Below are 72,089 nucleotides of genomic sequence, written 5' to 3' on the forward strand. Positions count from 1 at the left end.
GACTCCAGCATGCTGGAAGTTGTAGTTTTGCAACAGCTGGAAGCACCCTCTTTAGGAAACATTGATCTATCTACAGCCATGGCACACCCTTTGGAAAAAATAACTGTAATCAGTCGCTTCCTATAACCATCAATAAGCTTCTTACACCTCTCACCCGGAATGTTGGACCACTCTTCCTTTGCAAACTGCTCCAGGTCTCTCTTATTGGAAGAATATAAAAGACAAAAAAACAAGAGGTGCGCTCCTAGTGTGGACAGCATCTCGCCTAAGAGGAGAAGCGCCGTTTGTTATCTCTTATTGGAAGGGCACATTTCCCAACAGCAATTTTAAGATCTCTCTACAGGTGTTCAATGGGATTTAGATCTGGACTCATTGCTGGCCACTTCAGAATTCTCCAGCACTTTGTTGCCATCCATTTCTGGGTGCTTTTTGACATATGTTTGGGGTCATTGTCCTGCTGGAAGACCCAAGATCTCGGACGCAAACCCAGCTTTCTGACACTGGGCTGCACAGTGCGACCCAAAATCCGTTGGTAATCCTCAGATTTCATGATGCCCTGCACACATTCATGGCATCAAGTGCCAGAGGCAGCAAAACAACCCCAAAACATCATTGAACCTCCACCATATTTCACTGTAGGTACTGTGTTCTTTTCTTTGTAGGCCTCATTCCGTTTTCGGTAAACAGTAGAATGATGTGCTTTATCAAAAAGCTCTATCTTGGTCTCATATGTCCACAAGATGTTTTCCCAGAAGGATTTTAGCTTGCTCAAGTTCATTTTGGCAAAATGCAGTCTTGCTTTTTTATGTCTCTGTGTCAGCAGTGGGGTCCTCCTGGGTTTCCTGCCTTAGCGTTTCATTTCATTTAAATGTCGACGGATATTTTGCGCTGACACTGATGCTCCCTGAGCCTGCAGGACAGCTTGAATATTTTTGGAACTTGTTTGGGGCTGCTTATCCACCATCCAGACTATCCTGCATTGACACCTTTCATAAATTTTTCTCTTCTGTCCATGCCCAAGGAGATTAACTACAGTGCCATGGGTTGCAAACTTCTTGATAATTTTGCGCACTGTGGACAAAGGCAAATCTAGATCTCTGCAGATGGACATGTAACCTTGAGATTGTTGATATTTTTCCAAAATTTTGGTTCCCAAGTCCTCAGACAGTTCTCTTCTCCTCTTTCTGCCCCCCATGCTTAGTGTGGCACACACAGACACACAATTGAAAGACTACATGAACTTCTCTCCTTTTTATCTGCTTTCAAGTGTGATTATTATATTGCCCACACCTGTTACTTACCTCCAGGTGAGTTTAAAGGAGCATCACATGCTTTAAACAATCTTATTTTTCCACAATTTTGAAAGGGTGCCAATAATTTTGTCCAGCCCTTTTTTGGAGTTTGGTGTGACATTATGTCCAATTTGCTTTTTCTCTATCGGCTCCATTGGGGGACTGTCACGATGCCGGCTGGCAGGAGGTGGATCCTCTGTGCCAGAGAGGGATGGCGAGGACCGTGCTAGTGGACCGGTTCTAAGACACTACTGGTTTTCACCAGAGCCCGCCGCAAAGCGGGATGGTCTTGCTGCGGCGGTAGTGACCAGGTCGTATCCACTAGCAACGGCACCTCTCTGGCTGCTGAAGATAGGCGAGGTACAAGGGAGTAGGCAGAAGCAAAGTCGGACGTAGCAGAAGGTCGGGGGCAGGCGGCAAGGTTCGTAGTCAGGGGAGATAGCAGTAGTTCTGGTACACAGGGTATAAACACACAAAGAACGCTTTCACTGGCACTAAGGCAACAAGATCCGGCAAGGGAGTGCAAGGGAGGAGACTAGATATAAGCAGGGAACAGGTGGGAACCAATTAAGCTAATTGGGCCAGGCACCAATCATTGGTGCACTGGCCCTTTAAGTCTCAGGGAGCTGGCGCGCGCGCGCCCTAGAGAGCGGAGCCGCGCGCGCCAGCACATGACCGCAGGAGACGGGAACGGGTAAGTGACCTGGGATGCGATTCGCGAGCGGGCGCGTCCCGCTGTGCGAATCGCATCCCCAACGGCCATGAGAGAGCAGCGCTCCCGGTCAGCGGGACTGACCGGGGAGCTGCAGGGAAAGAGACGCCGTGAGCGCTCCGGGGAGGAGCGGGGACCCGGAGCGCTAGGCGTAACAGTACCTCCCCCCTTAGGTCTCCCCTTCTCTTTATCGGGTAACTGCCTCCCCTGGGATGAGGACACCGGGAAAGGATGGAGGGATTCCTCAACGGCAGGCAGAACCGCAGGAGTAGGAATGGGGAGAGAGGGCAGAGGGCGGGACCTGGCACGGGGCAGTGTGACACCAGGACGAGGGCCATGAGGGGACACAGAAGCTTGCCTGATGGAACTGGGAGGGGGGGAGGGGCATTTCCTGTGGCAGGCAGAGTCCTTAATGACCTTAGGGGGACCAGATACAGGAGGAACCACAGAGTTACGGCAAGGGTTACTGGGAACCGGTTTTAGACAGTTCTTGGAACAAGAGGACCCCCAACTCTTGATCTCCCCAGTGGACCAATCCAGGGTTGGGGAATGAAGTTGAAGCCAGGGAAGTCCAAGGAGAATTTCCGAGGTGCAATTGGGGAGGACCAAAAGTTCAATCCTCTCGTGGTGAGATCCGATGCTCATAAGAAGGGGCTCCGTGCGGAAACGTATGGTACAGTCCAACCTGGCTCCGTTGACCGCGGAAATGTGGAGTGGCTTGACAAGACGGGTCACCGGAATCCGGAATTTATTCACAAAGGAGTCCCGAATAAAATTCCCAGAAGCTCCAGAGTCCAGGCAGGCCACGGCTGAGAGGGGAGAGCTGGCTGAAGTGGAAATCCGAACAGGTACCGTGAGACGTGGAGAAGCCGACTTGGCATCAAGAGACGCCACACCCACGAGAGCTGAGTGCGAGCGTGCGTTTCCCAGACGTGGAGGACGGATTGGGCAATCCACCAGAAAATGTTCAGTACTGGCACAGTACAAACAAAGATTCTCTTCCTTACGGCGATTCCTCTCTTCCAGGGTCAGGCGAGACCGATCCACTTGCATGGCCTCCTCGGCGGGAGGCCTAGGCGCAGATTGCAGTGGAGACTGTGGGAGAGGTGTCCAGAGATCTAAGTCTTTTTCCTGGCGGAGCTCTTGATGCCTCTCAGAAAAACGCATGTCAATGCGAGTGGCTAGATGAATGAGTTCATGCAGGTTAGCAGGAGTCTCTCGTGCGGCCAGAACATCTTTAATGTTGCTGGATAGGCCTTTTTTAAAGGTCGCGCAGAGAGCCTCATTATTCCAGGATAGTTCAGAAGCAAGAGTACGGAATTGTATGGCGTACTCGCCAACGGAGGAATTACCCTGGACCAGGTTCAGCAGGGCAGTCTCAGCAGAAGAGGCTCGGGCAGGTTCCTCAAAGACGCTTCGAATTTCCGAGAAGAAGGAGTGTACAGAGGCAGTGACGGGGTCATCGCGGTCCCAGAGCGGTGTGGCCCATGACAGGGCCTTTCCAGACAGAAGGCTGACCACGAAAGCCACCCTAGACCTTTCAGTAGGAAACTGATCCGACATCATCTCCAAGTGCAAGGAACATTGCGAAAGAAAGCCACGGCAAAACTTAGAGTCCCCATTAAATTTGTCCGGCAAGGACAGGCGGAGGCTAGGAGCGGCCACTCGCTGCGGAAGGGGTGCAGGAGGTGGCGGAGGAGATGATTGCTGCTGCAGTTGCGACTGAAGTTGGTGCACAATGGTGGACATTTCCGACAGCCGGTGGGATAGATGGGCGATCTGTCGGGATTGCTGGGCGACCACCGTGGTGAGATCAGAGATGGACTGCTGGGGAACCTCAGCGGGATCCATGGCCGGATCTACTGTCACGATGCCGGCTGGCAGGAGGTGGATCCTCTGTGCCAGAGAGGGATGGCGAGGACCGTGCTAGTGGACCGGTTCTAAGACACTACTGGTTTTCACCAGAGCCCGCCGCAAAGCGGGATGGTCTTGCTGCGGCGGTAGTGACCAGGTCGTATCCACTAGCAACGGCACCTCTCTGGCTGCTGAAGATAGGCGAGGTACAAGGGAGTAGGCAGAAGCAAAGTCGGACGTAGCAGAAGGTCGGGGGCAGGCGGCAAGGTTCGTAGTCAGGGGAGATAGCAGTAGTTCTGGTACACAGGGTATAAACACACAAAGAACGCTTTCACTGGCACTAAGGCAACAAGATCCGGCAAGGGAGTGCAAGGGAGGAGACTAGATATAAGCAGGGAACAGGTGGGAACCAATTAAGCTAATTGGGCCAGGCACCAATCATTGGTGCACTGGCCCTTTAAGTCTCAGGGAGCTGGCGCGCGCGCGCCCTAGAGAGCGGAGCCGCGCGCGCCAGCACATGACCGCAGGAGACGGGAACGGGTAAGTGACCTGGGATGCGATTCGCGAGCGGGCGCGTCCCGCTGTGCGAATCGCATCCCCAACGGCCATGAGAGAGCAGCGCTCCCGGTCAGCGGGACTGACCGGGGAGCTGCAGGGAAAGAGACGCCGTGAGCGCTCCGGGGAGGAGCGGGGACCCGGAGCGCTAGGCGTAACAGGGACACAGACCTTGGATATATGCTGCTGTCACTAGGAGGCTTGACACAATGGTGACAAGAAAAGTCGGCCCCTCCCAGCAGGATATCCCCGCCTACAGGTACCTGAGCTAGTCAGTTTTAGTTTAGTGTCTGAAGGAGGCAGATGCCGGTCTGGAGCTCTCTAGATCTGGTCACTTAATTTTATTATTTTTCATCTTAGCGATTGTCATGCATTTTATGGACACCCCAAAAATGAATCACTATGTTTAATATGTTTCATAGCATAATAACATGATGTCAGTGATTTTGCGTATAATCAAAATAGACCAATTTCTGAAGAATGTACAATGCTTTTTGTATCTGTAGTATATTTATGGTGTTTGAGATAAGAGACTGATAAGGGGTCTGGTTACACTCTCTCTAGACATCACTACTAAAATTCACCCAAGTAAAGGAGGGGGGGGCGATAAGGACTAATGGAGTATTCCTAAGACTTTGTGAATGTTATCCTGTTTAACAGTTAATTACTCATTTGACTGGACATAAACATTCACACATCTGTGTTAGAGACCTCCCTGATTCTTATCTTTCCAATAAATTTAGGATGTATAATAGGTTCCAATATGTCTATGAGAATCCAGGGTCTGATTGCTTAAGGTGTCAAAAAGTAATCCCTGTCTGTTAATTATTGGTCCATTCATCAAAGTGTGAAATGTTGTTTAAGACCAATTATTGACAGTTAACCCTTAATGGTAATGATGCTAATTGCTTATGCAATAGCAACCCCTAGTGGATGGGTAGGTGACATTACACCACAGGAAAGGCATTATGGGTGATATGCTCAATGCATTCTGGGTAGTATAGTGATGTCATAATCATTACCATATGTACATGCCCAACCTACATTCATTGGGGAAATCCAATTTAGGAGGGTGTGTCTAACTAATTAAAAAGTCTGGTAAACCAGATGTTGGATATACTAGAGACTGAAAGCTGTATACTGAGAGCTGATACTGAAACTGAACTGCTCTAACTGAGAACACAAAGACAAAGGGAAAAGGTCCACAAGATGGATGCCATGGAAGCCATGTGAGATTCCAGATGCCGGACTGATCACACGGTACCGGCCCAATGGCTGTCCCTGACGATGAGTTGGACCGTTCAGTGTTCCTCAGAGCAGAAGTAAGGTTCTTACAGAGTTTTGATAAGAGACACAAAAATGGTATTCCATTTAATTAAGACTAATTGGGATAATGTGGATGGAATTATACCATTTAGATTGGCGAATAAATTAATTAAATAAAATAATTAATTATCTCGATATTGAGATTATATTGTTAGGATATTGGGAGATTTCATTCTACCTGTAGAAGAATCAAGACTCATAATCTAACAAAGCATTAAATAATTGCTTAGATATTGATAGAATTCCTACTCGCCAATTTAAGTGTTATAAGTATGTTTCCCACACAGGAAACTTGTTTCAAGTTCTTCCTCCTAAAATATAGAGCAAGATCATATATCTCTGCTAATTGTCTTAATGTCTTACCAAGATCATGTATAGAAAATAGTCTGGAATGGGGGGAAGTATATCATCATTCTTCCATGTATATATTCTTAGATGGATTTCCCCATTCATGGAATCATGGGATTTGTAGTTGGTTAGAAGAGGGCGGAGTGTAGCTAACATTCCATATTGATGTCTATGATTAGATATTGCCTATCTTAATATCATGAGGTTCCTCTGAATAGAGTGATATGTAACCTTTTCTTATATGATATTTCTAACCTAGTAGATTTGTTTATTGTAACAAGATACTAACTACTCACATGTATTGTTCTACTTTTATGTAGTCAATTAACTATCTTGTACTGTTTACTAATATCTAATTGATATTCATTTGCATATATCATTGTGTTTGTTACTCATTTATGCTTACAATCTTATAACCAATAAATCTGCATACTTTATAATTAGAGATGAGCGAATCGAAGTTGACGAACCCGAATTCGTTCCGAATTTCATGAAAAATTCGATTCGCTACGAATATCCCCGCGATTCTATCGCATGAATCGATTCATTAAACTCCATTTTACAGCGTTCCAGGCTATTGGAGAGCTAAGATGGCAGATCCACATGTGAGTACATGGGGCAGGGGATTATGGGAGGGCGGGAAACAGCGGCGGGAATGAAGGTAGGCGGGCTGACCCTGAACCACATGTGAGATGCAGCCTATCAGTGTTCACTGACCCCTGTGATGTCACAGCCCCTATATAATCGGCGGCCATCTTGCCTCTCTTCATTTCATCTATGCACTCAGATGGAGAGGACGGGACTGCGTGTGTGTGAATAGCTCATACCACAGCGTTACACTGCAACTGCTACTCACATCAGCATTAGGGAAAGACAGCAGTGCAGAGTGCTGTGCTGTTACACTGAGAAGGATCATTGATAGCTAAACCTCCTATTCACGTTATTGAGAATTGCAGCAGAGAAGGGCAGATAGCTGTCAGCTGCCTCATACAGATCTCCAAGCTGCCTGAACTTTCTGAAGCATCTCATCTCCCCATTTTTCAGCCCAATTGAGTTTTTTTTTTTTGCTCCACAAATCTTCTGCTGCTCAGAATTGTGTGACAGAGTGCAATTTAGGGTTTAATCCCTGGATTTTTTTTTTTTTTTTTGTGGTGCTGCACTGTTGGGTCCTGCTGCTGTTCAGAAATAAGTCATATTAGTGTGGACTTTAGTGCCTTTTTACCATTTTTCACCTGTTACTCTGTCTCTGTGCTAAATTCAGTGTTATACCACACTTTATACACCTGCCGGTGTATTAAAGAAAAAAAAGTTTTTCCTGAGTACAAATATGCTTTTTCAGTGGCCTTATCATTGCAAAGGGCCTACATACAAGCAAATAGCGTACCATATACCACCTTTTTTCTCTCTGTGCTAAATTCAGTGTTATACCACACGTTATACACCTGCCGGTGTATTAAAGAAAAAAAAGGTTTTCCTGCATAAAAATACGCTTAACAGTGGCCTTATCATTGCAAAGGGCCTAAATTCAAGCAAATAGCGTACCATATACTACCTTTTTTTCTGTCTCTGTGCTAAATAAAGTGTTATACCACACGTTATACACCTGCCGGTGTATTAAAAAAAAAAAGTTTTTCCTGAGTACAAATACGCTTTTTCAGTGGCCTTATCATTGCAAAGGGCCTAAATACAAGCAAATAGCGTACCATATACCACCTTTTTTCTGTCTCTGTGCTAAATTCAGTGTTATACCACACATTATACACCTGCCGGTGTATTAACTTTGAAAGGACAGCCGTAAATAATCGCCTGCTTCTGTTCTATACCCTCATAAACGCACTAAGTATGTCAGGCAGGGAAGTGCCAGGACGTGCACACAGAGAGGGCAGAGGCCTACATACGTCAGGCAGAGTTGGCAGCAGACTTGGGGCTAGTGGCAGCAGGAGTCGCAGCAATAGGCCTGAGCTCCAGTTAACACCCAGCGGTCGGGTCGTCGACCCATCTCTCCTCGTCAATTGGTTTGCACACTCATCCCCATCATCACAAGCGACATCTCACAACCCCAGTCAAGAGTCGATGGGTTCCTCAGACACAACCCTCAGTTGGCATGGCCCGGGAGCAGTCCCCGTAATCCCATTGCCTTTGTCCTATGCTGTTCCCTCTACCAAAGAAGTATCTCATGCTTTGGGTTCAGCTCCACTATTTACTGAGGACGCTCCAATAGAGGACAGTTAGCAGCTAATGGGCAGCCAAGAATGTGAGGAGACATGCGTCGCTTGCTCCGCAAGGAGGGCAAGTAGTGATGCGGAGAGTGACGTGGGAGGCGGTGTTTCAATTGTTCAGGGTCCTGAGGCAGACACTGTTGTGGAACACGAGGAGGACATCAGTGACGTGCACGCATCTTTTGATGATGATGAAGCCATCGCAATTGGGAGCCGGGTGCAGAAACCGGGGCTTCATCATCATCAGGAGAAGAGATTTGCTCTTTGTCTATGAGGCAGCAAGGCGGTAGCACGGTTGCCAATCAGTGTAGTGGTGGCAGTAGTGGAAATTCAGGAGCCAAACGTGCCAGGGGGAGACCACCTGCTTTGCGGCAAGCTACCATTCAGGGAGGTAGTGGAACAGGGGTTCCTGGAGACGGCGCCAATAGCAGTGAAATAGTGCGGACTGCGGGTGGGAAAATCAGCTACTCTGCGGTGTGATTGTTCTTCATAAAGAATCCGGAGGACCTTAGCGTAGTCACATGCAAAATCTGTCGGCAGAAAGTGAAGCGTGGCCAGGGTCCCAATCTTGGCACCACGGCCCTGCGTCAACACATGATTCGCCATCATAAAGCGGCCTGGGATAACCGTGGCTCCGAGGTAGTGGTCCAGCCTGCCGCATCACCCAGTGGCCATCCGCTCCCTCCGTCATCCAGCCAAGGCTCCACCACCTCAGCCGAAGGGAGTATTGTGTCAAACCCTCCTTCTTGCGCTCCTGCTTCTTCCGCTCGTAGTCAGCCGTTCCGCCAACAATCGATCGGCGAAGCCATGTCCAAGAGACAACAGTATGCGCCCACTCATCCAACGGCGCAGAAGTTGAATGTGCTGCTGTCCAAGTTGCTGGTGTTGCAGTCCCTCCCTTTCCAACTGGTGGACTCTGCAGCTTTCAGGGAATTGATGGCTTGTGCCGAGCCGAGGTGGAGAGTCCCAAGCCGTCATTTCTTTGCGAAGAAGGCAGTACCAGCCCTGCATAAGTTTGTACAAGAGAAGGTGGGCCAGTCCTTGAGCCTGTCGTTGTGTTCGAAAGTGCACGGCAGCGCCGACGTATGGAACTGTAACCACGGGCAGGGACAATAGATGTCTTTTATGGCCCACTGGGTAAATGTTGTTCCTGCACAGTCACAACAGCAACTTGGACAGGTCACACCGCTTCCTCCTCCACGCTCTGGCTCCCAGGCAGTTGGTCCTTTTACAGTGTGTGCCTCCTCCTCCTCCTCCCCTGTGTCCTCGGCCTCCACTGCACATCCAAATCTCGGTGGCCCTTCATCGTACCACGTGTGTAGTGCACAGCGGTGTCAAGCCATCCTTCACATGGTTTGCCTTGGCGAACGGAGTTACACAGGGGAGGAACTGCTAAAGTTCATTAGGGAAGAAAAATCCGAGTATGGCTTACTCCACGAAATCTGGAAATGGGAACCATGGTGACCGACAATGGGAAGAACATTGTGGCCGCGCTGCGACAAGGAAGTGTGAACCATTCGCCCTGCATGGCACACGTGTTGAATCTGGTTGTCAAGAAGTTCACCAAGTCATCACCCCATTTGCAAGACGTCCTGACAATGGCAAGGAAACTGTGCATGCACTTCAGCCACTCGTACACCGCCAAGCACACTTTGCTTGAGCTGCAGCGTCAGAATGGTATCCCACAACATAGTCTCATTTGTGACGTTGCCACACGTTGGAATTCCACCCTCCATATGTTGGACAGACTATACGAACAAATAAAAGCCATCACAGATTTTTTGATGATACAAGCAGATAGGAGTACTCCTCTGTGTAACTTCAATGTGTACGAGTGGCAGCTCATATGTGACACCTGCCATTTGCTGAGGCCCTTTGAGGAAGCCACATTTTTTGTTAGTCGCTCGAATTACGCCATGAACGATGTAATTCCACTCCTACATTTACTCCAAAAAATGATTGAAAACATGGCTGGTCACGGCAATGGAGATGTTGCACCTACATCAGAAGGCTACATGAGTCTTGTGGGGAATGAACTGGAGGAGGATGATGAGGGGCAGAGTGGAGCACAGTTTACGGTGGATGAGATGGCCGGTGTTTCTGGTCATTGGACAGGAGAGGAGGAGCAGGAGCAGCCAGAGGAGCTGGAGGGTTATTACGAGGGAGGCGAGACAGAGGACCCAGACACACCGTAGCAGTATGCAGTGGAGATGGAGGCAGGTAGTCCCAGCGAGTCACTGTCACAAATGGCATGATGCACGTTGAGTTGCTTGCGTAGTGACCCACGAATTGTCAAAATTCGTCAGCACGATGACTTCTGGATCTCCGCCTTATTAGACCCTCGCTACCGGCACAGAATGGGGGCCTTTTTTATACCCACTGAGAGGGAGGACAAACTGACCTACTTCAGGGAGCTTCTACGTAGTCGGTTGGCCGATGTCTATCGGCCACATGGTCCATCCACTCGCAGGTCTGACTCGGGGGGCCCTCTGCGCTCACCTTCCACTGCCACAGCTGCTGGGGAAGGGAGGGGTGGCAGGAGCAGTACTGGCTCAATCAGCAGCAGCCTGAGTCTACAGTCGCTGATGAGTAGCTTCCTTCAGCCGCATAGTGAAGCTACTCATCAGCAGCAGGTGGACATGGAGCAGGACCTGAACCAGCAGGTGGTGGCTTACCTCGACATGACCCTCCAAACAACTGTTGAAGATCCGCTGGACTTCTGGGCAGCCAAACTTGATTTATGGCCGCAACTAGCGGAGTTTGCCCTGGAAAAGCTGTCCTGCCCGGCCAGTAGTGTGCCATCAGAGCGGGTGTTTAGTGCGGCCGGGGCCATAGTCACCCCAAGGTGAACTCGTCTGTCCACTAAAAATGTGGAGAGACTGACGTTTGTCAACATGAATGAGGGATGGATCAGCCAGGATTTCCAGGCACCAATGACAGATGGTCTGAGTAGATTGACCATGCTCCTACAACAAAATTTTCTCTATTGTGGTTGGTTATGAAACCCTCTGGGGCAGACCTGGGCATTGTACGGCCCGCTTGCCACATACGGCCCTTTGATTGGCTCTGACCGGCCCACGCTTATTGGGGGACAACTATGCTCCTAATCTGGGGGACATCTATGCTGCCTAATCTGGGGGACATCTATGCTGCCTAATCTGGGGGACATCTATGCTGCCTAATCTGGGGGACATCTATGCTGCCTAATCTGGGGGACATCTATGCTGCCTAATCTGGGTTACACCTATGCTGCCTAATCTGGGGGACAACTATGCTCCTTATCTGGGGGACAACTATACTCCTAATCTGGGGGGAAACTATGCTCCTAATCTGGCGGACAACTATGCTCCTAATCTGGTGGACATCTATGATGCCTAATCTGGGGGACAAGTATGCTCCTAATCTGGGGGACATCTATGCTGCCTACTCTGGGGGACAAGTATGCTCCAAATCTGGGGGACATCTATGCTGCCTAATCTGGGTGACATCTATGCTGCCTAATCTGGGGGACAACTATGCTCCTAATCTGGGGGACATCTATGCTGCCTAATCTGGGGGACAAGTATGCTCCTAATCTGGGGGACATCTATGCTGCCTAATCTGGGGGACATCTATGCTGCCTAATCTGGGGGACATCTATGCTACCTAATCTGGGGGACAACTATGCTGCCTAATCTGTGGGACATCTATGCTGCCTAATCTGGGGACATCTATGCTGCCTAATCTGGGTGACATCTATGCTGCCTAATCTGGGGGACAACTATGCTCCTAATTTGGGGGACAACTATGCTCCTAATCTGGTGGACATCTATGCTGCCTAATCTGGGGGACAAGGATGCTCCTAATCTGGGGAACATCTATGCTGCCTACACTGGGGGACAAGTATGCTCCTAATCTGGGGGACTTCTATGCTGCCTAATCTGGGGGACAAGGATGCTCCTAATCTGGGGGACATTTATGCTGCCTAATCTGGGGGACAAGTATGCTCCTAATCTGGGTGACATCTATGCTGCCTACACTGGGGGACAAGTATGCTCCTAATCTGGGGGACATCTATGCTGCCTAATCTGGGGGACAACTATGCTCCTAATCTGGGGGACATCTATGCTGCCTAATCTGGGTGACATCTATGCTGCCTAATCTGGGGGACAACTATGCTGCCTAATCTGGGGGACGAGTATGCTCCTAATCTGGGGGACATCTATGCTGCCTACTTTGGGGGACAAGTATGCTCCTAATCTGGGGGACATCTATGCTGCCTAATCTGGGTGACATTTATGCTGCCTAATCTGGGGGACAACTATGCTCCTAATCTGGGGGACAACTAAACTGCCTAATCTGGGGGACATCTATGCTACCTACTCTGGGGGACAAGTATGCTCCTAATCTGGGGGACATCTATGCTGCCTAATCTGGGGGACATGTATGCTCCTAATCTGGGGGACATCTATGTTGCCTAATCTGGGGGACAAGTATGCTCCTAATCTGGGGGACATCTATGCTGCCTAATCTGGGTGACATCTATGCTGCCTAATCTGGGGGACAACTATGCTCCTAATCTGGTGGACATCTATGCTGCCTAATCTGGGGGACACCTATGCTGCCTAATCTGGGGGACATCTATGCTGCCTAATCTGGGGGACATCTATGCTGCCTAATTTGGGGGACAACTATGCTCCTAATATGGGGAAACTGATGCTTCTGGCCTTGGGCCTATAATTTTTTGAAGTTTAGCAGTAGCTAAATACATGCTTAAAGGCAAATGTCAACATTGATCTTTAAATGTAAGGGGTTATGAAAACCTCTTGGGTACTGCAAATGCATGCTCCAGACTCATTCTCTGTCTTTCAGGAACTACTTGCCTCCCTAGTGCCTCTGGCCTTGGGCCTTAAATTTTTGGATGTTTAGCAGTAGCTAAATACATGCTTAATGCAAATTTCAACAATGATCATTAAATTCTCGGCGCTCTGCCAGGGCTTTCTCCTACCCCTCCTGGGCCGATCCGAGGACCTCACTAACCAACTCATTAACTAATCCAATCGCTTATAGCGACGGGCGGTGTGTACAAAGGGCAGGGACTTAATCAACGCCAGCTTATATCCCTCACTTACTGGTAATTCCTCGTTTTAAGTTTAAATAATTGCAATCACAGATCCCTATCACGAACTGGTTTCAGCGTGCAACACGCACCTGTCCTTGAAAGATAGAGACACGCTAATCCGTTCAGTGGAGCGCTAGTGCGGCCCAGGACATCTGAGGCCATAACACACCTGTTATTGCTCGATCTCGCAATTGATCGGGCAAGGTAAGGGGTTATTAAAGCCTCTTGGGTACTGCTGAGGCTTACTCCTTACTGCTCCTGGTGCAATGTATAGGGTAATTAAACACTCTTGGGTAGTGTTATTGTTAAATTTACTGGTACTTTTATCAGTAATAAAATTGAATTTTGCAGAATGCTAACCGTTACACAATGGAACGCTTGTTGCGTGTGATTTTTTTAATGAAAAAAATAAATAAATAGATGGAGAGGGATTAACTCTGCTTAATCATTTTTGGCGAATTGGAATCCTTTTGTCATCTGATTTTTTGGAGACAGACATGTAATAATTTTTTTAACCAAATTTCAAACATTGTGTGGTTTATTATTTTTGAGAAGAATGTCTTTGGGTGGTCCACCGTCCTGCATTATAGAGTCTTGTGAACTGTTGGATATGCGCTTGTTCTTACACAAAGGTATTTCTTTAAAAAATTTCTAAAATGTTGTTGTTTTTTGGAGGGGATTGTGAAGCCAGGGTGTTGGCAGTCAGCGTAGTGTGGCAGTAGTGGAAATTCTGGAGCCAAACGTGCCCGGGGGAGACCACCTGCTTCGCGGCAGCTTGCCTTTCCGGGAGTTAGCGGGTTACCAGCACCGGTCGATGAAAGATAGAGACACGCTAATCCATTCAGTGTAGCGCGCCTGCGGTCCCAGAAATCAGAGGGCATAACGAAATTGATCGTGCAAAGGTAGGGGGTTATTAAAGCCTCTTGGGTACTGCTGAGGCCTACTCCTGACTGCTCCTGGTGCAATGTATGGGGTAATTAAACACTCTTGGGTAGTGTTTTTTTTAATTTACTGATAATTTTATCAGTAATAAAATTGAATTTTCCAGAATGCTAATCGTTACACAACGGAACGCTTGTTGCGTGTGATTTTTTAATGAAAAAAAAAAAATAAAAAATACGGACAGGGATTAACTCTGCTTCATCATTTTGGGCGAAAAAAGTCCTTTGGAGATCTGATCTTTTGGAGACAGATGTGCTTACACACATATTATATTAGTTTTTGTAAAAAAAATTCAAACATTGTGTGGTTTATTATTTTTGAGAAGAATGTCTTTGGGTGGTCCACCGTCCTGCATTATAGAGTCTTGTGAACTGTTGGATATGCGCTTGTTCTTACACAAAGGTATTTCTTTAAAAAATGTCTAAAATGTTGTTGTTTTTTGGAGGGGATTGTGAAGCCCGGGTGTGTATTGGTGCATCAGCCAACTCCAGGCTGTGTCCTTCAGGCAATATATGGGTTCCTGATGCCGCAGAGGTGGGGCCTGGGTCTGGAAATTTCTAATTTTTGGATAGCGGGTGCTACCTATGAGAAATCTTTGTCAAAAATGTCATATATTGTGTTGTTTTTTGGGGGGGGATTGTGAAGCCCTGGTGTGTACTCTTGCATCAGCCAACTCCAGGCTGTGTCATGCAGGCAATATATGGGTTACTGATGCCGCAGGGGTGTGGCCTGGCTCTGGAAATTTCACATTTTTGGATAGCGGGTGCTACCAATGAGAAATCTTTGACAAAAATTTCTCATTGTGCTGATTTTGGAGGGGGAATTGTGAAGCCCTGGTGTATACTGGTGCATCAGCCAACTCCAGGATGTGTCCTTCAGGCAATATATGGGTTACTGATGCCACAGAGGTGGGGCCTGGGTCTGTTAATTTCAAATTTTTGGATAGTGGGTGCTACCAATGAGAAATCTTTGTCAAAAATGTCATATATTGTGTTGTTTTTTTGGGGGGGATTGTGAAGCCCTGGTGTGTAGTGTACTAGTGCATCAGCCAACTCCACGCTGTGCCATTCAGCCACTAAATTGTCTCCTCTTGCTGCCAACATGTCCACGCTATGTCATTCAGTCACTGTATGGTCTCCTGACACTGATGCCACCACCAGGCTCTGTCATTGTGCTGCTGTGCGGCAGTGATTCTAAGAGCGATGCCGGTAATCTGCATGCTATTCTGAATAACAGTATTATTTCACTACCCCAGCACACTCCATATGCGTTTTAGGACACAGCAAAGTGTTCTATACCCCTATAGAGGCTGTATGTAGGCTAGAAATAGCCTTTTTTAATATCGATTCGCCGCAAACAAATTCGGATGGAAACAAACTTTTCGGGTAAATTCGGCGAATCGGCCGAATCAAATTTTTTAAAAGTTTGCTCATCTCTATTTATAATACCTGTGTATTATTGTATATTGCAAAAATACATCCTTAAGCGTTAATGTCATCCCGTCATAAAAAGAACTTGTTAATATCTGAGGAAATAGTCGGACTCAGATGTGAATTCAATTCACCAGGTCATAATTTTGAGATTTTTAATAATTTTCATAATTAAAATTTTTTCATAATTAATAATTTTTATGACCATAATTCATAATTGAGTTATTAACGCATGACAGGATGTTTAGTTAGACTTTTCTCCCTTTATTTTTCTCTTTTCAGGTGGGGTCTCAGGAACATAGCGTTCACTCTTTCCCCATTTGCGAAGAAGGGGCACAGACATCGAGTCATGTACTGTTAACCCCTTCTCGCCACCGGTCAGCACCTGGGGTTGCACCTTTGGGTCTGGGTCCCTCTACCTTCCCTGCTCGTCTCGCTGTCTCAGCCCGGCATGATGCAGGTGACTAAATGTTGACTGAAAACATCATGAGGTACGTTTTCTATGGAAAGGTGAGTATTTCCTCCCCTTTTTCCTACAGATTTCTGGATTCTCAACCTCTGTAGCCCCCTGCTTTAGTTCCCACTTCTTTTTATTCCCTCTAGGGATTGCCCTGCTCGACCATTCTTATATTAGGGAAGTTATGTGGTGCAGGAATAATGTTCACTTCACTTTTATTCACACGTACTTCACCGGCGCTTACTTTCTGCACATGCGCCGGTATATATTTTAGTGCCGGAGATACCTTACCCTGTCGGCAGCATTGTTCACGCTAGCCTGGTGGATCCCGGTCTTCTGCCGGCATTAGGGGGTGAATTCATTATGGCTGCGGCACACTCTGCTCACAGACCTTAGCCTCGCCCACTCTCTCCCAGTGGGGATTAAGGCCCTATCATGTGTTAGCGTGCGCATTGTGATCCTGATGATTACCCTATCAGCGCAAGGCTCAAGCTTCTGGGGGCATTTCTAACCAATGGGGGCCCGTCTGATATTAATCCGACCCCTCCTTTTCATTGGTCTAGCCCTCCTGCCTGCTATTCTCCCCTCTCCCTCCGGAGCTATCTCTCTGTCTGAGGACCGGACATTTTTCCTCACACAGTCGTCCTTCTTACCTAAGGTTGTTTCCGCCTTTCATCTTAACGAGGACATCGTCCTCCCGTCCGGCTCCATCTCATCCTAAGGAACGTTTGCTCCATAAACTTGACGTGGTCCGAGCTGTTCGAACCTACCTCTCAATCACTTCTTCCTTTTGTCAGTGACTCCTTCTTTGCACTTATGGAAGGTCGTCGTAAAGGACTACCCGCTTCAAAGGACCATTTCTCAGTGGATCCGGTCAACTATTTTGGAAGCTTACCGCTGCAAGGGGAAGACTCTGCCCTTCAGGGTCTCAGCTCATTCCACTTGTTCTGTCGGGGCCTCCTGAGCTCTCCGCAACAGGGCTTCGGCCTCCCTGGTTTGAAACCAGGGTCGTCTTTACACACTTTTACAAAATTCGACCAGGTTCATTCCTTTGCATCTGCTGATGCTAGTCTGGGTCGCAAGGTGTTGCAGGCGGCTGTGGTCCAGCCTTCCACCTAACTTGCTCCCCTTTTACCCACCCTCGGAACTGCTATGGTATGTCCCAAGGTCTGTGTCCCCCAATGGAGCATATAGAGAAAAGGAGATTTTTATGCTTACGGTAAAATCTCTTTCTCGGAGGATCCATTGGGGGACACAGCACCCACCCATTTTTCTGGTGTTCCTGGTTTGGTTACCTGTCTAAGGGTGTTTCAGTTAATTTTTATTCTGCGGTTCCTCGGACAGTTCCTGGTTTTTTTCTTACCTGTTGGTCCTCTCTTACTGTTCTGGGACTAAAACTGATTAGCTCAGGTGCCTGTAGGCGGGTATATCCTGCTGGGAGGGGCCGACTTTTCTTGTTACCATAGTGTCAAGCCTCCTACTGACAGCAGCATATACCCAAGGTCTGTGTCCCCCCATGGATCCTCCGAGAAAAGGAGATTTTTTTTGTACTTACCGTAAAATTTCTTTCTCATAGCCTTCATTGGGGGACACCTAACTGATGGGTATATGCTCTTGCCACTAGGAGGCACTGACACTAGGAAGAAAACAAAAGTCGTCTCCTCCCTGGCAGGATATACCCGCCCACTGGAAGTGAGGCAATCAGTTTTGTCACAAAGCAGTAGGAGAAGCCAACAAAAAACATGTCTGTAGGACCCTAGAAAGAATCCCGGATAAAAAAAACTACGGAAAAGATAATCCGGACCCAAAAAAATGAAGAAATGGGTGGGTGCAGTGTCCTCTAATGAAGGCTACGAGAAAGCGATTTTATGGTGAGTACAAAAAAAATCTCCTTTTCTCGGTCGCTCTTCATTGGGGGACACCTAACTGATGGGACATACCAAAGCAGTCCCCTAGGGTGGGAATAACAACCATTAGAGAAAGGGAAACAGTCAGAGACCGAACCCACTCGTCCTTAAACCTTGCGGACAAGACCCCAGGACAGGGACAACCTGGGCCCAGAAACTGAGCAACTGAAAGATCCCCGTCCATGGAGACAGACCAGGACGCCAAAGGAAGAGACCGTCCTTCATCGATACACTAAACTACCGTCCATATAGGGAGACAAGAAAAAGTCGACTAGGAAGCCAGATGGGCCTGAACCATATTGGAAGGTGGTAGCAAATCAACCCCAAGGAGCACAGAACCAGACAGAGGGCAAACTCGGCTGGGAACAAAAAAGAAAAGGAAAAGGGCACAACAAGAGAACCCCATCCAAAGGAGACATACACCAAAGAGAGCAGCGTACGCCTGAATAGAAGTCAATTACCAAAGGTGGAGACCAGAACCCCATTGGAAAAAAGAAAGAGACGGAGCCGGCTCTAGAGTGGTCTGGTGCATAAGATCAATGACCGGAATATCTAGAGACCCAAAACCCCTGTCCCAGGGGCCCACCGGGCAAACAGAAGACGAAATTAGCATGACTGGTGTAATATGGTAGACCTGAACGTCCTTCATCTTGGGAGTAGATGAACCCCGAAGATGGAGACTGAAGCAATAAGCCAAAAAAGGAAACTGAACGCCCTGAAAAAAGGGGCACCCCAAAAGCCAGAGCGACAAACATGGGAACTGGAGGCTCCATAGTCACCTGGCAGGCTGACACTGTGAGAGTGGGCCACTTGCTGGGGAACCAGCGCTGCAGAGGAATAACTACACCACATTATATTATATATTTTATATCCTGTATGTTTATTTTAAAGGGGTACTCCGGTGAAAACGTTTTTTCTTTTAAATCAACTGGTGCCAGAAAGTTAAACATATTTGTAAATTACTTCTATTAAAAAATCTTAATCCTTCCTGTACTTATTAGCTGCTGAATACTACAGAGGAAATTCTTTTCTTTTTGGAATGCTCTTTGATGACATCACGAGCACAGTGCTCTCTGCAGATGTTATAATAATAATAAGTCTTTATTTATTGTTGTCCTTGCAGCAATGCTAATCACTAAGCCACCATGCTGCCCTAAGCATACATCTGCTATGCACGGTTGCTAAAATGGACAGAGATGTCAGCAGAGAGCACTGTGCTTGTGATGTCATCAGTGTTCCAAAAAGAAAGGAATTTCCTCTGTAGCATTCAGCAGCTAATAAGTACTGGAAGGATTAAGATTTTTTTAATAGAAGTAATTTACAAATATGTTTAACTTTCTGGCACCAGTTGATTTAAAAGAAAAAAAGCTTTTCACCGGAGTACCCCTTTAAGCGTGTGGTTTTATACAAATCATTTTTATAACCATTATTTAAAATTTTATTTTTTTATTAAAAGTATCTTATGTAACATTTGATGACCTTTGACCCGGTTGTAGTTCTGGTCCTGGGCTTTTTAAACCATGTATTATACAATGTCTAACATTATGCCTGACGAAGAGCCCAGCACGGGCTCGAAACTTATGTGCAATAAACCTATATTTTCTGTGGATTGCGGCATTGTATCTTTCCTAGGAGGAGAAGCACCGTTTGGGATATCCTTCTTTTTGGCTCGTATCCATATCTCTGCACCATTATCCAGCTGACCAAAAGGCATCTGAACAGGACCTGTGGCTGCTGACCTCCATGACCTCTGCGAGTCTTCACGCCTGCTGAGGTGTTGTGCTCTTAGCACAACACTATCTGGTAAGCTCCCAATTTTTTTTCTGCACACATTGAAGCTCTGGAAGAATAAATGGCCAAGAAGAAGAGCGATACAGAAAGACCGCTCCACCAAGGGATCGTGGAGAAACTTGGGCAGGATCACTACCCATGCCCGAGACCCCAACCATCACTAGGGCCTAAAGAACCCGGAGGGCCAACCCAAAAAAGGAAGGTATGCCACTGCAGTCTAGAATAGTGCCCCAGCCAAGGAGACACCAGAGTTGGACCCCAGCGGTCCGAGAAGATCAGAGCATTCCTAAGCAATGTCCCATAGGACAGGACGGAGGGAAAAAACAAAAGGGAACCCAGCAGACTCCCAGGTACAGGGAAGAGGAAGGGCACCCTAAAAAAGACAGTGGTGTCAGTGTCACACAACCAACACTGTCAAAGGAAGAATAAACACACCCTTCCAGGGAGATTGCGCCAAGGGAGGAAAAGAGCAAAGCCAGGACCCAAATAACAGACAGGTGCTAGACTGGCCATCGCTGAGTCATACATGAGTGCAACAGAGGAGAATGCCAAGGCTGCATGAGCAGCAGAAGATAACAGAAAAAAAAAAGGAAAAAAAAAAAACAGGAAGAGAGCCAGGCTGCAATTGTTGGCAGTAAGCCCTCAAGCACAGACAATGAAAAAGCTCTACTGAATGCTTTTAGCAAAAAAAAAAAAAAAAACAAGGGCCCAGCCAGATACCCCACCTATATAGTGGGAAGAGATTGCTCCATCTTGGCAGAAGAGAGCGCTCAGCGAAATAGTCCCCCAGTGGAGGGGAAAAAATAAGGGGTGGTCAAGAGAAAACCCAGGCACCGCCCACAGCAGCACTCTGATCCCCGAACCCCCTGGAAGAGGGATTGACAGTGAGCCAAGGACCGTTGAAGCAAGGAAATGCCACCCTATGGCGACAGGACGAAGTACAGGGCAGATGGAGCCCCCCAGGGACCTTACGACAACATCTAGAGACATGGAGGGATCGGAAACCCAGACACAAGTGTTGGACAAAAAACTAAGACATGGCTATGAATGCGACTAAGAAACCCATGCACACAGCAACCAACATCGGTGGAACACCCCATCGGGGTGAAACCCTGGACCAGATGTGTGCCAACTGAGCCATCCTAGACGTGTTCAAGGCAACAGAGCAGGCACCTGAGACACCCAGCACAGGAAACCAGGAAAATCCCTGGAAACAGAGGGGGGCTGAACTGATTGTGTGGCCCCAACCGGCCCCCTGCCAGGACTGGAGAGGTTCACCACTGTCACAGTTCTTTAGAACAAGGTCACAAGAAAGCCCGAGGTACACCACACCGAAAGAAGGGAGGGTGGAGTCTACACGTGCAGAGGACCTAACTTATGTAAGGACCCAGACATGAAGGAAACCACAGACATCCAAGAGTCTGGCAGAATGGAAGACAGACTCAGCACCCAACGGTGTGTCAAAACCATGCACCTAGCAGACCAATGTGGCACTCAGGAAAAAAGGAACAGAATGCAGCTGTAGTCCTGAAAAACCATGGGCACTGCAGGAGATGCCCATACCCCATCACCTAATGGTGCTACACACTGGGGCTGCAGGTGCAGATGCAAAAGACGAAGGATGCATGTTAGGCCGGAAACATGTAGACAGAGATGAAGGCCCATGTACCCATAGAGACACACTTTGTGGAACTCAACAGGGAAGGAGTCACCGGACTGCCGTTGCAGGAGCAGCAGGAATGGGGGAGGAGACCTGGTTTACTATAAAGCCATGCAGACAGTCTGACTATCTGGCATAGGGAGAATGGCCAACCTGGTCCCGCATACAGAACCACACACGAAAATACTGGCTACCAGCCTTAAGCCAAGAGAGCGGCAGGCCTGTGGAGAGGGACATTGTAAAGTAGGAAACCCCACAAACCAACATGTGGCGCATTGCAGAGGGCCCAAGGAACATAGTTAGACCCCCTCGGAACTACTTCTTGGCAGTGGGTTACCTGAACTTCCACCACACTGTGGGAAGTGTATGTCAGTTAACCCGATGTAGCAGTAAACCACAGGAATGGCCATCCGGCTGACTGCTGGAGGATTCCTGAACGCAAATGACACTCCTTCAAACCCTCCCACAGACAGTGGGGCACGGAGTGCGGCCAATCTCATGGGCGACCCAGAGGTGTAGGAGACCGTGAAGACCAAAGACTGGCTGAATGGCAGCAGTCCTTCACGCCTGCAGGAACCCTGTGACAGAGTCCTCACACCAACAGTGAGGTACGGGGAGCCACAGCCATGCGCGCAGCAGGCCAGAGACTGAGGACGGACAGCAGGGGAAACCGAGCAGACAGCGGTTTGGTGCAATGAGAGCCCCCTCCGGCACTGGTGATAAGGGGACACAGTCAGATAGGCAATAACTGTGCTCCTTGATGCATCAGAAGGGCAGTGAAGTCTGGGAACCACGACCCCGTCACCCTGGGAGATTGGGGGAGGCTTAGGAGCCGTGGAATGTATCTCCCTCGCCCTGCCTAAGGTCCACAGGACACGTCAGGTCACTCCACCAGACACCGCCCACTAGCAGTAGGGAACCGGAACTTCAGCCGCAGATACTTCAGCCCTTGGAGAAGTTGACAGGCGGTAGAGAAAACCATGCAAACCACTGTCTGCCTTACTGGTATGGGTCCTTTTAGAAAACAGGTCACTCCGGCAGACACCTCACACTAGCAGTGGGGTACCGGAACTTTAGCCGCAAATACTCTAGCCCTCGAAGAAATTGGCAGGCGGTAGTGAAAACCATGCAGACCACTGTCTGGCTTACTGGTATGAGTCCATGCAGACAACAGGGCACTCCAGTGGTCACCTCGCACAATAGTGGGGTACCGCAGACGCGGCAGTGGAGAGGTGAGTGATAAGTGAGACAACTGTCTGACCTAATGAGAGCAGGTGCAATCCATGGCCACGCAAGGACACTTTCACATAGAACTCGCCCTGGACAAGGGGATCCGGGACAGCAGCTGTGGATGTGGCAGCTTGTGGAGTAGGGAATTATTAGTGTTGCTCGCGAATATTCGCAATTCGAATTTTATTCGCGAATATAGCGCTATATATTCGTAATTATGAATATTCGTTTTTTTATTTTTTTTTCACAGTACACATCACAGTGATCATCCCTCTCTGCTTCCAGCTTATGTGGTGTAAGAAGGCTCTAATAGTACTGTGTGAGACTGGTGTGCGAATTTTCGCATATGCGAAAATTTGCATATAATAATTTTCGCATATGCGAATTTTAGCGTATGTTAATTTTTTGATGGGTAGATTTTCGCATATGTTAATTTTCGCATATGCGAAAATAAAACGAGAACATTACGAATATGCGAATATTACGAATATTCGTACATATATTCGCGAATTCGAATATGGCCTATGCCGCTCAACACTAGGAATTATGTCTGCACGCCAAAAACCCCTGCGGACATGGCAAGCATGTCATGACAATCGGTGGTGGAGGAGAAACAGTCCTGACTGTAACCCCGGTATCTTCAAAGTGGTTATGAGATTCCCAGCACGACCCACCACAGCTAGTCATATATGTCTCTTAGCGAAAGCAGATATGCCAGAAGCATACCTCAATCGACTTAATGCAATGTCATATCAGGTCCTGTACATGGTGATAGAGACAATAAGGGGGCCCCAGTATACAATCCCAGAAAAAAAAAAAAGATAAAACTCATAAGATAGGCCAAGAAGCGATACATAGTACAGGCTAAGGCTGTAATAATGTGCCTAGAGGTCACCAGGGTGCATGAAAATAAGGCACAATTCAACTATAGTCCACAAGAGGGCGCCAACCACAGATAAATGGTCTGAGAGACCAGGAGCAGAGAGAACATTTAAAAAAAAAAAAAAAAAAAAAAAATTTTAATGCACACATTAAGTAAGTGTGGGGAAACAAGGCGCCTTGCCCTAATCTAGAGATCCCCAGAGGTAGAAGGGACTAGGAAGCCCACACAATGTCCCTCATGCAGGGAAACTAGGAATATTCATGCTGCAGCCTCTGAGCGGAACAAAAATGCCAGTGGAGGGGCAGAGACAGACGTCGCCGGAGGCACCCACCATAGATCTGCCAGCTATCAGGCATGAAGTGTGTGGCGCGCGAACCAGGAGAGGAAGTGCTGCCTGACCTCCCGGTCCACACGCTCTCACGAGAAGGGGTGGAGCCATGTACGGCCATAGCCCCCCGAAAAATTGAGAGGAGATGACGTAGGCTGGCTCTGGGCCAAAAGAAGGGCGGCCATATGCCGCCAGAGCCCTGCAAACCCCCAGTGGGGAAAATCATTGCCAGCAGAAGTAGGAACAGCAAGGTTGTTCAGGGAGTCGGAGAGGAACTCCTGTGGAGGGAGCCGCCGCAAAAGATCGCAGATGACCTCCAAATGACCTAGTACGCAGAAACACAGCACGCCCCCCCCCCCCCCCAAGGGACCTGAGGGAGCCCCAACATTATTTCCCAATATAGGAGAAAAGTGTGTGTGGGGGGGGGGGGGGGGGGGAGAGGGAATATACTCACCTGTCTTCTTATACTCACCTCAAGATGTCTTCAGCCAGCTTTTAAGTCACCTACATCACGTCATGCTGTGAAAGACAGGACAAGCAGGGAAGATAGGGGGACCTGGACCCAAAGGTGCAACCCCAGGCGCTGGCCATTGGCGGGAAGGGGTTAACGGTGCATACTTTTGTCCCATGCCCCTTAGCCGCATATGGGGGGGGGGGGGGGGGGCTGGGGGGGACAGGTAGCCCCATGCTCCTGAACCACCACCTGAAAAAGGAAACAAAAGGGAGTAAAGAACCTAACTAAACGGCCCTTACTAGAAAATAAGAAAAGACCAGGTCTGGGGAGCTCCCAGACCTGTCTTGCCTCCTGCTGACGCTAGCTAAAACTGATTACCCCAGTGTATCCTGCCAGGGAGGAGCCAACTTTTTTTTTTTCTTCCTAGTGTCAGCGCCTCCTAGTGGCAAGAGCATATACCCATCAGTTAGGTGCCCCCCCCCCCCCCCAATGAGGAGCGACCAAGAAAGGGATTTTACAGTAAGCATAAAAATCTCCTTTTTCCCTCCCTTTATTTGTTTAGTTCCAATACACACAAAGGGAATAAACGTGTATAGCAAAACATGTGTTACTGCAGTTTTTTTTCTGTGAGAAATAATTCATTTTCTAGAAAAATTTCAGGGGTGCCAACATTTACGGCCATGACTGTATGTATATACACATACTTTGATGCCCTTTGAAGTCAATGGTTAGCTAAATTCACAGGAGCAGAAAATATCCAGCAAAATACAGAACGTGTGACCCTAACTCAAACAGTACATATGTACTCCTTAACATATATGTATGTGGTACATATCTGATTTTACCAACTTTGCCACATGGGACAACCCCTTTAAGATCACAACTGTGAACTAAGCAATGATGCAGTGGTAGGTGCATATATATCACCCAGGTGCAAAAAAGGTGCAAGTGTGTCACACAAAAAGTCAATTTCAAGCCCTTCTCTGAAAGGAGAGCTCCCCCAACCACCTTCCTTTATCCTCTTGTCTAGGCCCAGCAGTAGTCCAGGGTCGCTGTCCCCCCTTCACTGAAGCTCCAGATGGAACACCAATGCTCCCAGCTTCCACCTGGGCGTTAACCCAAGTTACGAAAAGCTGTAGACTAGGTGGCATTCTTACTGAAGCAGGGACCCCGGGACTTCAGGGAAGTGAAGAACCTGAAAGCCATACACATCTCCCCTAGACCTCCAGTGGGATGCTTAAAGGGGTATTCCAGGCCAAAACTTTTTTATATATATATCAACTGGCTCCGGAAAGTTAAAGCAGATTTGTAAATTACTTCTATTAAAAAATCTTAATCCTTCCAATAGTTATTAGCTTCTGAAGTTGAGTTGTTGTTTTCTGTCTAACTGCTCTCTGATGACTCATGTCCTGGGAGCTGTGCAGTTCCTATGGGGATAGTCTCCCATCATGCACAGCTCCCGGGACGTGACATCATCATTGAGCAGTTAGACAGAAAACTTCAGAAGCTAATAACTATTGGAAGGATTAAGATTTTTTAATAGAAGTAATTTACAAATCTGTTTAACTTTCCGGAGCCAGTTGATATATATAAAAAAAGGTTTTGCCTGGAATACCCCTTTAAAAGGGTGCACTCTTATTGAGATGGAACTATCCCTTTAATCACCCAGAATTCAGTCAAAAAGAAAAACTGTGCAAACTTTTAAAAGTTGTTTAATGTAAAAAAATACTTGACGAGACATAACTTTAATAGCAAAGATTTAATACAAAAAAAAAAACAAACTGAAATAAAAATATAATTAATGCCAATATAATTTTTTTTATTTAAACACATTGAGGCAAAATTCATGACGAAAAAAACGTAGCTAGTAGTGCTAGAGAATAGCGATTACGATCTACTCAACAACAGCTTAACACCCGGATTTAATGTCTTGCTAGAAAAAAGGTGGAAGAAACAAATCCATGGAATACTATGATAGTCACTCTGGTATGCAAATGCTCAGCCAGAAATATGAAGTTCAGTACTGTAAAACTGTATATCCATTTTTTTTCTTCAAGTTTATCCATACAATGTGCTTTTCATGGCATAGGAGCTGCAGGGACCACAGGGGTGGCCTGGCGAGGTATATTGTACATGACACCAAGGAACTGGTCAGCAATGCGTCCAGCTTCTCGCAAACCACTCAGAAGAGCTCCATGAACAGTGGCAGGGTAATTCCGAATGGTATGCTCCCCAGCAAAGAACAAGCGTGGAATGGGCTGCAAGGAGGTGCAAAAGATGACAAATATTAGTACAAACATAGGGGGAAAAAAGTGAAACACAGCACAACTGGCAACATAGGTAGAGCAAAACAATGAACAAGAGAATACAGAAGATTCCTGCAATTCAGCATTACAAAGAACTATTACATGTTCTGGTCCAATCAGGACCTTTATATATAAAATCAGGACTTTTATATAAAAGTTATATAGTGAGCACAACAGAACCATTTGCAGCACCTCATTTGAGGGATGTGCTGCGGACTAATGAGGAGTTTAAGGGTCACATGATCTAATCGATCGGCCCGGTCAGCCGATTGCTTGGTTTTCATATATTTTATTTACAGGGTGGGAGGGGTTAGGGCTGGGGGCAATAATCGGACCATTTGGCTGTTAATCACCCCATGTAAAAGGCACTTCTAACCCTAATTCATGTACTAAACCTAAAGAGAAATTGGTACGTTGCAGATAGGAAAAGAAAAAGAACAACTTGGAAGCAGTCAGGCCATTGTACACTGTATATGAGCTGCATTAGTAATGTGTCTATTCTGAGATTAAATAATATTAACAATATTAATAATAAGAAGAAGAAAATCTTTTCAATAGTGAAAACTTACTTGTGGTGCTCCAGGAATGGCCGGGCCTGGGGTGATGGGTTGAGCCATTAAATCATAGTCGTTGCCAGATGAGCCAGCTGCTACATAAGAGTAGGATCCCCGAGCCCATGGGTCAGCACGCCACCTGCTTACAACTGTCTCTTTTGGCTGAACATAAATAAAATACATGATAAATTTGTATCAGATTAATAAATTATATACAAATGGAATGGTCTTAATATAACAATGTGAAACAGGACTCGTAAACTTAGTGAGAACATAGCCTATAAGTGATTTTTTTTATTTTATTTTTTTTACTTACTTTTTATTTATTATTTTTTACATCTATACCCCCCAAAATGATTTCAAAATTATTCATACCATCATTTTTGCAGAACATAAAAGTCTTTCTTGTAAGCCTGTAACAGCCCATTAGATCACACACAATGGCCCTCATTTACAAACAGGATTCCTACTATTTTTGTCAGGTTTTGCACCTAAATTCTGTCCCACGGACCATGGGACAGAAAAAACCTGACAGAATCAGAATCACTCTGAGTAAAAAAAAAAAAATACTAAATAAGTGTGGTTTTCGGGAAAAGAGTCATTTTTTGGGAAGAAAATCCTACACTTTAACCTCTTCAGGACGCCGGGCGTATGCATACGCCCTGCATCCCAAGTCCTTAAGGACATGGGGCGTATGCATACGCCCATGGGAATTCCGGTCCCCGCGGCTATCTAGTTGGGGACCGGACCGGGATGCCTGCTGAAATCATTCAGCAGGCATCCCAGCACATCGCCCAGGGGGGTCCTGAGACCCTCCCATGTCGGCGATCGCAGAAAATTGCATGTCAATTCAGACATGTGATTTTCTGCTAGTCTCTGGTGACCCGATCACCCGGAAAATAGGGATGATCGGAGCTGTCAGTGACAGCCCCGATCATCCTGAGGGCTAGGAGCGAGGTCGCAGTGCTGCGATTTCCTCCTATCCCCTGCCATTGGTCAGAACTGATTCTGACTAATGGCAGCGCAGGACAGCCAAAGGATGTCTGGGCATGCTGGGAGTTGTAGTTTTGCAACATCTGGAGGGTCACAGTTTGGAGACCACTGTTCCAGTGGTGCCCAAACGGTAGCCCTCCAGATGTTGCCAAGCTACAACTCTCAGCATGCCTAGACTGCCCAAGCATGCTGGGCGTTGTAGTTCTGTAACATCTGTCCCTTCAGATTTAGCAATTTTCATGAAATTTTTGAAAATTGCTGCTCTACTTTGAAGCCCTCTAATTTTTTCAAAAAGCAAAAATATGTCCATTTTATGATGCCAACATTAAAGTGGACATATTGTATTTGTGAATAAAAATTTAATTTATTGGGAATATCCATTTTCCTTACAAGTAGAGAGCTTCAAAGTTAGAAAAATGCTAAATTTTCATGAAATTTGGGGATTTTTCACCAAAAAAGGATGCAAGTAACGCCGAAAATTTATCACCAAAATAAAGTAGAATATGTTTCGAAAAAACAATATCAGAAAATTTGGTAAAAGCGTTTGAGTTATTAATTCGTAAAGCGACGGTGGTCAGAATTGTGAAAAAGGGCTCAGTCCTTAAAGGGGTATTCCAGGCAAAAACTTTTTTTTATATATCAACTGGCTCCGGAAAGATAAACAGATTTGTAAATTACTTCTATTAAAAAATCTTAATGCTTCCAATAGTTATTAGCTTCTGAAGTTTTCTGTCTAACTGCTCAATGATGATGTCACGTCACGGGAGCTGTGCATGATGGGAAAATATCCCCATAGGAGCTGGACAGCTCCCGACACGCGAGCCATCATTGAGCAGTTAGACAGAAAACAGCAACTCAATTTCAGAAGGTAATAACTTTTTTAATAGAAGTAATTTACAAATCTGTTTAACTTTCCGGAGCCAGTTGATATATAAAAAAAAGTTTTTGCCTGGAATACCCCTTTAAGGTTTAAAAGGGCTGCATCCTTAAGGGGTTAAAGCATGTATAAAGTTTCCGAAAGCAGAGTAAATTAGTAAATACCATGGGAAAAAAAAAAAAGGTTGGAACAGCCAAAAAACACAACAAAACCTACAACTCCAGTCTTAGTAAATCAGGGCCAATATTTTGGAAAAAAAATTTCAATGCAGTTTTTGTGTGCCAGAGCATAAAGGGGGAATTTATGAAGATTTTTTGTAGTCTTTTATTCTCTGTAATTGTTGCATAACTTGTCGCACGTGATTGTTTGTGTAAAATGTGTGCAACTTTTTGCAAAGTAATTTTTTACTGCAAAGTGAACAACATTTTTGATTGCTAGCGTCATATCACAGGCCATGCACATTTAATAAATTTAATGTATGTACAACTATCACAACACAAAATTAAAGGTGTACAAAAATTGTTCACCTATGCCATATTGGGGGAATTGATAAATTCGCCCCAATATGTTTTCAAAGAAATGGAAAAGTAAGAATTATACTTCTTTCTGCTGGATCTGGCTCAATAATTGCAGTGGTGTTTTCCCAGTCTCTCTCTCTGCATATAATAGCCCTGTGAAGACTTTAGTGTAGTCTTACAAGTCCCCTTGAAACCGCCAAATGCGGAAGCAGTGTTTTTGCAACATTAGAGCTGTTTTTTTTTATGGTACAGCATTAGGCTTTCCAACATGAAGTGCCATCAGTGGCAGCCCATGAATTAAAAGGGGTTATTTTTTTTTTTTTTTTAAAGCTCCTGTCTGTCTCCAGGTTGGGTGTGGTTCTGCAGATCAGTTCCACTGAAGTGAATGGAGCAAAGTGGTAATACCACACCCAACCTTGGGACAGACGGGGAGCTGTTTAAAAAAAAAATAAGAATAAAAAAAAAAGAAATTGCCTCTATTTTTTCTATTTCTGGATATCCCCTTTAACATCTTAATGACACAGTGTGAATGCCATAGCTGTGTTCGTAAACTTTTTTGAGCCTCACTTTCGTCTTAAAAACAAATAGAAAAACTGAATAACAGCTCAAAACAGTGTGAAAAAAATGGATAAACCCATACCTGAGGTACTGCACTGCTTCCAAATATCCCTTTCAGAATAGCCAAACAACGTCCAACTATAACATCATCGCTGATGTTTTCCATTATTCCTGCGGCTTCTCCTGCCACCAAAGCCAGCAAGATTGGTGCTGATATAGAACATGAACAAAAATGTACCTTTTAGTTTTGCCATTCACTGGTTATATTTGGGGAGATTTATCAAAACCTGTCCAGAGGAAATGTTGCCCAGTTGCCCATAGCAACCAATCAGCTCATTTCTTTCATTTTACAGAGGCCTTGTTTAAAATGAAAGAGGAGATCAGATTGGTTGCTATGGGCAACTTTTCCTCTGGACAGGTTTTGATAAATCTCCCCCCTTGTGTACACAAGAAACTGGTATATAACTGTTCAATGGTAGAAAATAAAATTACCTTTATACAGATTCCAGAAAAGAAACAGCTCCCCTCTGCTCGCAGTGGTGCTGCCAACGTGCCCAAATAAATTAACTGTGGGGTCCCAAAAAACTCTGTCAAAACATAGCACCACCTAAAAAGACAAATTCCAAATCGTGAGTACGTTTCTCCATGCACAAGTGATATTATGTCTGCTGCTCCTGGTACCCAACCACTTAAAAACGTCATAACCAGAAAGGTTATATCTGTAACCAGAATCTTGTTACATGACAAGTTTAAAGGGTTATTCAGGAAAAAAAAAAATTTATATATCAACTGACTCCAGAAAGTTAAAACAGATTTGTAAATTACTTCTTTCAGTACTTATGAGCTGCTGAAGTTGAGTTGTTCTTTTCTTTCTAAGTACTCTCTGATGACACGTGTCTCGGGAACCGCCCTGTTTAGAAGCAAATCCCCATAGCAAACCTCTTCTACTCTGTGCAGTTCTCGAGACAAGCAGAGATGTCAGCAGAGAGCACTGTTCAGCAGCTGATAATTATTGAAAGGATTAAGATTTTTTAATAAAAGTAATTTACAAATCTGTTTAACTTTCTGGAATATATTATATATATATATATATATATATATATATATATATATATATATATATATATATATATATATATATATATATTACATATATATGCACACACACACACACACACATTTTTCATTTCATTGAGGCTTGGTTTACACACAGCATTTTTGTGAAAATGCCATGTCTTTCATGACTATTTTGTGTGCTGTCAGTGGCCAGATGTTACATTAAAAGCAAATATAAAATGCACTGCATAAACTGTGTTTTGGTTTTTGCCATTTTATTGGGTAACCACTACCCCCACAAAGCAAAGCATAGCATTCTATGGTTATTGAGAAGAAGTCTAGTGCTAATAAAGTTATAACTTTATTAGCACTAGATTTCCTCTCAATAACCATAAAATGCTATCTGATCACGGGGTCCAACTGCTGGGATCCCCCACGTTCTCCTGCACGGGGCCCCGGCACTACACTGCTAGAGCACATTTCGTACCCTGCACATCAGCTGGTCAAAACACGCCCCCTCTATTCATCTCTATGAGAGAGGCGGAGACCACGGAATGCTGTGTCTCCACCTCTCCCATAGAGATGAATGGAGGGGGCGTATTTGTACCAGTAGACCTTCTGTGTGCAAAACGTCATACACAGCAGCTCAACAGGGGCCCCGTACAGGAGATCGTGGGAAGTCCCAGCGGTTGGACCCCCGCCCCCAGGCAGACATTTGTCTATATTATTTATAAGGGAAAAATTTATTAACACTGGATTTCTTCTTTGAAAAAATAAAAAAACACATGTAAAACTATCCCTAAATAAAAGGCTCTATATATATATATATATATATATATATATATATATATATATATATATATATAAAAATGCATGCTACGTCAAGTGTATACAGCACATGCCAAGTTAAAAGCAGAGTATTGTAATAGTCTTATAAGAATTACCGTATTTTTCGCCGTACAAGACGCACCTTTTCTTCCCCAAAACTGAGGGGAAAAAGTCGGTGCGTCTTATACGGCGAATACACCCCTATCGCGGCGGTCCCTGCGGCCATCAACGGCCGGGACCCGCGGCTAATACAGGACATCACCAATTGCGGTGATGCCCTGTTTTAACCCTTCAGACGCGGCGATCAAAGCTGACCGCCGCGTCTGAAGGGAAAGTGACACTAACCCGTCTGTTCAGTCCGACACTAACCCGTCTGTTCAGTCCGACTGAATAGCCGGGATAGTGCTTACAGGACACCGGGAGGGACCTTACCTGCCTCCTCGGTGTCTTCTCCGTTCAGGGATCCCCTGTATGGCCGGCGCTCTCCTTCCTCGTCATCGCGTACGTGCGTTGGTGTGCGCAACGACGTGATGGAGGCGATGGAGAGCGAGGATACCCGGCCGGCAGCAGAGACGTTCCAGAGCGACGGGGACACGGCGACAGCGATGGAGCGACATCCAGGCCAGTGGCGGCGGGTCCGGAGCGGCGGGGACACGCGAGTATTACCTCCTATGCAGTGGTCTTCAATCTGCGGACCTCCAGATGTTGCAAAACTACAACTCCCAGCATGCTGGGAGTTGTAGTTTTGCAACATCTGGAGGTCCGCAGATTGAAGACCACTATTGGGTTCAAAATCTTTATTTTTTTTTAGATTTTGCTCCTATAAATTGGGTGCGTCTTATACGCCAGTGCGTCCTATAGGGCGAAAAATACGGTAGGTCATATGGCCATAATTTATCTCACCTTATTGAGATTTCCAAAACCCATTCTTTGAACAGCCGAAGTTTTCCATTCTGGAAGTGGAGGGACGAACTGTACAGCTGGCGGCTGCTGTTTTAATACACCCAGGGGCAGAGTACAAAGCACAGCATCGCACTTGTAAATGAACGTTTGACTAGTGGAGCGCGTGTTCACTGCTATGACTTCACATCCTATACACAGAAGGTAAAAATTAGACTGAAACATACTTTATATATCCTGAAAAACTAAGCTTTTAGAAAAAAAAAAAAAAAAAAACATCCACATTATACTAAAATCAGAGGTTTGTAAACTTAATGGGGGGGGGGTGATCCATCAACTCCTGTGCAAAGGAACAGCTGACTAGGCGCCCCTAGCAACCAGATCGCTTCTTTAATTTTTAAAAAGCCCTGTGCAAAATGAAAGAAGAAAGCTAATTGGTTGCTATGGGCAACTGGTCAACTCTTCCTCTGCACAGGTTTTGAATAATCTCCCCCAATTTTTATTTTTTTTATAACTTAATTTGTAAAACTTTTATAAATTCACCCCTTTGAAGTAAAAAAATAAAAATAATAATTTCAAGTATTCCTCACATTCATACAGTTTTATGGCCTGATATAGTATAATATTCATTTTGAGGTTTTACAACTTTTTGCAGCACTAGTGGGATAGAGTGGCTATAAAATAGTTATTCAATAACATTCTATGCCCATTTTGACAGAAACTTGTTATACACAAAGAATGTTTCTCTAGAACCTACCAGAAGCGGTGTAGCGTACTTGTCGGACAGCAGTGTTCAGTTTGATATCGAGACCTTCTGCTAATGCCACAGGAACACAGGAATAACCATTCCGTACCGTTAAATGGCTGCCAGTGAACTCAAAGTCATCATCCTGTAAAACATATGTAACTACGTTATACAAAATAACGCAGGGTGCCAACATACGGTAGGAGAAGACTGCAATACAAATTACCTGATCCCAGTGCTTCAGGGAAAGTGTAGAAAGCGGGGTCGCATTAGCAAATTCTAAATTAGCAAAATGCCAGTCAAGTATCTGTCTGTCCCGCGAGGATAAATACACATCACTAGGAGAAAAAAAATGGAAACTGTAATAGATGCAAGCATGTAATATAGTATTTCTTCAATGTTCCCAATTCTGAAGGAACTCAATAAATCTCCCATAAAAGGAACACTCACCTAGGAGGATTGGCTTCTAGTTCTTGTAATTTCTCTTCAAGCTTCCCCTGGGCCTCTGCCAGCTGATCGTACTCCTTGAGTGAACAAAAAATAGTAGTTATGTAATGCTATCAACATAATAAAGTAAGACAAAACTAAACAATGAAACACAATTAAAGAAATGTATCAAAAGTTGACCAGTTGCCCATAGCAACTGGTCACCCATGCTAGGTTTTTTGCACCATTTTGTTGTTTTTATTAAGGTAGGTAGAGTACAGGGCTCGAGTCCTGCAGGAATGCACAGGAACAGCGTTCCTTTGCTTTTTCCAGAGGAGGAATGCAGTCCCTGTTACACTAGTCCTGCAGGACTGACCTCTGAATTATTCTTACCCTCCCTCTGTCTCCTCCCCCAGCCTGACTACTAGATGCTGGATTACATGAGGAGGAGGTTTGTTACAGTGTGTCACCCCAGTAGTAAGGATATTACATGAGGGGGAGGTTTGTTACACTGTGTCACCCAGTAGTTAGGAGATTACATGAGGAGGAGGTTTGTTACACTGTGTCACCCAGTAGTTAGGAGATTACACGAGGAGGAGGTTTGTTACAGTGTGTCACCCCAGTAAGGTAATTACATGGAAGGAGATTTGTTACAGTGTGTCAGCCCAGTAGTAAGGTGATTACATGAGGAGAAGGTTTGTTACACTGTGTCACCCAGTAGTTAGGAGATTACACGAGGAGGAGGTTTGTTACAGTGTGTCACCCCAGTAAGGTAATTACATGGAAGGAGATTTGTTACAGTGTGTCACCCCAGTAGTAAGGTGATTACATGAGGAGGAGGTTTGTTACACTGTGTCACCCAGTAGTTAGGAGATTACACGAGGAGGAGGTTTGTTACAGTGTGTCACCCCAGTAAGGTAATTACATGGAAGGAGATTTGTTACAGTGTGTCACTCTTATACTCAATAGGCAGCTGTATTCCTGTGGCCTGTAAGATCCTGTGGCCTGTAAGATCCTAATCCTAGAACCGTGCAAGATTTCAAGTTTTAGCTTGGACACTATTTTTTTTTTACTGTGCAAACTCGGGGGTGTATTAGAAATCTTGGGTGAGTTCCCACACTTTTTTTTTTCCAGGACTTGCCCTCTGGTAGAGTAGATACACAGGAAAGAAGTATCAACCTTACCTGTAGGGTCTGTTCACACGTACAGCATCCAGCCCATGTTTGATGAACAGGATTTGAAGCTGCAGATTTGATGCTGTGTTCAGTCATTTAGTTTCCATTGAACTCTGCAACATCAAATATGCTCAGGATACTGTACATGAGAATAGACCCTTAAAAAGGAACCTGTCACTAAGTTGCACCCTATATAATGAATAGAGGTTAATATCAGGTGTCCTATCATGCCTAGAAGTCTGCTGGCATATCTATAAATGTGGAGAAAACCTTTTGTCACATGCAGTATGTAAATGAGGCTCAGGTAGTCAGTTGGCTGAAGTAGTCAAGGCTCATATTCAGGCTCTAATACTGCCTTTATAGGTATGATTGAGCAGCTCAGTCAGGACATAGTGTTATTGCTCACAGCTAGGCTGTCAATCATGTCTAGATAGGTGTAATTAGTGCCTGAATAGGCACAAATAGCCTGGGGCATCGTGACTACTTCAGCATGCATGGTGACTACTTGAGCCTCATTTACATACTGCGGGTGACTCTTATAAAAGTTGTATTCTCCACATTTAGAGATCTGCCAGGAGACGCCCAGACATGGTAGGACAGATAATATTAACCTCTATTGTGCGCCGCCATTCCCATTCGTTATATTGGGTAACCGATTCCCTTTAAGCTTTTTGTATCCACTTCATTTGTGAGTCCATCTATAGACAGTCATTTATTGCCATTATACCTATATTATGGTGCAGCAACAAGAATAAGTGAACTGTAATTGCTGTGTTTTTTTTTTACAATTTTACCTTTCAACCTATGAATGGTGCACTTCATCTACATGTGCCAGATAACAAAAAAAAAAATAAGGAAAAAAAAAGGTAATACATGAAGATATCAATACCTTGCAAAGTGCGGTCAGATCTCTGTGCTTGCTTTTCACCAAGAACTCAGCGGTGATATCTCGCGGAGGCTTTACATCAGAAGCCTCTTTATATTGCTGGTGGAGCTCTTTTATCTTCTCTTTTAAATTAACCATCTGTTAAAAGAAATACCAATATAGGATTAAAGAGGTTATTTTTGGAAAATGCAACAGGTATTTAGAAAACGTATTTTTCTTCTTACAGTTGAAAGAAACTATAAACTTTATTCCTAATTTATAAACTGCTTAACCTGGAGACTAAGACATCAAAGCATTTAGAATTACAGTAACATGACATGATCGGGGCAATATGCAAAGTAGGGATCGACCGATTATCGGTTTGGCCGATATTCACGATTTTGGACATTATCGATATCGGCAATTACCTTGCCAATAATGAACCGCCCCCCCCCTCCCCGAGATCACCGCCACCACTCCATTGCCTCCCCCATCCCCTGTTTTATAATTACCTGTTCCTGGGGCCCAGGGTCCGCGCTACTTCTAGCTCCTGCGATGTCCTCAACGCGACGTCACAGTCAGTGCGCACAGTGAGAGTTCATGACGCCGCCGGAGCCAAAAGTAGCGCGGACCCCGGGAACAGGTAATTATAAAACCGGGAATGGGGGAGGCAATGGGGTAGAGGCGGTGGTGGATGGACTAGGGAGGACCCCAGGACAGGCAGGGGGAGAGAAGCGGGCAGCGGCAGCTGGCCCCACAAAAAGCCGCTGCAGTTAACTGATTTAAAGCTCCCGCTTTAAATCATTGATCTGCAGCGGCTTCTGCGGGGAAGGGTGGGTGAAAATAGCCGATAACTTTATACCGGTATCGGTATAAGTTAACGGCCTGAAAGGTCAGATTATCGGTATCGGCCCTAAAAAAAACAAAAAAAAAAACGATATCGGCCGATCCCTAATGCAAAGTGAACAAACATCGGCTTCAGCTAGCAGCAGCTTTACAGTACAGTAGAAGTGAAGATGGTCTAAGTATAGCCTAGCCTACTCAGCTACCTATTAACCAGCGATCTCTAATTTTTGCTTTTTTTTCCCCCTTCTTGCCTTTTAAGAGCCATAATGCTTTCAATTTTCCACCTACAGACCCATATGAGGGCTTTTTTTGGGTCACCAAGTGTCCTTTGTAAGAACATCCCTCATTTAACCACAAAATCTACAGGAAAAAAAAAGGTAATTGCATAAATATAAATATATATATATTTATATATATATATATATATATATATATATATATTTGTGGGGCAAAATTATTATTTTTTAACTTTGTACGAAAATAAGTATGCTCAAAATTGTCCTCTTCTAATCTCTAATAATTAAATTTTTCTGTATACAAGGCTGTATGAGGGCTCATTTTTAGTGCACTGATCTGTAGTTTATATAGGCATCAGCTCCACTGAGCAACCTGCATCTGTAATGTAATATTTTTAGATGCCGCAATAAACTTTGGTCGTGGCGTCTGAAGGGTTAATAACGGACATCACCCTAATAGCCATGGGCCCCGGCTGCTGATAGCAGCTACATGACTGTTTCTTCTGCATATGAATGGGTATATGTACGGAAGCACTTGTGCTGATCAGCTTAAAGCGGTACTCCCACCTTGGCAAGATATCCCCTAAACACGCAATAGGAAATAACATTCTGATCGAGTGCTCCATAGATAATAAATTGTCCGCACATATGCACAGTGTGCTTTGTTCTAATTGGCATTTGACCTCCATTCTACAGATAGCAGACGTCCCCTACAGATCAGCATGTGTATAGGGGATAGCATGCTGAGATAGGAAGAACCCTTTAGGAAAGTGGTTTTATATGTATACATAAGCAGAGGAAGATATTGAAAGTGGTCATGTGACTGCTACTTTTATAATGTAAAAGCTGTATGTTCCATGAAACTGGCCAATCCTTTTAAATTGAACCAGTCACCAGATTTTACCCTATTATGTAATACCCTGCTCATACTATGTAATACAATAACCAACTCTACCGTGCACATGTTCTATCTAGGTCACTGGTGCTATCCAGAGGACAAAAACATGTATTCTGTCAAGTGCCCTATGCAAATTACTAACAAGTAGGCATCAGGGTGAAGTCAAGGCCACAACTCTACATGGCCGTTTGCCTATGACCACCCCTCGGCAGGCATAATTGACAAGCAAGGAGCTTGCCAAGGCCTGAGATCGCTTACAGACTAAGGACGTGTTCACATGTGCATATTTTCTGCTGCAGATTTGATTCAGCAGACTTTGCTGCCCATTGAAGTCAAAATACGCATGCGTGAAGGGTACATTCACATATTGAAGTCAATATTAACAAAATTTGCAGGTAATCCGCCCGTGTGAACGTACCCTTAAGCAGGATTTCCTGGTTGCAGACAGTGATAAAGCAAGCACCTTGCTTGACAATCATGCACGCCGAGGCATGATCATAGACAAACAATTACAAGTTTTAGCTTCAACTCCACCTCCTCCTTGCTAGAAATTAGCATATAGTGTGCGACAGAGTAAAAAAAAAAATTTCTGGCTTGCACCAAAGGCCCGATATAACATGGACACGATAGGAATGATTTTTTATTGGCACATAAAAGGGTATCAGTAGTTTAATAGGGTAAATATACAAATGCTTAAATGTATAAGAAAAGGATATTAACCACATTAACGTATACCTTATTCAATAGTTCTTTTAATTCTTCCTGTGTTTTCACTATTTTTTTCCAATGCTCAATTTGTTCATCTTTAACATGTTTCTCTTGAAGTCTTGGGGAGTGAAAAAAATTAAAATAAATCATATGCAAGTTTCTGTACGCTGTGCATATCCGTGTTATTCAGTGTCCAAACATGGACAATATTGTATAGTATGCTTACAAAAAGGGGCATGCAGAAGAGAACAATATGATGTGTTACCATGTCGAGTCATATCTATATTTAATGCTATATTCCTTGGGAAAAATATGAAGCCAACTTACTGTATAACAACTTCCAAAGCTTGTCCTAGTGAGACAGGTTTATTGTTAAGAACATTAAAATCTAGCTGATGGCTGAGGTAGGAGGTGGCTTCCAATAAACGGTTAAATTCTTGTTCTACCATTTCATCCTTTTCTTTTGGCACCTAAAATAACAGAATGTAACAAATAAAAATAGTATACTAAGAAAAAATACACTAAGAATAACAAACGAACATACACAACAAAGTAGGACTAAAGCAGGAGAATATTTACCGTATATACTCCAGTATAAGCAGAGTTTTTCAGCATGATTTTTCGTGCTGAAAACACCCCCTCGGCTTATACTCGAGTGAACTCTCCGCCCTCAGTGGTCTTCAACCTGCGGACCTCCAGATGTTTCAAAACTACAACTCCCAGCAAGCCCGGACAGCTTGCTGGGAGTTGTAGTTTTGAAACATCTGGAGGTCCGCAGGTTGAAGACCACTGCGGCCTTCAGCATCATCCAGACCCCCCACCCCCTTTAGTTTTGTACTGCGGGTCGTTAGGGTGAGCTGGTCCGGGCCATCTGTGCTGCAGGGACCGTCCGGTGGGGAGGGATAGTCGTTTCAGGCTGTCCATCTTCACCGGGGGGGCCCTCTTCTGCGCACTTCGGGCCCGGCCCCGGAATAGTTACGTTGCCTTACGACGTACAGGGACGTTCATGAGCAACGTCCCTGTGCGTCGTCGTCAAGGCATCGTCTCTATTCCGGGCCTGAAGCGCGGAGAAGAGGCCCCCCCCGGTGAAGATGGACAGCCCGGAACGACTATCCCTCCCCACCGGACGGTCCCTGCAGCACAGATGGCCCGGACCAGCTCACCCTAACAACCCGCCGAGCGGAGGTGAGTACAAAACTAAAGGGGGTGGGGGGGGGGGGGGGTCTGGATGATGCCGAAGGCCGCAGTGGTCTTCAACCAGTGGACCTCAAGATGTTTCAAAACTACAACTCCCAGCATGGCCGGACAGCCGATGGCTGTCCGGGCATGCTGGGAGTTGTAGTTTTGGAACATCTGGAGGTCCTCAGGTTGAAGACCACTGTAATCAGACATTGACAAGCAGTGATGGGGGGGGGGGGGAGGTGAGCTGATGACAGGTGGTGATGATGAAGGGGGCGGTGGGATGATGACAAGGGGGGAAAGATGACAAGCGGTGATGAAGGGGGGTGTGGGGGATGATGACAGGGTAATGATGAAGGGGGGGGGGGGGGATGATGACAGGGGGGGATGATGATGAGGGTGTTAATGACAGGGGTCTGGATGATGACGGGGGGGTGATGTATTTCCCACCCTAGGCTTATAGTTGAGTCAGTAACTTTTCCTGGGTTTTTGGGGTAAAATTAGGGGCCTCAGCTTATATTCGGGCTGGCTTATACTCGAGTATATACGGTATGAGAAGTGGTAAATGAAGCCAAGTACAAGAGGAACAATTAAAATATTAAAGTCTAAAATGTAATTCTGCAGAAAGATTAAATAGACATGGATGGAGAGAGCCATGCCCATATGCTGCCACCTTTTCATTCAATTTCCACTGGCATGTGAAAGCAACAACACCAGGCAGAGCAGGGGGTCAAAAGACCAATGTTCTAAGAGGTGGAGGTCCCAGAGGTTGGACAACCACCTACCAGACATTTACTTGCATATCTGGTCAATGGTTTATATTTCAATTGACCAGATCTGCTCCTATGATCAGTGGTCTAGCTATAGGGGTTGCAGCAGGTGAGAACGGGCGATATCTAGTAGAGTAGGGAGAAGTGTTACCTTCAGCAGGAAATGAGGATACCATGTATTCAATCACAGCAGAGTTCCTTTTAATTCTTCAGTGAATTTAGATGTTTACTACCATATATAGAGCTAAGCTGCTGTATCCAAGTCACTTAATAAAAGCTTGATTCACACCTATAATTCATCTCCTTCCAATGCAATGTCAGTTTAGAATTGAAATTTTTGTGCTTCCATTAGACAGTCTACTACAATTTTTATATGTAAAGCAAACAAAACAGAGACAGACACATATCTATAACAATTCAGGAAAATTTAAATATACTCCTTTCTTCATAAAATTTACTAACAGGCATCTTACAGAGCTAAATCTGCCATGTACTTCATTAAAGAGAAAGTGGCCTTCTCCTAACTTGCCCATTTAAGCAAGTTTCTTGAATTTATCCGCAAGATAGAGGATAAGTGCCATATCCAGCGGGGGGGGGGTGAAGACCATGGTCGTACAATCCCCCCCCCCCAGCGAGCACTCTCCCAGCTCCTCGGACTACTTCTTTAAAGGGTTACTCCAGCGCTTAGACAGCTGTCACGCCTCCTCCCATAGGCTTGCATTGAGGGGCGGAGCGTGATGTCACATGCTGCCGGCCCCGTGGTTGCTGGTAATCAGACCCGGAGCAAACATGCTCTGGGGACTGATTTTTAACTGGGGTGCTTCGTGCAAGATCACGGGGATCCCCAGCGCGGGGGGACCACCGCGATCAGGCATCTTATCCCCTATCCTTTGGATAGGTGATAAGATGTCTAAGTGCCGGAGTACCCCTTTAACACCTAAGAGGGTATGTAGTAGAGATGAGCGAAGTTACAGAGAGTCGATTCTGCACGAACCTCGCAGCTCGGTGGTTGCTTACTTTAGCCTGCATAAATGAGTTCAGCTTTCAGGTGCTCCGGTGGGCTGGAAAAGGTGGATACAGTCCTAGGAAAGAGTCTCCAGCCCACCGGAGCACTGAACTCATTTATGCAGGATAAAGTCAGCAACTGCTGAGCTGCGAGGTTCGTGTAGAATCGAATCACTGTAACTTCCCTCATCTCTAGTATGTAGACTGCAGGCAGAACTTTTATGGCTATACTAGGACCATGACAAGAGGGCACAGAAGATTGCCAGTTTATGGTAAATATACAGCTGTACATTGGATTTTTCAACTTGTAAACATTATCATAAATCAAAACATACAATACAATGAAAATTGCAGTATAGTAAAAGAGTATTGACTTAATTTCTGTACAAGTACCGCTTGTCCATTAGCTTCATAGAGAGGGCATTTTTGCTTAATTTTTGCCAGTTCCATATTGACTTGTTTGCTGATGACAGCCATTGGATTGCCACCTATAGAAAAGTGAAGACTGTAATGTTCCTATACACGCACCACAATAGCAGAAAATGTAAACATTTTAGAAGAATGGTTTCACACATTATTTTTTAACACATCCAATTCGAGCTGTGGCAATTGTTTAATACATCCTTTGTAGTAAAAGTTTAAACAGCTCCAATGGAATTATCCACAGACACAAGGCCATAATAAGGGTGGGTTTCTATATATTTTTATGCAATTTTGAGGCCAAACTCTGGAATGGATTTAAACAAACAGAGAAGTCTCAGGGAGAAATTTATCAAAACCTGTGCAGAGGAACAGTTGACCAATGTTCCAAAGGAAACAATCAGATTGCGTGTTAATTTTTAAAAAAGGCGAGAAGCAATCTGATTGGTTGCTATGGGAAACTGGTCAACTTTTCTTCTGCACAAGTTTTGATAAATCTCCTCCTCATTCTTTCCATTATGCATGTCCTCCATTTATGATCCATTCCTGCCTTTAGCTTCAAAACACCTGATCCTGAGATCACACCATAAACAATCAAATTAACTGTTTAAAATTACATTTATTTTATATTGTTTAAAAAGAGAAGTTAACTTACCAAGTCCAGTGACTACCATTGCACCCAAGTCTGCAACATAATTTCCTTTACGGAAGGTAGCGACCCTTCCTCCAACACGGTCCTGTATAACAAATTAATATTACTTCATCTAACATCCCGATAATCCACACAGAAAAAAAAATAGCCCCTATTGTTAGCCAAATGACCAGTAATGAGGCATGATATACACTGGATAAGAGGAGAAAAGGTAAGTGGAGCTGATCCAGATGCCAGTTAGAAATATCCCAGTAGGCAATGCAGATCTTTCATTACATTAGAAAACTAATTCAGAATAGTAAAGCGTTGATGGTAATAAAAACTTGAATGGGTTTTCTTTACTAACCCTTGCTTCTAAGAGAGTAACATCCATCCCAAAACTTTGCAACTGGCGAGCTGCAGCCAAACCAGACACTCCTGAGCCAATAATGATCACCTTTCCTGTTTTCTTGGCTACAGAGGACAAGAAACAAGATGGTTAACATATGGTCTGAAATTCTGCCCTGTAAAATAGAAACAGTTCACGTATCAATGCCTTGGGCAAATTATATACTGTACATAATAAGTCAAAAGTGTAAGGCCAGGTTAACATTGATTTTAAGGTTCTGGTAGAGGCATCTGATGCAGATACTGTGCTATTTTGCCTGGTTAAAGGGGTTATCCTGGAAAAAAAAGTTTTTATATGTTATCTGGCTCCAGAAAGTTAAACAGATTTGTAAATTACTGCTATTAAAACATCTTAATCCTTTAAGTACTTCTGAGCTGATGAAGGCGAGTTGTTCTTCTCTGTCTAAGTGCTCTCTGATGACACCTGTCTCAGGAACTGACCAGAGTAGAAGCAAATCCCCATAGCAAACCTCTTCTACTCTGTGCAGTTCCCGAGACAGAGATGTCAGCAGAGAGCACTGTTGCCAGACAGAAAGGAACAACTCCGCTTCAGCAGCTGATAAATTAATGGAAGGATTAAAAGATTTTTTAATAGAAGTAATTTACAAATATGTTTAACTTTCTTGAGCCAGTTGATATATATAAAAAAACATTTTTTTTCCTGGAATAACCCTTTAAGTTCTAGGAACCAACATGAAAACCTGACAGTCCAAATTAAACTCAATGGGGTTTGTTAGGTGCCGCTGGTCTTCTGCAGGCATCAGATCCATATTTTATTTGTTCTGCTCTTATTACGGAGCAGAGCAATGGAGAAAAAAGTAACAAGGTGTTCATCTAGTGCAAAATAAGCAGGTCTGGAATAGGAACAGCTGAAAGTGGACTTTCTTCTTTTCTACATTAGTGTCAATACAGGAGCCGTTACTTTTATTACAGCATACAAGATTAGCAGAAAGTTTTTAAAAAGGGGTTATCCAGGGAAAAACTTTTTTTTATATATATCAACTGGCTCCAGAAAGTTAAAAAGATTTGTAAATTACTTCTATAAAAAATAAAAAAAAATCTTAATCTTTTAAGTACTTATGAGCTGCTGAAGTTCAGTTGTTCTTTTCTGTCTTAGTGCTCTCTGATGACACCTGTCTCGGGAACTGTCCAGAGTAGAAGCAAATCCCAAACCTCTTCTACTCTGTGCAGTTCCTGAGACAAGCAGAGATGTCAGCAGTGAGCACTGTTGCCAGACAGAAAATAACAACTCAACTTCAGCAGCTGATAATTATTAGAAGGATTAAGATTTTTTAATATATGTAATTTAAAAAAATGTGTTTAACTTTCTGGAGCCAGTTGAGTGAGTGAGTATGTGTGTATGTATAACATTTTTCCTAGAATCCCCCTTTAAGCATTTGTTGAAATTTTCAGTTTCTCACTTGGTAAAGGCTTCAGTCTCTTGTAGATCCCAAAGTTAATTAACCCATGTCTTTCCAGATAGCAGTGTATTCTGTGAACCAGCACAGAGTCACCTACGTAAGAAAAAGAAAAAATTAAAATCTGACTTTTTTTTTACTTTTCAACAAGTATAATTTACTTTAGCTTAAAGTGTACCTGTCGTCAACAAAAGCTTTTTATATAAAAATTTCGATAATACCATTAAATGTATATTTGTAACATACATTGGTTAAAAAATGTTTAAATTTTTGAGTGAAAAAATGCAGTCCTGCAGCTATTGTCTGTGTGTCTCTATAATGAGTCCAAAAACAGGAAGTGAGGGCAGGACAAGCAGGGATCTGTGCAGACTCCTGGTTTGTAAATCATCCTGATGTATGAGCCAGGAGCATGTTATAGAGTCTCAGTGCACACTGTCCTGCTTTTTCTTAGTGCACAGAGCCCTGCTTGTCCACCCTCACTTCCTGTATTTGGACTCCTCATAGAGACACACATGCAATAGCTGCAGGGACAAAAATGTACACATTTTTTTAACCAATGTATATTACAAATATACATAGAATGGTATTATCTAGATGATATAAACTTTTTGTTGACAGGTAAACTTTAATGCCATAACCATATTAAATACATAAGAACTTACTATTATAAGGTGCTTCTAGCTGCTGAAGTGTCGCCTCAAATGTCAGCTGGACTTTTGGGTTGTCTAACCACAACTGCAGCTATAAGGGAGAAAAAGTAACAACATAAGCAAAAGCAAGTCCACAGCCACTAGTTGTAAATGGCCACAAATGATATGTATATTCATACTCACTGTACGATTCCGGATATATAGGAAGACTTTCTGAGTTGGTTGTGGGCCACTAATAATATCAGGGAAGCACGCTGCCTCTTGGGAAGTCATTCTGTCATGTGGAAGTCTGCTCTGGAAGGCTGCACCCTCTACACCTGAACAGAAAGGAAAGCTTATTCTTGGTAAAATGCAAGCACACTAACTACCTGACCTGATGAATGACCAATGAACACTGCATTGCAGTATATCAGCATTTCAGCACCAGCATGTTTAGGGTAGTGTCACACAGAGCGTATCCGCAGCATATTTGACACTGTGGATGTGCTTCCGGCAGTCACAAAGTGACTGCATAGCGGGCTCCCTATAACTCCCTTGTAGCGGTGGATTTCCCACCAACAGTCACGAGCTGACACAAACCGCTACCTGGCCGCAGCAGGGAGCTTGCTCTGCAGTCGCTCAGTGGCTGCCGGCAGCGCATCTCTGTGTGACCCTACCAGTCATGCAAGCAGCATGTTTAATGGATGTTACTTGCCTGCTGAAAGGAAAGTCCGAATGGACTGTCCTGTTAGAGTCTACTTAGTGTTTTGGATGGCATTTTGTAAGATAACAATCATCATGAAATATAAGGCTCTGTAGTCTGTTCATATTTGTTTTAAAGCAGCATTACATATGACATGGTGTTTTAGTACATAACAAAGTACTAAAAAAAACATTAACTTATAAGGACTTGTTACAACGGGAGAAAGGATCCAACCTGCAAGAGTTTACAATCTACAAGTATAGGTAGACGAGGGTAAAAGCCGGTCATAGAGTAGTGGCAGAAAGGTTGTTGGTTTTTCTGATTTGCGGGGGTCGTGAGTTCCAGAAAATAACAGATGCAATAAAATAATCTAGAATTTTTTTTCTTTTCAGGTTTTATTTGTATATGTGAAAATTGTTGTGGTAGTGAAAGAGTAAGTTTATGAGACCACTACAAACCACTTAGCAGCATCTACCTGAGGGCTCTTCTGGCTCGCTATCAATTTCTTCCTCTGGAGGAGCTTGTGGCGGGGGTGGTGGCACTTTCTTCTCTCTTTCTGCTTTTGCATTTCTCTCTTCTTCTGAATAATATTCATCTTCAGAAAGGTTGGCAAGGCTTTCATCCATCTCCCTGTATTCTACCTAGAAAATGTAAAAAGAACAAGAATGTGAATAAAATTTCAGCAGTTAGGTAACGTGACCAGCAAAGTCTCTTACTCAGGCACCTTCAGTTCACTAAAAGGAAATTCAGTGGGGTCCTTCTTAATAAACTCATCTACCCTTTTAAAATGGGCATTCCAGAAATGTATTAATAGCCTAACCTCAGGATAGGGCGCCAACATCTGATCGATGGGGGTCCAACACCCAGCACCCCTGACAGTCAGCTGAGGTCCCGGAATACACAATGCAGAACCAAAAGCAGGCCGCTCCATACACTGTAGTGGTCATGCTGGGTTACACTAGCTTCTATTAAAGTTAATAGGAGTCAAGTCGCAATAAGTCGGTATGGCCACTACACAGTATATGGAGCCGTCTGTTTCCAACTGTATGAGGGCACATAAGAAGCGCTATAGGAACATCACGTTGGTAAAAGTATTAATGATGGTTAGTAGACCAAGGATAGATGCGGATTACGATTAGTTGATGTGTCTTCATTGCATTACCATGTATTGTGGAGGCCTACCCTATGGGGTTGCATATGGAAAGCAGTAAGGAGAGTTGTGCTCTCTAACTCTAGAGTTCCCCCTCTTCTGTCCCTGCCTTTTGAGGGCCCCCCTCCTTAATATGGTGGCCTCAATCACAGTGCCGTTACCTAGCCTGTTTGTAAGTGAGGGAGAAAACAAAAAAAAACTAGAAGAGATAGAAAATGCTGTAATATACCTTAATTGTGTTGCCGATGTTCCAAGGGCTCAGGGGTGTCCCCACTTACCACAAATGAAAAAGTGACAATCACACCCAAACATTATTAAAAGGAAAACAGTCACCCATTCACCCACACTAAACCAGATACATTGGGTTATAGTGTGGGTGAACAGGAGACCGATGCGTGATTTCTGACCTATATACATACCTGAAGTCCAACGCCCGGTCCCTCTGAAGTTTGCCTTGTTCCAGCGCTGAATTGTGCGCTGGAGGCAGGCCGCCAGCTGGATTTGAATATTCATCGGCGCTGGTCAGGTAAGCTCGTGCCTACTGAGAGCTCAAGTGACCAGAGCTGATGAATACTCAAAGAAGCCGAGCTTCAGAGGGACCGGGCCGGTACGTATATAGGTCAGCAACCCTGCAATAACCCGGTGTATCGGATTTAGTGTGGGTGAATGGGTGACCGTTTTCCTTTAAAACCAATGGATATCAAATATATACACCTGGTTTAGAGATATCAAAAAATTTCTAGCTAGTTCCGACGGGTTTCCCCTGTACCAATTATGTCGGGTTCATCAGGGAACCATTTGGTTAGCAATTCATGAAGAAGGCCTTATAGATACAGTCATAGATAGCAACAAGTTATGTGTAGCCTAATAGTACACTGATAGCCACTCATATTATTGGTACCCCAGTAATGGCCTGTATATGTACAATACATTACAGGGATGTGGAAATTGTATTGCCCGTCGCCCGCGACATGCAGTTCCGGAGGTCAGGATAAGTTATTTTGCACTGCAGTTTTCCTTTAATGGGCCATACTTACTTATCAAGGACCCTATCCACCTAATGGTGTGACATACTGGTCTGCCTATCAAGTTTTTATTAACAAAAGACCTTATTTACATACTATTTGGGTTAACATTATTTTGTACCTGGACAAGTGGAATGTTATGAGGGACAAGTAGATTCGGCTCTGTTTTAGTCCATTGGACAAGTAGTTTAAAAAAAAAAAATTCCACACCCCTGCATTATGAAAATTGCCCGCATGTACATGGGTATAACTACAAGTATTGCTCACTGTTTGTCAGATATCAGTCATGAAGGGAACCATGTATCCCTTACTGTCTATGTGTGCCCCATGTCAGGTATCTCATAGATGTGACACACAGGACCAATGCGGAAATATGATGTCTTTTTATGAGGTGTTTTATTGCCATCCCAATATAATATTCTATGTTTATGCGTTGCTCCCTTATGTGCTACCTTAGAGTTGACTTCTACTTGCTAACTATCCGTATACTCTTGCATTGAGCCAAGAGCATTGAGCCATTGCAACACCAGTTAGTCTGCCATTTAAGATTTGTATCACCTCTGTGACACATTTTATAATTGTAACTAACGGATACTATCTAGACATTAAGACATTTATTTCTGCAATGGTCACGTTTTTGATACAACTGTGTACTGTGATTAGGTTTATAAGGGACTCTTATTTAGTAGTACTATTAAAAGTTAAAGGAGATATCCAGTGCTGAAAAACGTATCCCCTATCCTAAGCATAGGGGATAAGTTTCAGATTGCGGGGGGGGGGGGGTCCGACCGCTGGGGCCCCCCCGCAATCACCTGTACGGAGCCCCAGCAGCCCGCGGGAAGGGGACGTGTTGACCACTGCACGAAGCAGCGGCTGACACGCCCCATCAATACAACTCTATAGCAGAGCCGGAGCGCTGCCTTCGGCAATTTCTGGCTCTGCCATAGCGCTGTATTGAGGGGATGTGTCAGCCGTCGCTTCGTGCGGTGGTCGACACGTGCTATCTGGCCAGCGAGCCGGGGTCCTGTACAGGAGGTCGCGGGGGGCCCCCAGCAGTCTGACCCCCACAATCTGAAACTTATCCCCTATCCTTAGGATAGAGGATACGTTTTTCAGCACTGGACTACCCCTTTAAAGGGGTTGTGCGCTCCCCTGCCTTTCGGAGCTCTGCTCGCAGCGTCCGGAAGTTCATTACTCCGAACGCTGTGTGCGGGCTTCCGTGTTCGCGGCCGCCCCCTGGTGACGTCACGCCCGCCCCCTCAACGAAAGTCTATGGGAAGGGGGCGCGACCGCTGTCACGCCCCCTTCCCATAGACTTTGGTTGAGGGGGCGGGCGTGACGTCACGAGGGGGCAGCCGCGAACACGGAATCCCGCACACAGCGTTCGGAGTAATGAACTTCTGGACGCTGCGAGCGGAGCTCTGAAAGGCAGGGCAGCGCACAACCCCTTTAAGTTTTATCTAAGGATTTGGACCAGAGGTTAATTGTTGGTGATTTTTATAAAACAGCTGATCAGCAGGTTGCTGGGTGATGAAACGCCACAGACTAGATATTGATATCCCATCCTGAGGAAAGGCCATTATTAAAAAGAAACATAAATAATACATTAAAAAAAGTTCTGGAAAGCCCCACAAAATATGAAATGGGGAGACCACTATGGCATCAGTAAGGCATTTGGTAACTGATGTGCCTGGTATGGGAGCAGAATGCTTCGACATCGCTCTGCTTAAAACAAGGTTAAAAAAAAAAAAAAAAAGAACCTGTACACTCAAGACACACAGTGTTCAACAGGCCTAAATGAAGTTAATGGGCTACATCAGGTTTGTCTGGAATTTTTGACAGATCCTATACTGAAGGTATGAACCGACAGCGCAGAAGTTAGCCCAACCACGTGGTCAAGTCTTTTATGAGAAAGAAGAACTTCCTCTAAATTAATGATGAGTTTTCACCATTGGGAAGTCACTCTTTTAGGCTATACTGAATTAACAATTAACGTCTGCCATGGACTGCAGTAAAAGAAGAATACTTTCCTAGCCCCTTCCCCTGTCCCAGGTGTGGCCCTTTTCCTCCTGCTTCCTGAAAAGCTTGGAAACCGCCCACACAGGACAATGATAGGCTGAGAGGACAGTTCCTGTCTGCAAAAAATGTCAAAGTAACAGAGACCGGACAATTGGGCATCCAGCAGCAAGGGGGAAAGATCAGGCAGGGTAAGTACTCTTCTTTATTACACTGGGACATTTGACAAAAATATTCTGCCCAATAAATAAATACACTTTGAAAGGATGCTGCAGAAATCTGCATTCCATTGTCAACCCTTTGATTTTACTGAGCAAAGTGTAATGCTTCGTTTGCCCTGTGGTGGTGCTGCAGTGTAATTCAACACTTTCTGCATTCTTAGAACAGATCAACTGATTAACAGGATATAGGGGGAGATTTATGAAAACCTGTGCAGAGGAAAAGTTGCCCATAGCAACCAGATAGCCTCTTCAAAATGAAAATAGCAATCTGGTTGCTATGGGCAACTTTCATAAGTGTCCCCCATAGTAACCAGACTATTGTTGGGGGAAAACACCTCTTTAGAAAAAAAAGAGTCAAATGCCTGGCTATAACAATTCATATAAACAGCAGTATAGAAGAACTGTATACATTAATGTATTCAGTACAGTTGCAAATGAAGAGAAATTCTAGTTCACTGCCAGTCCTGGGGAACAAACAGTTAATACTGTCACTTTTGTTTTAAGCAGCAAGATTGCCAAAAAGAAAGGCAGATTGCCAAAAAGAAAGGCAGTAACTAGGACTAGTATTTAACTATAATGCACTGGTCTCCAAGCAGTTGCTTGGTATGCCGAGTGGATGTTTCACAACAAACAAAGAGCCACATGTTAGAGACCACCGCTAAAAGGGTCCTTTAATTCCCTCTTAGGGTGCGTTCACACGGAGTAATTCAAGAGGAATTTACTCGAGTAATTCCTCTTGAATTCTCCGCTCCAAACTAATTCACATCTCCTCTGCCCATTGACTTTAATGTTATTTCTGCTGGCCTGTTCACACTGCGGAAATTCTGCTAGCAGAATTCCGACGCTGAATTCCGTTCCGCTTGAAGAAAGAACATGTTCATTCTTCAAGCGGAATCCGCTAGCAGAAATCAATTGAGGTCAACGGTAAAAAAAATTCCGCCCGACATAGTTTTCGTGGGCAATTTGCGCAGAAATGGCTGATAAACCCTTCACTTCTTTCTCCCCCATGTCCGCGCGCAATAAAAATTCCGCGCAAAAATAAAAAAAAATTTTTTCCAACCGTAAATTTTTCGGCATGAATTACTCTTCATTTACTCTGTGTGAACGCACCCTTAATATGCAACAGATACGCACTGTAACCAAGTGAAATCTGAAGTCTTCCACTGCCTAGCAATTGTTTACAGGAACATCACTATTGCCACCGATGGCGGTGGGAATTGCTATTCGTGCACTTTCCAAATATCTTCTTGCAACAGACTCCAGAAATAAGTAGGTGGGCAGAAATGATATTTGAGGAGGCATACTGAGGTGGTAAGCAATGCTGGGGAGCAAGACAAGCTAGCAGCCAGGAAATAGAGGGAGCCATTAGAGAGACCAGGAATGACATGGGGAGCCAAGTCAAGAACAAGGAATTAGACAGGGAGCCATGTATTGGACCAGGATTGAGATACGGAGTCTGCTAGGGACCAGGATTGAGATAAGGAGTCAGGCACTGGACTAGGAATGAGACTGGAGGTCATGCTGGGGACAAGGAATAAAAGAAGAGCCATGATGGAACCTGGATTTAGATGGGAACCATGCTTGGTCCCAGGAATGAGATAGGGAGTCATGCTGTGGGCAACAGCTATCTCTGTATGCACATTCATACATGGAAGGTTGAGTAGGACTGCCCACTGTCGTAGGACTACCCACTGTCATTGAGTAGGACTGCCCACTGTCATTGAGTAGGACTACCCACTGTCATTGAGTAGGACTGCCCACTGTCGTAGGACTGCCCACTGTCATTGAGTAGGACTGCCCACTGTCGTAGGACTACCCACTGTCATTGAGTAGGACTTCCCACTGTCGTAGGACTACCCACTGTCATTGAGTAGGACTGCCCACTGTCGTAGGACTGCCCACTGTCATTGAGTAGGACTGCCCACTGCAGGTAACGGATAAAATACAAGATATTTATCAACCTGTTCAGCTTCTCCTGCTCTATAACAAGCATTTTCAACATAACAGATTCCCTTTAAGAAAGTAGAGATCTAAAAGCAACAAAAGCTCAGCTAAGAAGTTAAATGGGTACTCCGCCGAAAAACATCTTATCCCCTATCCAAAGCAGCAGGACCCCCATGATCCTTTGGATAGGGGATAAGATGTTTTTTGTATCCCTTTAAAACCTGACTGCAAAGCCTCAGGATGAAGACACACCACACATGTCTGCAGCAAAGAAGGTAGGTTTACTGCGGGTTATAGTGCAGGTGAACATCATTAAAATGAGTGTTCACTTTAATAGGTCTAATATTGCCTGCTGAGCCCAATGGAGGCGGGGAGGCAGCTCGCTGTGCTCCCCTGCCTCCTCAATATTTCCGCTCTGCACACCCATTTATATGCAAATGTGTTCACTTTCACGTCGCTAGGATCTGAGAGCCTGTGGGAAATATCGACGAGGCATGGGAGCACGGTGAGCCAGTTCCTGCCTCCATAGTACACAGCACTAGAACAGGAGATTAAATGGACATAACTTTGGCAACACTGGACCTGGACATATTTAAATTTCCATTTTCTGACCGCTATAGCTTATTTTTACATACACCAGGCTATTTGAGGGCTCATTTTTTGTGCTGTGATCTGTGGTTATTATCGCTACCATTTTGATGTTGATCCAACTTTTATTTATTCCATTCGCTTTTTATGTCATTTTTTTGGGAGTGTGGAAAAAAAAAAATTTTTTTTTTTTTTTATGTTTACCCCTTTTACCGTGTGCTTTTGTTAAAGGGGTACTCCGCCCCTAGACATCTTATCCCCTATCCAAAAGGATAGGGGATAAGATGTCAGATCGCCAGGGTCCCGCTGCTGGGGACCCCGGGGATCGCTGCTGCAGCACCCCGCTATCATTACTGCGCAGAGCGAGTTCGCTCTGCACATAATGATGGGCAATTAATGGGCCGGAGCATCGTTACATCACGGCTCCGCCCCTCGTGACGTCACGGCCTGCCCCCGTCAATACAAGTCTATGGGAAGGGGGCGTGGCGGTCGTCACGCCCCTGCCATAGACTTGCATTAAGGGGACGGGCCGTGATGTCACGAGGGGCGGAGCCATGATGTCACGCTGCTCCGTCCCCTGTATCGCCCGTCATTACGCACAGAGCGAACTCGCTCTGTGCAGTAATGATGGCGGGGTGCCGCAGCAGCGATCCCCGGGTTCCCCAACAGCAGGACCGTGGCGATCTAACATCTTATCCCCTATCCTTTGGATAGGAGATAAGATGCCAGGGGCGGAGTACCCCTTTAATGTTATATTTAAATAGTTTAGACATTTCCCCACACAGAGATACCAAATATTTTTATGTTTTTATTGTTTACTTTTTTTAGTATCTAAAAAATGGAAAGGAAGGGGGATGATTTTAATTTTTTACTATGGAAGGGGTTAATACTATTTTTTTTCTCCTCTCTACACTTTATTAGTCCACACAGAGGACTTGTATGAGCCCTTATTAGATGGCTCACACAGATCAATGCAGAACCTGATGATGTACTGTATGGATCCATTAAAGGGGTACTCCGGCGCTAAGACATCTTATCCCCTATCCAAAGGATAAGGGATAAGATGCCTGATCGCGGGGGTCCCACCGCTGGGGACCCCTGTGATCTTCCATGCTGCACCCAGTTAGAATCAGTCCCCAGAGCGTGTTCGCTCCGGGTCTGATTACTGGCGATCACGGGGACGGAACATAGTAACGTCACGGCTCCGCCCCCCCCCCCTCCCGTGTGACGTCACACTCAGTGCAAGCCTATGGGAGGGGGCAACTGTCACGCCCCTCCAATAAACTTGCATTGAGAGGGCGGAGCGTGACGTCACACAGGGGCGGAGCCGTGATGTCACTATGCTCCGTCCTTGTGGTCGAGATGGACTCAGCCTGAGGACCTCCAGTGGTTCCAAAAGCCGCTAAAGGTGGGTGCTGTATGGTAGATCCCGGGGGTACCCAGCAGCAGGACCCCGGCGATCTGACATCTTATTCCCTATCCTTTGGATAGGGGATAAGATGTCTAGAGGCGGAGTACCCCTTTAAATATGTGCTCTATTGGTAGAGCCTGCTACAGACAGCATCTATTAATAGCTGCACATCGGCAGCTACTGAGGCTTAGGTAAAAGCTCCGGCCGCCAGGACATATGACCCACAGCACCACCAATGGATACCTCTAACATGCATTTAAATGCCGCTGTCAACTAAAAATATATAAAAATGTAATAAAAATACACTAGAACTAGAGTATTCTCACTGAAATCAATGGATTACAGATTTAAATATCCATTTTGATAACATTTCCAATGTAGATAGATTTCACAGCAAAGACCCGACCTGAGATCTTCTCCTTCATTGTGCCATACATACAAAAATGACAGCTGATCCTGCCAATCTCTAGGAAAACGGCTGACACTCTACTGCATATAGGGGCGTCCCCTAAGGATCTGCAGGATTTCAGCAAGCCTGATGCTTTGCTCCTTTGGGAGATAAAGGGTGCTAGAAATACAGTATGTAGCAACATTGTAATTAGAGATGAGCGAACTTACAGTAAATTCGATTCGTCACGAACTTCTCGGCTCGGCAGTTGATGACTTTTCCTGCGTAAATTAGTTCAGCCTTCAGGTGCTCCGGTGGGCTGGAAAAGGTGGATACATTCCTAGGAAAGAGTCTCCTAGGACTGTATCCACCTTTTCCAGCCCACCGGAGCACCGGAAAGCTGAACTCATTTATGCAGGAAAAGTCATCAACTGCCGAGCCGAGAAGTTCGTGACGAATCGAATTTACTGTAAGTTCGCTCATCTCTAATTGCAATGAAAGGTCAGGAAAAACAGCTCTCTCACCAATATTAGCTTCTTTTTGGAGACAAGCAGTGCCAGAGGTCTGTGGCAGCTGCTGATCTCCTAGCTCTATTGTAACAATAAGAGCATATGGTGAACAAAGGCTGACTGAGGCTGCTTAGATACATTTGCATTAGATACAACCCGCCACCAATGGGTGCGCTAGGCAAGTACAATATCCCGGTTTATTAGTGGATCCCTACGTATATGACGTGTAAGTGGACTGTGATGTCACGGTCTATTGGAAGGAATGGCAGCCTTCTCTAAGAAACTCATTGTTTGCAGCAACAGCTGCAGCACATGGCTCACAATACAGTCTCCAGCGCTTCTGCACAAAGCCAGGAAGTACAGGCTCTGGGGGGGGCACCATTTCACCAATCTGGGCATAAAGGGCACCATCAATGTATGAATGCCAACAAGACACTGGCTCCCATTATATGTTAAATGGGAAGTATACAGGACACCCATCAGATCAGGGGCTATATGGCTCTCATGCAGGATTGCCTTGTTTAATTGGGATGTTTGTTTATTTATTTATTTATAGATACAATGTCCCCAGTAGGTTCCTATAGGAAAAGATACAGCACAAATGCCAGAATAATAGGCATACTGCACGAGTAATATCCAAAACCTGAAATACTGCACTGTGTATAGGTCCCAACCAGGGTGCCTCCAGCTGTGGCCAAACTACAACTCCCAGCATGCCCTATCGGGCATGCTGGGAGTTGTAGTTTGGCCACAGCTGGAGGCCCCCTGGAAGAGGTGATCACATCTGCCCCATTGTTTCCTATGTGTTCCCATAACCTCACGGATCGGGTCGTCGTAACCTCTAGACTGCGATCACACATCCTGATACGAGATCGCATTGTGTGTACACGGGCATTGTGGCTCATCCGATCACACAAGCAGCCGCGTGCGCTATTATTCCCTGTTATCAGCCACTGCAGACAGGGATCGCGATGTTGTCTCACGTTACACTCTCATTGATCCGGATCAGACTTGCAGAGCATTCCTTATGTAACCCAATGAATGTTACCGAGGTCCCAGGCGGGGGCTGCGATCAGAACAATGATGCACGGCAGATGGCGCACTGCGATTCGATCGTACGATGGCCCCCGACCTACTCACCTTTGCCCTCTTTCTACGACTCGTGCGCCGTCCCTCGGGGGTCTCGGACTGCCCCCCATCTGCTCCGGCCATGATCCCTACTACTGAGGAACCTCCATGATGTTCTGCCCCCGGAGAGGCCCGCTCCTTCTTCCTCGGGGTCCTCTCCAGGGGCACCCCGGTATCTGGCGAGGCCATGATAATAGAAGAAGACGATGAGGAGGAGGAGGATGAAGAGGAGGATGCGGGGGGCTGAGACTCGGCGCCGTTCTCACCACCCCCGCCGGACTCGGACTTCTTAGCAGTAAGCATCGAGTTGAGATGGCGGCTTTGGATCAAGGGGAGGGGCCTACGAGAGGGTGGAGCTTGTGCGAGGATGATGGGTGGAGTAGTGGTCGCTAGACCTGAACACCGGTGGTCTGAGCCTTGTGTCTGTGGGCAATGGAGGCACCAGGACCTAGGCACGCCGCGCTGGACGACGGGAGCGCGCTACAGGCTCCGCCCACCGCTGGGCGTCCGCCACGACTGTCCCCCCGCTGCTTGGTACCTCACCTGCCACTGAAGCGGCTGCCCCCGGGCTCTGGGCAGAGGAGGGTGGACACGACTGGCCTGGAGCGCGCTTAGGCCACAATACACAGCCCCATACTTCCTTGTACGTCATGTGGAGAGGTTACAGGGGTGCTTCTGGCAGGGAGGTCTCCCTGGGGGGCATGGAGGCCGCGGGGAGGGGGCAGGTGACACACATATGTATATAACGTGTGTGTATAATATATATACATACATACACACACACCATACCACTGCCAACGGGAGCCCCCAGAACTTTACCCCTTGCACTAGTGCCTCCATACTTCCTGCTCGATTTGCAGTCTGGTTTCTGTGCAAAGGTTTTAAGACCTCATTCACATAGTAGCGTTTTCTTTAGGAGAAACATTATGTAACTATCGTCCCCAGTGAAGTGGAAATTCATGTTATTAAAACAAAAGTCCATGTTAAAAAAGAAGAGAAAAAAAAAACCTGCTCTGTCATATCTGCATCATTGTAACCAGAACGACCACAGCTGGGCACCCTATGGATCCCATTGAGATGGCTGGTGGAAGAGTCCTGTGAGGATGCACTACCTGTAGATAACAGCATGGGGGCAGAGCGGAGTGTGCAGCCCCTTCTAGAACCTACCCCTGTATATAACCTATCAAAGCCCTGACTAGAGACAATGAGGGAGATGGGAAGCTCTCTGTCTATCTCTGTGGATAGGAGGAGCACAACCCTAAAAAGCCTATTGCTTTATATCTAATATCTGTAACACATATAGGGCAGGAGCTTGTTTGTAGGGACAGCAGTCAGTGATCAGTAATTGTTGTGGACCCTGGGAGAGAGGAAAAAAAAAGTGGGCGGGGCCACCACAGCCTGCCATGTTTTATAATCTAGTGGAATCCCATGGCAGCTCTGAGCTGGTGTAGGTTTCTGAGGGGGTGCACAGGCAGCCACAGAAGCACTGGATTGATTAGGAGGTCAGCGCCTGCTCATTAGGGCGATCACCTCAGTTCAAGTGGGGTTCTCCAGCTGCGGCACCCCGCCATCATTACTGCACAGAGCGAACTCGCGACGGGCGATACAGGGGCCGGAGCAGTGTGACGTCATGGCTCCGCCCCTCATGACATCACGGCCCGTCCCCTTAATGCAAGTCTATGGCAGGGGGCGTGACGACTGCCACGCCCCCTCCCATACACTTGTATTGACGGGGGCGGGCTGTGACATCACGAGGGGCGGAGCCGAGTCGTAACAATGCTCTGGCCCCTGTATTGCCTGTCATTACGTGCAGAGCGATCTCGCTCTGCGCAGTAATGATAGCGGGGTGCTGCAGCAGCGATCCCCGGGGTCCCCAGCAGCGGGACCCCGGCGATCTGACATCTTATCCCCTATCCTTTGGATAGGGGATAAGATGTCTAGGGGCGGGGTACCCCTTTAAGGGGGTGAAAAAGGGTTGAAAGTTTGTATGGAAGTTGTCATATTTGAAGCTAGAAGCATGAAGCTTTGTTTTTGGGCTAACAATTAGAGATAAAGAAACACGTGTTTTAACGTTTTCTAAAATTCCACCCCATAAGGGGTGAAACGGGGGTTCAAAGTTTGTATGAATTAACCCCTTGCCGCAGAACGAAGGGTATACCCAGCGCTGCAGCACGGGAGGGTTGTGAAGCGAGCTCAGGAGCTGAGCTCACATAATACCCGCACGGTCCCGGCTGCTATCAGACCCCTCTCATTCTCTTCTAGACCCTCTCTTCCCTCCTCAAGATCCCTCTGTCCTCCTCCTCCAGTTCCCCCCACACCCCTCAGACTCCTCTGTTCCCCCAACCACCTCTTCTCTTCACACCCCCCTCCCCCAGGCACCTTTGTCCTTCCCCCAAACTCCTTTGTCTTTCTACAGACCCCTATGTCTACAGCAGCAGGCTGCCGACGGAATGGTTCACACTATGGAATTTCCTGGCTGGCAGAGGTTAAATAAAAAATGGCAATTGTACGGCCCGGGTTTGCTTGTAGTGCCCTGTTTGTGGCTGCCACATGTGTTTGGAAAACCGAAAACAGACAAACATGCAGCTTTACACAATTTGTCTTCCACCTAAAGGTTTATCCAGAATTAGAAAAAAACTGCTTCTTTCTTCCCTTAACAGTGCCACGCTTGTCCTTAGTTTATGTGTGGTATTGCAGCTCAATTCTAAAGTAACTTTTAATACCACACACAATCTGAGGACAGGTGTGATGCTGTTTTAGGAAGAAAGCATGTCTGTTTTTCAAATCCTGGACAACCCCTTTTAATGGAAGTTACACATATTACGTAAAGCAGCTGGCTCGATTCTTTTCAGCTTCCAAACCCTGTATGGCAGCCACAAATAGTCCAGAAGGGCCCTGGAAGAGATGGTAACAAGATAGGAATATCCCTATAGGGTACAGTCACACATGCCAAATTTTCTTCAGCTGATTTTGATACCTATTGAAATCAATGGGTAGGAAAATATGCAGCAGCAAAATGCAACAAGTGTGACCCCTACCCTTAAAGGGCTTCTCCAATTCTGAAAAAATATATTCTCTATCCAGCATAAAGGTGTAAAAAATAATCCTTTATTGAAGTGCTATAGCAGAAAACAAATTACAAATGTTTCTACTTGTGCATTCTGCACTTTAATAAAGGAGGTTTTTTTTAACCCTTTTTTGATAATTTAAGCCTGCACTTAGTGAAGTGAGATCTGTGCGGTATAAGGAGGGTTTTATCCTGGAACAGGTGACCTGATTTCTTTCACCGTTTGACATCTGTGAGAACAGAATCCACAGTGCATATCATTTGCAAATTTCATTCTGCCTGGATATTAAAGTGCGGAGCTGGTTTTAGATCTGCAGCATGTCGTACTTTGCATAATATAGATATTACAGATATTATTATTGATTTCAATCAAGACAAAATCAGCAATGAATCTGCAATGAAATGTACTGTTATTCATTTTGTTGTGGTTTACTCTCAGATCTGCATCAAGATGTTGGTTTCATACTCATGGGGGGATTTATCAAAGTTGTCTATTTTCCGGGTCAATATAGAGCAACCTACATAGCGTAAGGCTGGTCTAGTGTGCGCCTAATTTATCAAAAGTCGCACGGTTCTTGATAAATTCTGCGCACGGACTTCGGGATCTACGGTTTAGACTGTATTTAAACCTGCTTCAGTAGTCCTTTAAAGAAAAAGTCGCATATAGACTGCAACTTTCTGTGTGACAATTTTAGACGGGAAAAACACAGAAAGTCGCAGTCTAAATATATGCGACTTTTTCATTAGAGGATTATTAGTATAGGATGCATTCTAGGCTATTTTAGACAGAAAAATGCATTGGTGCTGAATTTATCAATAGCGACTTTTTGGCGAAAATTTGCATCTGGCGAAAGTACCCTGAAATGTCAGACCATGCTGAAGCAGGTTTAAATACAGTCTAAACTGTAGATCCCGAAGTCCATGCACAGAATTTATCAAGAGCCTTGCGACTTTTGATAAATTAGGCACACATTAGACCCGCCTTACATGCAGCTAAAAATCAGCATGATTCAGTGTGGTTTTGCAGCTGGCAATTTATCTACAGTAACGCTATGGCTATGTTCACATGGCGGAATGTCTGTAGGAATATTCCGCATGGACATTCTGCTGCAGGAGAGTTCTATTGATTTTAATACGATTCTGCTGCACCGTGCACACGGCAGATGTTTCTGCTGCGGAAATCTGGATTGCGAAATTGACTATTCTTTCTGCGGATCAATTGCCGTATATGAGACAGCACATTTCCAAGCAGTCCTGGTGCCCTCCAGTTTATTCTAATGTGCTGAATGTCCATCTGTGTTTTCCGGGCGGACATTCTGCACTCTTTTGGCCGTGTGGACCCAGCCTACAGATCTTTCAACCATAAATGTAGACTGAAATTCTGCAGAATTTCTGTCTCATGTGTTCATACACTTAAAGGGATATTCCTGGTCCAGAACATGGTATTTAAATAAGGCTATCAAGTTAAAAGGGGTTGTGCGCTGCCCTGACTTTCCAAGCTCTGCTCACAGCGTCCGGAAGTTCATTACTCCGAACGCTGTGTGCGGGCTTCCGTGTTCGCGGCTGCCGGGCGTGGTGTCACGCCCGGCCCCTCGTGACGTCTCGCCCGCCCCCTCAACGAAAGTCTATGGGAAGGGGGCGCAATCGCTGTCACGCCCCCTTCCCATAGACTTTGGTAGAGGGGGCGGGCGAGACGTCACGAGGGGCCGGGCGTGACGTCACGCCCGGCGGCCGCGAACACGGAAGCCTGCACACAGCGTTCGGAGTAATGAACTTCCGGACGCTGTGAGCAGAGCTCCGAAAGTCAGGGCAGCGCACAACCCCTTTAATGTGTAATAAGCAGAAGGGCAACTCTAAGCAACTTTGACAAGGAACAAATGTCATGGCTAGATGTTTGGATCAGAGTATCACGAAAATGGCAGGTTTTGTGGGATGTACACAGTGTGCAGTGGTTAGTACCAGTCTGCTTGTAGTGGTGGATTTCCTGCAGAAGAAATCCACTGCTACGAGCGGACACACAGAGCTACACTGCCCTTAGTGACTGTCATCAGTGCATCCGCACCGTGAAATACACTGCGGATTCGCCCTGTATGACCCTGCCCTACAGGTTTTGATAAATCTCCACCATAATCTTTTACATCATGTGGAGGCCTGGGTGTGTGTGTGTGTGCATCATTTACCATGGGAACCAGGATGCTCTGTGGAGAAAAACGGAAGCTGGCAGAGGCAGTGTGATGCTCTGAATAAGGTTTGGCTGGGAAAACTTGGGTCCTGGAATTTATGTGGATATTACTTTCACATGTAACTCTTACCTAAATATTGTTACAGACCAAGACAATGGTCTCTTTTAGCAGGATAATGTGCACACTGAAAAAAAAAATAATAATTTGAGATACATAATAAAGAGTTTAACCACTTAAGGACCAAGGGTGTACAGGTACGCCTTTGCTCCCGTGGTACTTAACCCCTTAAGGACTTAGGACGTAAGAGTACGTCCTAAGTCAGGTCCCTGTCTATAACGCGGGGTCCCGGCGGGACCCCGCGTCATAGCGGGATGGTCCCGGCGCCTATTCACAGCCGGGACCCGCGGCTAATAGCGCGCGGCCGCGATCGTTCGGCCACGCGCTATTGACCCTTCCGATGCGGCGCTCAAAGCTGAGCGCCGCATCGAAAGTGAAAGTAAATGCTTCCCGGCTGCTCAGTCGGGCTGATCGGGGTCATCAAGATAAAATCGTGATGCCCCGATCAGCTACCCGGAGAGAAGAAGGTCCCTACCTTCCTCCGGCGATGTCTGGGCTCTGATTGATTGCTCCATGCCTGAGTTACAGGCTGAAGCAATCAACCGCCGATTACACAGCTTGTTGCCATGCAACGGTAAGGCAACAATCTGTGTATACAATCAGCCATTGCAAGCTCATAGGTCCCTATAGGAGCTATGAGCTCGCAAAAAAAAAAGTGTAAAAAAAAGAGTTAACCCTTTCAGGTATTCCCTTCTGAATTAAAAGTTTAGATCACCCGGCATTTCCTAGTAACAAAATAAAACAGTGTAAATAAAAATAAACATATGTGGTATCGCCGCGTGCGGAAATTATAATTATAAAATTATAAAAATATATCGTTATTTAAACCGGACGGTCAATGGCATGCGTGCAAAAAAAATTCCAAAGTCCAAAATAGTGTATTTTTGGTCACTATATCATGAAAAAATGAATAAAAAGTGATCAACAAATCCGATCAATACAAAAAGGGTACCGCTAAAAACTTCAAAAAATGAGCCCTCATACGACCCATACGCGGTAAAATAAAAAAGTTATAGTAGTTATGATTTTTTTTCAGAAGTACGACAAAATCAAACCAATATAAGTAGGGTATCATTTTAACCGTATGGACCTACAGAATAAAGAGAATGTGTCATTTTTACCGAAAAATGTACTGCGCAGAAACAGAAGCCCCCAAAACTTACAAAATGGCGTTTTTTTTTTTCAATTTTGTCCATTTCGCCGTAGATTTTTGGGTAAAATGACTGATGTCATTACAAAGTAGAATTGGTGATGCGAAAAATAAGCCATCATATGGATTTTTAGGTGCAAAATTGAAAGGGTTATGATTTTTTAAAGGCAAGGAGGAAAAAACGAAAATGCAAAAATGTGAAATCGCTCAGTCCTTAAGGGGTTAAGGACCAAGGGCGTACCTGTATGCATGTGGGAATATCTATCAGCAGGCACCCCGTGCAATGTCGGGAATTCTCACCGGAGATTTGCGCGGATTCCGGGTCTATGGTGACCCGGAAAATAAGGGGGATCGGGGTTGTCCAAGACACCAACGATCCCCCTGAAGGGATAGGAGTTAGGTGGCAGGGCCACCCCTCCTATCCCTGCTATTGGTCATCTAGAAGCGACAACCAATAGCAGACCGGGGGCAGGGGGGTTAACTTTCGGTTTCCCCGTTCTGCCCACCCACAATAGGCGAGGCAGAACTGGGAAACCAACAGAGGATTGGCGCCGAAGATCCACTTACCCATCCAGCGGCAATCAGCGATGGTGATCAGCGGGCGGAGATGTCGTGCAGCTGGATCCTACGGAAGCCGGTGAGTTGCCTAGCAACATCTGGAGGGCTACAGTCTGAGACCCCTATACAGAGGTCTCTAAACTGTAGCCCTCCAGATGTTGCCAAACTACAACTCACAGCATGCCGACAGCTGTTTGCTGTGTGGGCATGCTGGGATTTTTAGTTTTGCAACAGCTGGAGGGGTACAGTTTGGAGATCACTGTGCAGTGATCTCTAAACTGTGGCCCTCTAGACCAGTGATGCCCAACCGTGGTGCCGCGGCACACGTGTGTGCCGTTCAGCACTGCCCGTGGTGCCGCGGGATTTTGCCGTGATTTTTTTATTTTTTACTATTATTTTTTTTTAAATGTCCCGCCCCGGCCTGACGGCGCAGGGGGGAAGGGAAGTCTGCATGCGCACTGCGCACACAGCGTCCCCCTGCATCTCCTGTGTTCCCCTGCGTCTGCCGCGTGACCCGTGTTCCCCTCCTTCCCCCTCTGTTCCCTGTGTCCCCCGCGTCCCCCTCCTTCACTCTCCGTCTCCTGCGTCCCCCTCCCCCTTGCGGCGCAGTGAGCCGGATATGGTGCCCTGGGGCGGAACGAGCTGCACCTGCGCCGGACTCCAGTGCCTCCTGTGGAACTGCAAGCTGCGCGGGCCGGCTTGCTTAAGGTACCGTACCCTTTTCACCCCTCTGTTCACCTTCTCAACGCTGTCTAAATCCCCCCACCGTCACCCAGGTCCACCCTCTACCCCCCCCCCTGTCAGCCATGTCTGCCTTGTCTACCTCCCTGTCCATCTCTATCACCCATGTCCACCCCCCCCCTGTCACCCATGTAATCCCTCCCTGTCACCCATGTAATCCCTCCCTGTCACCCATGTCCACCCTCCCCCGTCCCCCAATGTCCACCCCCCCCTGTCAGCCATGTCGGCCTTGTCCACCTCCCTGTCCATCTCTATCACCCATGTCCACCCCCCCTGTCACCCATGTAATCCCTCCCTGTCACCCATGTAATCCCCCCCCCCGTCACCCATGTAATCCCCCCCCCGTCACCCATGTCCACCCCCCCGTCACCCATGTCCACCCTCCCCGTCACCCATGTCCACCCTCCCCGTCACCCATGTCAACCCCCTCAGTCACCCCTGTCCACCCCCTCAGTCACCCATGTCCACCCCCTCAGTCACCCAGGTCCACCCCCCCTGTCAGCCATGTCCGCCTTGTCCACCTCCCTATCCATCTCTATCACCCATGTCCACCCCCCGTCACCCATGTAATCCCTCCCTGTCACCCATGTCCACCCCCCTGTCACCCATGTCCACACCCCCCCTGTCACCCATGTCCACACCCCCCTGTCACCCATGTCCACACACCCCCTGTCATCCATGTCCACACCCCCCCCTGTCATCCATGTCCACACCCCCCCCTGTCATCCATGTCCACACCCCCCCCTGTCATCCATGTCCACACACACCCCCCCGTCACCCATGTCCACCCCCCCCTGTCACCCATGTCCACCCCCCTGTCACCCATGTCCGCCTTGTCCACCTCCCTGTCCATCTCTGCCACCCATGTCCACCCTCCCCCGTCACCCATGTCCACCCCCCCCCCTGTCAGCCATGTCCGCCTGGTCCACCTCCCTGTCCATCTCTGCCACCCATGTCCACCCCCCCTGTCACCCATGTCCACCCCCCCTGTCACCCATGTCCACCCTCCCAGTCACCCATGTCCACCCTCCCAGCCACCCATGTCCACCCCCTCAGTCACCCATGTCCACCCCCCCTGTCAGCCATATCCGCCTTGTCCACCTCCCTGTCCATCTCTATCACCCATGTCCACCCCCCCCCTGTCACCCATGTAATCCCTCCCTGTCACCCATGTCCACCCCCCCTGTCACCCATGTCCGCCTGGTCCACCTCCCTGTCCATCTCTATCACCCATGTCCACCCCCCCGTCACCCATGTAATCCCCCCCTGTCACCCATGTCCACACCCCCCAGTCACCCATGTCCACCCTCCCCGTCACCCATGTCCACCCCCTCAGTCACCCATGTCCACCCCCCCCTGTCAGCCATGTCCGCCTTGTCCACCTCCCTGTCCATCTCTGTCACCCATGTCCACCCCCCCTATCACCCATGTCCACCCTCCCTAGTCACCCATGTCCACCCTCCCCGTCACCCATGTAATCCCTCCCTGTCACCCATGTCCACCCCCCCTGTCACCCATGTCCGCCTTGTCCACCTCCCTGTCCATCTCTATCACCCATGTCCACCCCCCCTGTCACCCATGTAATCCCTCCCTGTCACCCATGTCCGCCCTCCCCTGTCATCCATGTCCACCCTTCCCTGTCACCTATGTCCACCCTTCCCTGTAACCCATGTCCACCCTTCCCTGTCACCCATGTCCACCCATGTTTACCTTCCTGTCACCCATGTCAACCCCCCATCACTCATGTCCACCCGCACTCACACATGTCCCCCCACCTATCATCCCCGTCACCCATCTCCATCCCTCCTCTCTCCCATGTCCACTCTCCTGTCATCCATGTCTGCCTTGTCCACTCCCCTGTCCATCCCTGTCACTCATGTTTACCCCCCTGTCTACCCCCGTAGTCTACTGTCACCCATGTCCACCCTCCTGTTCACCCATCTGTCCCTTTGTTACCCCAGTCCACCCCTCTCTGTCACTCCTGTCCCTCTTTTACCCCCTTGTCCACCCCTCTGACCCCCTGTCCACCCTCCTGTCACCCATGTCCACCCACACTCCTCTATACCCCTCTGTCACCCATGTACACTCCTCTACACCCCTCTGTCACCCATGTACACTCCTCTATACCCCTCTGTCACCCATGTACACTCCACTACACCCCTCTGTCACCCATGTACACTCCACTACACCCCTCTGTCACCCATGTACACTCCTCTATACCCCTCTGTCACCCATGTACACTCCTCTATACCCCTCTGTCACCCATGTACACTCCTCTACACCCCTCTGTCACCCATGTACACCCCTCTGTCACCCATGTAGACTCCTCTGTCACCCATGTACACTCCTCTACACCCCTCTGTCACCCAAGTACACTCCTCTACACCCCTGTCACCCAAGTACACTCCTCTCTACCCCTCTGTCACCCATGTACACTCCTCTCTACCCCTCTGTCACCCATGTACACTCCTCTACACCCCTCTGTCACCCATGTACACTCCTGTACACCCCTCTGTCACCCATGTACACCCATCTATCACCCATGTACACTCCTCTACACCCCTCTTTCACCCATGTACACCCCTCTTTCACCCATGTACACTCCTCTATACCCCTCTGTCACCCATGTACACTTCTCTACAACCCTCTGTCACCCATGTACACTCCTCTACACCCCTCTGTCACCCATGTACACCCATCTATCACCCATGTACACTCCTCTACACCCCTCTTTCACCCATGTACACCCCTCTTTCACCCATGTACACCCATCTTTCACCCATGTACACTCCTCTACACCCTTCTGTCACCCATGTACACCCATCTGTCACCCATGTACACTCCTCTACACCCCTCTGTCACCCATGTACACCTATCTGTCACTCATGTACACTCCTCTAAACCCCTCTGTACACTCCTCTACACCCCTGTCACCCATGTACGCTCCTCTACACCCCTGTTGCCTATGTACGCTCCTCTACACCCCTGTTGCCCATGTATGCTCCTCTACACCCCTGTCACCCATGTATGCTCCTCTACACCCCTGTCACCCATGTATGCTCCTCTACACCCCTGTCACCCATGTATGCTCCTCTACACCCCTGTCACCCATGTATGCTCCTCTACACCCCTGTCACCCATGTATGCTCCTCTACACCCCTGTCACCCATGTATGCTCCTCTACACCCCTGTCACCCATGTATGCTCCTCTACACCCCTGTCACCCATGTATGCTCCTCTACACCCCTGTCACCCATGTATGCTCCTCTACACCCCTGTCACCCATGTATGCTCTTCTACACCCCTGTCACCCATGTATGCTCTTCTACACCCCTGTCACCCATGTACGCTCTTCTACACCCCTGTCACCCATGTACGCTCCTCTACACCACTGTCACCCATGAACACTCCTCTACACCACTGTCACCCATGTACGCTTCTCTACACCCCTCTGTACACTCCTCTACACCCCTCTAAACCCCTCTGTCATCCATGTCCACCCCTCTACACCCCTCTGTCACCCAAAAAAGCTTGGCGCCTAATAGGTTTGTTTTGCAGGTTTAACGGTGAAGAAATGTGTGTGGAAGAAATCGTGATGATGGCCCAGACCAGATGGAGAAGAGAAGGCAACAATGCAAATTAGAGAAGACGTCATTGGTGAGTTGCTGTATAAAGCAGCACTTTAAACTACATACCCACTGATAAATAGATATAGTGCATTGCGTTTTTTACGTTTTTTTCCTTTTCTTTTTTCTTGCTCGTCATCCTCGGTAGCGGTGCCCCGTGGTAAAAAAAAATTCCGAGGTGTGCCCCGACCTGAAAAAGGTTGGGAAACACTGCTCTAGACCTTGCAAAACTACAACTCCTAGCATGCACACACAGCAGTTTGCTGACTGGGCATGCCGGTGCATTGCCGTGGAATGAGATTTGCCATAGAATGAGATGGTCCGCCTCCATCACATCCTATTGGCTCTCTGTTGTCACGTGACATATTTAAACTTCACGCATCGATGCGCACAGCAGTGTCAGTTTGGCTATCACAGGGAGAGGATCTCCTCACCCTGTGATAGCTGAAGCTGTACGGAGCTCTCATGGCCTCTGTGGCCCGACAGAAGTTCACACATGTACGCAGCTCATACGGCTGCCTCATTTACTGTTGATCCACAGCGATATCGGGATCCCGATGCCCGATGGCGCTGTCATCAGTGTGCGTCCCCGCGAGCGCCCCACGCCCGCAGCTGTACTCCCCGTCCCCCGCAGCTCTACTCCCCGTCCCGTTAACGCTCAGGGAGCGGGGAACAGAAAGTAAAGCATCGGGCGCAGGTAAAGTTATTCGCGTAGTGCTGCGCATGCGCAGTAGTACTTTACCTGCACCCGATGCTCTACTTTCTGTTCCCCGTTCCCTGAGCGTTAACGGGACGGGGAGTAGAGCTGCGGGGGACGGGGAGTACAGCTGCGGGCGTGGGGCGCTCGCGGGGACGCACACTGATGACAGCACCATCGGGCGTAGGAATCCCCATATCGCTGTGGATCGCTCCCTGAGCGTTCACAGGGGACGGGGAGTAGAGATGCGGGGGACGGGGAGTAGAGATGCGGGGGACGGGGAGTAGAGATGCGGGGGACGGGGAGTAGAGCGAGTACAGCTGCGGGGGACGGGGAGTAGAGATGCGGGGGACGGGGAGTAGAGCGAGTACAGCTGCGGGCGTGGGGCGCTCGCGGGGACGCACACTGATGACAGCGCCATCGGGCATAGGAATCCCGATAGAGCTGTGGATCAACAGTACATGTAATAATAGAGTAAGTGTAAATGAGGCAGCCGTATGAGCTGCGTACATGTGTGAACTTCTGTCGGGCCACAGAGGCCATGAGACCTCCGTGCAGCTTCAGCTATCACAGGGTGAGATCCTCTCCCTGTGATAGCCAAACTGAGACTACTGTGCGCATCGATGCGTGAAGTTTAAATATGTCACGTGACATCAGAGAGCCAATAGGATGTGATGGAGGCGGACCATCTCATTCTATGGCAAATCTCATTCCACGGCAATGCACCGGGATTTGTAGTTTTGTAACATCTGGAGGGCCACAGTTTGGAGATCACTGTGCAGTGGTCTCTAAACTGTAGCCCTCCAGATGTTGCAAAACTGCAAATCCCAGCATGCCCAAACAGAAAACAACTGTCTCGGCATGCTGGGAGTTGTAGTTGCGTACCTCCAGCTGTTGCATAACTACATCTCCCAGCATGCCCTTCGGCGATCAGTACATGCTGTGAGTTGTAGTTTTGCAACAGCTGGAGGCATACTGGTTGGAAAATACTGAGTTAGGTAACAGAACCTAACTGAAGGTTTTGCAACCAGTGTGCCTCTAGCTGTGGCAAAAGTACAACTCCCAGTATGCACGGTCTGTCAGTACATGCTGGGAGATGTAGTTTTGAAACAGCTGGAGGTTTGCCCCCCATGTGAATGTACAGAGTACATTAACACTGGCGGGTTTACAGTAAGTATCCTGCTTCAATTATGAGCTGCGGCAAATTTTTAGCCGCAGCGCAAACTCTTAGCGGGAAACTCACTGTAAACCTCCGCCCATGTGAATGTACCCTAAAAACACTACAGTAACACAAAATAAAAGGGTAAAACTACATATACACCCCCTTACACTGTCCCCCACAATAAAAATGAAAAACGTATTGTATGGCAGTGTTTCCAAAACGGAGCCTCCAGCTGTTGCAAAACAACAACTCCCAGCATTTCTGGACAGCCACTGATTGTCCAGGCATGCTGGGAGTTTAGCAACAGCTGGAGGCACCCTGTTTGGGAATCACTTGCACTACAAATTTTCGGGGGCTTTTTCTCCTTTTACCCCTCATGAAAAGGAAAAGTTGGGGTCTACACCAGCCTGTTAGTGGAAAAAAATTGACACGAACATGCTGGTGTTGCCCCATAATTTTTATTTTCACAAGAGGTAAAAGGGAAAAAAGACCCCCAAAATTTGTAACGCATTTTCTGCTGAGTACGGAAATACCCCATATGTGGGCATAAAATGCTCTGCGGGCGCACTACAAGGCTCAGGATTGAGAGCGCACTATGTACATTTGAGGCCTAAATTGGTGATTTGCACAGGGGTGGCTGATTTTACAGCGATTTTGACAAACACAAAAACAATAAATACCCACATGTGACCACATTTTGGAAACTAAACTCCTCAGGGAACGTAACAAGCGGTATAGTGAGCCTTAATACCCCACAGGTGTTTGATGAATTTCCGTTAAAGTTGGATGGGAAAATGAAAAAAAATTTATTTTCACAAAAATGCTGGTGCTACCCTACATTTTTCATTTTCACAAGGGAAAATAGGAAAAAAGCCAAACATACCCCACATGTGGATGTTAAGTGCTCTGCGGGCGAACTACAATGCTCAGAAGAGAAGGAGCGCTATTGGGATTTTGAAGAGAAAATTTGTCCGGAATTGAAGGCCACGTGTGTTTACAAAGCCCCCATAGTGCCAGAACAATGGACACGCCCCCACGTGACCCCATTTTGTAAACTACACCCCTCATGTAATGTATTAAGGGGTGCAGTAAGCATTTACGCCACACAGGTGTCTGACAACAAATTATCTTTCCAAAAGCTCAATGGCGCTCCTCCTCTTCTGAGCATTGTAGTTCGCCAGCAGAGCACTTGACGTCCACACATGGGGTATTTTCATACTCAGAAGAAATGGGGTTACAAATTTTGGGGGTAATTTTCTCTTATTACCCCTTGTAAAATTTGGGGGGAAACCATAATTTTAGGGAAAAATATATTTTATTTATTTACACATCCAACTTTAACAAAAAGTCATGAAATACCTGTGAGGTGTTAAGGCTTGCTGTACCACTTTTTACATTCCTTGAGGGGTGTAGTTTCCAAAATAGTATGCCATGTGTTTTTTTTCTTTTTTTTTTTTTGCTGTTCTGGCACCATAGGGGCTTCCTAAATGCGACATGCCCCCCAAAAACCATTTCAGCAAAATTTGCTTTCCAAAAGCCAAATGTGACTCCTCTTCTGAGTATTGTAGTTCGCCCGCAGAGCATTTTACGTCCTAACATGGGGTATTTCCATACTCAGAAAAGATGGGGTTACAAATTTATGAGGGACATTTTCTCCCATTACCTTTTATAAAAAATGGTAAATTTGGCAGAAAAACTGCACTTTAGTGAGAATTTTTTTTTTCATTTACACATCCAAATTTAAGGAAAAGTCGCCAAACACCTGTGGGGTGTTAAGGCTCACTGGACCCCTTGTTACATGCCTTGAGGTGTGTAGTTTCCAAAATGGTATGCTATGTGGGGGGGGGGTTCTGCTGTTCTGGCACCATAGGGGCTTCCCCCCAAAAACCATTTCAGAAAAACTCACTCTCCAAAATCCCATTGTCGCTCCTTCCCTTCTGAGCCCTCTACTGCGCCCGCCGAACACTTGACATACACATATGAGGTATTTCCTTACTTAAGAGAAATTGGGTTACAAATTTTGAGAGGATTTTTCTCCTTTTACCCCTTGTAAAAGTTAAACAACTGGGTCTACAAGAACATGCAAGTGTAAAAAATGAAGATTTAGAATTTTCTCCTTCATTTTGCTGTTATTGCTGTGAAACACCTAAAGGGTAAACACACTTACTGAATGTCATTTTGAATACTTTGAGGGGTGCAGTTTTTATAATGGGGTCAATTATGGGGTATTTCTAATAAGAAAGCCCTTCAAATCCAATTCAAACCTG

General features: G+C 46.2%; 1 protein-coding gene across 4 annotated transcripts; it reads right to left on the reverse strand.

Annotated features, from left to right (window-relative positions):
- Positions 1 to 26,185: 26,185 nt before the first annotated feature.
- KDM1A (lysine demethylase 1A) lies at positions 26,186 to 57,189 on the reverse strand. 4 transcript variants are annotated; one of them, XM_056557028.1, is made up of 19 exons: positions 57,065 to 57,189; positions 46,617 to 46,782; positions 45,643 to 45,776; positions 45,472 to 45,550; positions 44,813 to 44,905; positions 43,351 to 43,457; positions 43,008 to 43,089; positions 42,311 to 42,420; positions 39,306 to 39,448; positions 39,006 to 39,096; positions 36,315 to 36,449; positions 34,275 to 34,348; positions 34,051 to 34,162; positions 33,837 to 33,969; positions 33,083 to 33,270; positions 30,788 to 30,902; positions 30,378 to 30,505; positions 27,365 to 27,511; positions 26,186 to 26,747 (listed from the first exon to the last, which is right to left on the reverse strand). In XM_056557028.1, the coding sequence occupies exons 2-19, from the start codon at positions 46,765 to 46,767 to the stop codon at positions 26,568 to 26,570; spliced, it is 2,202 nt and encodes a 733-aa protein (XP_056413003.1). In that variant the 5' UTR covers positions 46,768 to 46,782; positions 57,065 to 57,189; the 3' UTR covers positions 26,186 to 26,567. The 4 variants fall into 4 exon arrangements, with proteins under 4 accessions (XP_056413003.1, XP_056413001.1, XP_056413002.1 ...); XM_056557026.1 differs by lacking the exon at positions 57,065 to 57,189 and adding an exon at positions 56,534 to 57,012 and having other exon boundaries at positions 45,643 to 45,770; XM_056557027.1 differs by lacking the exon at positions 57,065 to 57,189 and adding an exon at positions 56,534 to 57,011 and having other exon boundaries at positions 42,326 to 42,420.
- Between the last annotated feature and the right edge of the window lie 14,900 nt (positions 57,190 to 72,089).

This window comes from Hyla sarda, chromosome 2 (genome assembly GCF_029499605.1).
Source record: "Hyla sarda isolate aHylSar1 chromosome 2, aHylSar1.hap1, whole genome shotgun sequence".
In the NCBI taxonomy this organism is placed as follows: Eukaryota; Metazoa; Chordata; class Amphibia; order Anura; family Hylidae; genus Hyla; species Hyla sarda.

Coding starts and splice junctions, on each gene's coding strand:
- KDM1A (XM_056557025.1), bottom strand. CDS start 56,824: ATGCTTACTGCTAAGAAGTCCGAGTCCGGCGGGGGTGGTGAGAACGGC. Junction 43,090..43,350: donor TTACTCTCTTAGAAGCAAGG/GTTAGTAAAGAA, acceptor TTTGTTATACAG/GACCGTGTTGGAGGAAGGGT. Junction 36,450..39,005: donor TAAAAGAACTATTGAATAAG/GTATACGTTAAT, acceptor TTCTTTTAACAG/ATGGTTAATTTAAAAGAGAA.